The following is a 60,948-nucleotide window of genomic DNA, read 5'->3' on the forward strand; positions in this document are numbered from 1 at the left end:
CCATGGGATTCTCCCGGTAAGAATACTGGAGTGGGTTGCCAGGCCCTCCTTCAGGGGATCTTCCCGATGCAGGGATCAAACCTGCATCTTCTACATCTCCTGCATTGGCAGGTGGGTTCTTTACCACTAGTGCCACCTGGAAAGCCCATGGCAGGGCCATATCACCAACCTTTAAGTAGATCTGGCCACAAGAGGCATCCTTCTCAGGAGATGGGAAGAAGCCAGTCCTTGAATTGGAAAGGAGTCACATTAGCCTGGGCTTTGGGAGCAAAAAAAAAAAACAAAAAACAAAAAAAAAAAAACAGGAAAATGCATCTTTTTCCAATTACAGATAAGAAACTAGTTATTTTAAAGAGAAATGAGAAATGTAATAGACTAAAATTGCAGTTCCCTAGGTATATTCTAGGAAATATTGGTCCTGTGGGATGTTAACAGGAGTTGTGTGCAAAAGAGGTTTCTATGCTCAAATGAGTTCTAGAATCTAGAATGTAAACACGGGGTTAAACAAAGTTTAATAGGTTTTCTTACCACAGAACTTTTCAGAGGCTTTTATAAGTTGATGTGCGTAGTAGATCTCCAAGAAGGACATAAAGCCTGCAACATTCTCCAAAAGTATTTTCTAAGAAAATCCCTAAGTTTTGTGTGTTGTTGTTTTTTTTTTTTTTTAAGGAGGCTAAACAGGACTAAATCTCCATGGAATGCTCTTTGGGAAAGGGTGACATAAGCGCATACTCAGAATCAACTGCATCGACCTTCCCACTTCTTCCTTTGCCTGCCCCAGAGATTACAAAATGGAAAAGTGTTTGTTTTCTCAGATTCATTTGCTAATAACTTCGTCATTGTTTAGTACATTCACGAATCCATAAGCATCTGTTATTTAATTTTTTTCACAAATGTCATGTACTTCTTATAAGTGCTATGGCTAAAATGTAAAAATCATGACATCTGTTCATCTCCACGTTCTATCAAGACTGAAAGGTATCCCTTCTGCACTCTTTCCTCTCCTGTTGAGTTTAGATATGTCTGCATATCTAAACCACTAACAGAATTGTTGCAGGAAGGGGGACCTCTTTTAGGGCCCGACAGTGGGCCCTTGTCTAACACTCAGAAATGAATTGTCCGAGGAGACACATGTGCTAACAAAACAAGAGATTTTATTGGGAAAGGAGTTCCTGGGTGAAGAGCAGTAGGGTAAGGGAACCCAGGAGAACTGCTCTGCCACATATGCTTGCAGGCTTGGGTTTTATGGTAATGGGATTAGTTTTCAGGTTGTCTTTAGCCAATCATTCTGACTCAGAGTCCTTCCTGGTGGTGCACGCCTTGTTCAGCCAAGATGGATGCCAGAGAGAAGGATTCTGGGAGGTGGTCAGACACGTGTCTCCTTTTGACCTTTCCCAAACTCTTCTGGTTGGTGGTGGCTTATTAGATCCACGTTCCTCATCAGGACATCCCGTCCTAAAACAACTCATGCAAATGGTTACTATGGTGCCTGGCCAGGGCGGGCGGTTTCAGTCAGTGTGCTTCCCCTAACAGAAGAATTGGGGGAGGAGCTGTAGGAGGAAGAGTATTTAAAATGAGAAGAGGAGGACAGTCCTTTCATCTGTAATTTGGAAAGCTGAGAGGGCTTGATTTGGTTAAACATGTTTGAATACGCTTCAGAATTTCTCCTTGAGCTTTAGGAATTTGTCTGAACGGGTAACAGGAAAATATAGGATAAGTAGACTGGAAGGACCATGCCTCCTCCAGATTTTGCTGAGGGGTCTGCATCCTGGCAAGTATTTAGTTGCACATAAAGGTTAAGACACTCTCTGAAAGTGAAGGAGGCATCTGGAAGTTCTGTGTTTCTGTTGCAAGCAGGCTGGAGAAGCATTTTACACGGTTATGGCCACAAACCAGGATGCAGAAAGGGCATCCGGTTCATGTAATAGCTGCGTCCTCAACCAAAATTCTTTTCATCATCTTTGGGGAAAATTAGATTGACAGGATGGAGCAATGAAGAGGGCTGTGTGTGTCTGAGGCAGTAGTAGGTAGCTGGAATTGGAGATGGGTCAATTTACGAATTAAATAAAACAATAATATTGTACTTGTGCAAAATCTCCCTCTACCGTGATAGCATTTTCCTCCCCCGCCCCGGGGAGGTGTTGGACATATCAGAGCCTGTATTGTTGGGGTTGCTATGGCAACTGCAATACCTCCACTTTCCTCTGAAAACCTCACTAGCCCAAGAACAAGCCCGGGCAAGTTCACAATTCAGCGACTTATGAGCACTTTCTTATCCTAAAATAGTGCAGTGATAATTGCTGAGAATCAAAAATAGAAGAAGGGGAGGTTATTTGTGCTTGCCTCATCTACCTACTTGGGCTTTCCTCACATAATGTTTCTGGTTTAGTCACTAAGTCGTGTCCAACTCTTTGTGACCCTGTGGACTGTAGCCCACCAGGCTCCTCTGTTCGTGGGATTTCCCGGGCAAGAATACCACAGCAGGTTGCCACTTCCTTCTCAGACCTTCCTGACCTAGGGATCAAAGTGGGGGCTCCAGCATTGCAGGCTGCCCTTTGTCTAATTGTCTGCATATCTAAACTCAACTTATTTCCAATTACAAAGCCAATGCCCATTTTCCAAAATTAAGGGGAAAAATGTCTGCCAACTTGAACATATAAACTTTTAGGCATCTAAGTGAAATACTTAAAAATCTACTTACAATATTTAATTTATTAATTTCCATATATGTATATGAGTTGCATTAAACTAAAGAGAAAATAATATTCACTCTAATCTGGAAATACTGCTCTACTCTGGCATTTCATGGCTTCCCTGGTGGCTCAGTGGTAAAGAATTTGCCTTCGATGCAGGAGCCAGAGGAGACTCGAGTTCAATCCCTGTGTTGCAGGAAGGGGGACCCCTTCCAGGGCCCAAAACTGGGCTCTTGTCTAACACTCGGAAATGAATTGTCCGAGGAGACACATGTGCTGACAAAGCAAGAGATTTTATTGGGAAAGGGCACCTGGGTGGAGAGCAGTAGGGTAAGGGAACCCAGGAGAACTCCTCTGTCACATGGCTTGCAGTCTCGGGTTTTATAGTGATGGGATTAGTTTCCGGGTTGTCTTTAGCCAATCATTCTGACTCAGAGTCCTTCCTGGTGGTGCACGCCTTGTTCAGCCAAGATGGATGCCAGAGAGAAGGATTCTGGGAGGTGGTCGGACAGGTGGTGTCTCCTTTTGACCTTTCCCGAACTCGTCTGGTTGGTGGAGGCTTATTAGTTCTGTGTTCCTTACCAGGACCTCTGGTGCCTGGCCAGGGTGGCAGGTTTCAATCAGTGTGCTTCCCCTAACACCTGGGTCAGGAAGGTCCCCTGGAGGAGTAAATGGCAACCCACTCCAGTATTCTTGCCAAGAGAATCCCATGGACAGAGGAGCCTGGTGGGCTACAGTCCATGGAATCGCAAAGAGTTGGACACAACTAAAGCAACTTAGCAGCGGCAGCTGACACTTCATGAAGCAGTTTGATTCAAATGTGTCATGTGTGTCTTGGCTGTCAGTGAGTGTGCCGTCACTAGAGATCTCTTTTGGTTTTTCAACAATTTTCCCAAACATGCTGTCTCTCTGCCCCCACAAGTTTGATAGCACAGTCATTTTTAAACCCAGATGTGATACCATCACCGGAAATGTTATTCCATGCCTCAGGTACCCGTTTCTACATCAGTAGGATGGACTTTCCTTTTCGTAATTCATCTTTCATGGGTTTAGTGATCTCTATGATGTGACCCCTTATTGTACTGCCTTTAAAAAAAAAAAAAGGTGTTTACAATGACATACAAAACTTGAAAAATGAGGTTGAACGACCTAAAGTAAAGATGATTACACTCTGTTAAATGTCTCTGACTCCTTTTCATTAATTTCAACTTAATTTTATTAGTTGACCTAACAAAATCGTTTCAGTGACAGCCATAGCTAACACTTCCTGAGCTCTTAGCACTTGTCAGACCTTGTTTAACCAAGTTATGCACAGTAACTTACGTAAAGGCCTCAGAGGGTGGCAGATGAAACTTCCAGTGCAGATACAGCTGTGGAGCAGATGAAAGTGTCACTCGCTTGAGTGTGGAAAGCATCACCCACAAATCATGTAGAATGGTTTCCACTTGTGTGTGCGTCACTGCTGTTTAATCACCTGGTTACCCATCACACACACACACACACACGTACACACATACACACACACACACACACACACACACACACACACACAGAAAATGGCCATCCTCTCCTTTCCCCATGGAGAAATACAAAGGCAAGATCTTAACAGCATGCCTTGTTTTAGATTAGTGGTTCAACCATGTCTGCACATTTGCATCATCTGAGAAGCTTTTAAAAGACGCTGATGATGCCCAGGCCTCACCCTAGAACGAATAAAGCAGAATCTCCTGGATGGAGTCAGAGCATCAAAAGTCTTTAAAGTACCGCAGCTGATTCTAATTTATAGCCAGATTGTGAACCAAAGTTTTAGCTTATTAGACATCAACCAAATGTCCTCATATTTCTACCTCAATAAAGGAAACGTCCTCCTATCTCTACCTAGGAAGTTGGGAGGCGCTCAGTGTACTCTTTAGTGTTCTGGAGAGTTTCAGAAGTTCTGCTGCGCATGAACACGTGGTTGCACTTTGCTTTCTCTGCTCCATCCTTCCTTTGCCCCATCCTTTAAAACACCCACCTCACCTGTGCAGTTAGAATATACCAAGTTCTCCTGGCTAATAGTGCCACCCAGAGACTGGTACAGGGAATTTATCTCCCCACCTGCTCCTTCCCACTCACTAGGGGGTGCACACCCACCTCAACTCCATCCCGTTTCCCTGCACTAAAGCACACATTTTGTGTCTTCCAGTCTTCAGTTGATAACAATAAAGGCATTCTCTTTCTTATGTAGCAACTTTCCTTCCACATTATTCTTCCAATAAGGCCCACAAGACAAAACAATAATAATAACTTCTTTTTTGACCTTATTATATGTAATATCATACGTTGTACTAAGCATTATACATAGCTATCATTTATGCCTGACAGCAAACGTAGGAAAAATCCTTCTGCAGATGAAAACACTAAAGCTTGGAGAGAAAACGTACCCTGCTCAAAATCAACAAGGTAACAAGTAGTGGATGTCAGGATCAGATTCTGAAATATCTGGCTAGACGTTCTGAACTCTACCATTACCATACACGCCTCCCTACACACCAGCCTCCCTGACATGTAACTTGGACAGTTACACAGAGCGCTATGATCCGGGAGGGTCACGCTCAGTTTAGTGCTCTCTGTGACTGTCTTGAAATTCTTAATAATTTTTGAGCCAGGAAATTATTCACATTTTCATTTTACACTAGGTCCCACAAATTTAATCGCCAGTTCTATTTTCTGCTGCTGCTAAGTCACTTCAGTCGTGTCCGACTCTGTGTGACCCCCATGGACGGCAGCCCACTAGGCTCCCCCGTCCCTGGGATTCTCCAGGCAAGAACACTGGAGTGGGTTGCCATTTCCTTCTCCAATGCATGAAAGTGAAAAGTGAAAGTGAAGTCGCTCAGTCGTGTCCGACTCTTAGTGACCCCATGGACTGCAGGCTACCAGGCTCCTCCATCCATGGGATTTTCCAGGCAAGAGTACTGGAGTGGGGTGCCACTGCCTTCTCCAGTTCTATTTTCTAGGCTCTGTCAAAAATAAATAAAAGCCAGTCACTTCATTTCCTTTGGTAACCAAAACATACTCAAAATATGGTCTATTTAGGGGGAAAAAAAATTTCACATTTAAAACAAATCTGTGAACCTGAAGATAGATCAAAATTATTCAGTCTAAAGCAGCAGTCCTCAACCTCTTTGGCACCAGAGACAGGTTTCATGGAAGACAATTTTTCTACGGACAAGGAAGGAGGGTGGTGGTTTCAGGATGATTCAAGTGCATTATGTTTATTGCACACTTATTTCTAATCTAATGTCACTGCTGATCTGACAAGAGGTACTGCTCCTCAGCCCAAAGGTTGGGGTTCCCCTGACCTAAAGAAAGGAAAAGATAAAAGAAGAGAAAGAAAAAGAGAACAGCAAAACAAAAGCAACAATGTCTCAGGAACGTGTGGTCCAAATTAAAAGTTCCAATTACATGTCATTGGAACTCCAGAAAGATAGAAAATAAGGGGATAAAACAGTTATCTGAAAAAACAATGTGCAAAAATGCTAAACCTTTGTGAAAGAGAATTTTACAAATTGAAGAATTCAATAAACTCTAACCAGGATAAATACAAAGAATATGACAACTCTATCTATAAGAGATAAAATTTACATCATCTAAAGACACAGGCGGACTGAAAGGAAGTAGATAGGAAAATAACTTCCATGCAAACAGTAAGCCTAAGAAAGCTAGATGGCTATGCTAAAGTTACTAAGTAGCTGAAGTAGCTATGTAAAGTAGATTTCAAGAAAAAGAGTTACGGAAGTAAAGAGGGATGTTTCATAATGCAAACTATCCAGCTGATCAGTAGGATGTTTAGATATGTGTATGTCTGTGTCTGAAAACAGAGCTTCAAAATACATGGAACAAATAACGACAGAATTCAAAGGAAAAATGAGACAACCCCACAAGAATAGTTGCAGAGTTTAACATGCTTTTCCCAGACATTGATAGACTAGTTAGACAAAATAGTTCAGTGAAGACATAAAAGATATGAATAACATTATCAATCATCTTGACCTAATTGATATTTATAGAGCACATTGTTTAAAATAGAATAGACATTTCTTTCAAGGGCACATGTTCACCAAGAGAGACCATCTCTTTGGCCGTAAAACAAGTCTCAATGAGGTAAACATTTTCAAATCATGTAGAATATGTTTTTTATTACTATGGAATTAAAATTAGAAATTAGAGGTCAATAACAATGATATTTCTTGAAAACCCCCAAATTATGGGAAATTGATTTATGAATCAGAAAATAAATTATAGGAAAAATTGGGAAATACCTACATCTGAATGAATATAAAGATATGTTGAAATTTGTGAAATGCATCTAAAGCAGTTTTTAGAGGAAAATTCATAGCTTTAAATATTTATATTACCAAAGAAGAGTGGTCTAATATTGGTTGGATAAAAAGGCTAATGGTTGCCTAAGATTCTACTTCACAAAAAGAGAAAATAAGAGCAGAATAAACCCAAAATAAGTAGAAGAAAGAAAATAATAAAGATAAAAGCAGAAACCAGAACATTAAAAAACAGACAACAGTGAAATTTAACAAAGCCAAAAATTGGAAAATACCAACAAAATTGATTAGTAGCTGAGGAGGGGTGAGAGAGAGAGGCGGAAAGTGAGAAGCAGAGAACATAAAGTATTAATATCAAAAATGAAAGAAGGGGAATTCCCTGATGCATAAGTGATTAAGACCCCACCTTCTGATGCAGGGGGCTCAGGTTTTATCCCTGGTCAGGGAACTAAGGTCCTCACATGCCACAACAAAGACTAAAGATCCTGCATGCCACAGCTAAGACCTGGCACAGCCAAATAAATATAATATAAAGAATGAAATATATATAATATACTTAATATAATTATCAATATATTAATATAATATATATAAATAATATATTACAAAGAGTGAAAATGAATAGGCCTGCCACAGACTAGTAGAAAATATTTTCTAATGTACGTCTGAGAAAGTATTAATATACAGGACGGATATTTATCTTCTCCATGGTAATAAAATAGACAAACAACCCCATTAAAATGGGTAAAGGATGTGCATAGGCACCTCATAGAAGATATATGAAGACCCAATAAGCACATGAAAAAATATTCAGCATCATTAATCATAAGGTAAATTCAAATTAGAGCCACAATACTTCTGCTAACTCATTAGAAACTAAAATCAACAACACTTCTGAAAACAGCAGATGTTGGCAAGCATATGGAGCAGCAAGGATTCCTGTAGACTGTCAACGAGACATGAGACAGTGAAGAGGTACAAAGGGTACAGCCACTTTGGAAAAAGGTCTTACCATTTCTAATAAACGAAAACATATTCACACTGCTAGCACCATTCTACTTGCGGGCATTTTCCAAGAAAGATGAAAATATGAATCCATAAAACAACTTGTACACAAAAGTGAAGAGCAACTTTTGCTTCTAACAGCCATAACCCAGGAAACAACCTCGGCGTCCATACACAGGACAATAAACTGTGGAATATCCATACAAAGAAACGTTACTGAATGGGTCGCTCAGAAAAACAACAGATACCAGAAAGACTACAGATAAATGCAATAAGGCGGTTGAATTTGAAAAGTTGTGGTGAGAGAAAGAAGCCTTAGACAAGAGTAGCTCTTTATGATTCCATTTATATGGAGTTCTGTAATAGGCAAAACTAATCTGTTGTGAAGAAAATCAGAACAGAGGTTTCCTCTGGAGAGATGGGGAGGGGTTGCCTGGGAAGAGGCATAACAGAATGGTTGGAATAATAGTCATTTTCTGTATCTTGTTGGCGGTTTGGGTTACATGGGTGTATACATTTGTCAAAACTCATCAAATAGCATCTTTAGGATTCATGGATTTTATGCTATGTGAATTTTACCTCTAGAAAAAAAATAGCTTTAAACAAATGCTAAACTCTTTTAAATATGTAATAACTCTGGTTTATGATGCCTATACTGAAATATTTAGGGGGTAATGTACTCAGGAATGCATCTTACACTGAAATGTATCCAAGAATTGATTGATAAATAGAAGGATTGATAGGTAGATAGACGAAGTGATGTAACACATTAATCTTAGAATCTACATGGTGAATTTTCTCGGTAAAATTATTCCAACTTTTCTATATATCTGACATTTTTCATAATAAAATGTTGGGAATAAAAAGCCTCATGATAATGGTAACCGCAGCAATTGTTTAGAACCTAGGCCTACAAAAGATTCTTTCAGGGAGGAATATTTTATCACTGACATTGTTTAGAATTGCCAGCACATGGTGATAATAAAAAGCAGATTGGCTTTCATTTGGGTTTATTATTGTTTTTAAATTCTCGACAGCAAAGCGCCCCCTTATTGCCTGTACCCATTGTGGGCCCTCCCTGTACGTCCCGGGTACATGGTTAGTGTCACACAGTTGGAAAAGCACAGTGACAGGGATCAGAGCCAGATCTGCCTGATTCCAAAGCTCCTTCCATGCCAACAAACTCTTTTCACATTATCCTGCTAGTTACGCTGCAAATTATACAAGAATGAGAAAGTCGTAATTCTGGCCTACAAGGCGATCATAGTGTAGTGGAGACAGATCCGCACTTAGATATTTCTAATACAGTTGCTGGAGGAAAATGGGAAAGCTTCTTAGAAGTAGAGTCTGAGGTGTAATTTGCTCCCTCTTTAAACTCATTTGGTGTCCTTCTATAGTTCATAAACTCAAGTCCAAAATCCTTAACATGACCTACAAAGATCCTCCATGATCTGGGCCCTTTCTCCTTTTCTCTCCTCATCTTGGGCATGTCCCAGTAAGCCTGCCTCCAAAGATAACACACTCTGGCTTCACTGGCCTGCTCTTCTTCTGCATCATGTCCCTCCTGGCTTTGTGGTCTTACCTAGGCAGTGCCTTCTTCATGGAATGCTCTTCCCTTTTTTCCTCGCTTCCTCCCACTTCCAACTTGACCTAGACCAATTCTGTTCATTCTTCAGGGCTAAGATAAAAGGTTTGCTGTCTCCACTAAGCCTTCCCTGATCTCTCAGGCTGAGTGGCCTGCCTTTCTCCTGTAAGATACAGGACACAGCTGTAATTACACCATGTCTTATGTAAATTTGGATGTGTTCTAGATTCTCAGATAGTGTGGTTTGGAACCATATTTGACTTGTTCCAACAAATCTTTGTTGAGTGAATAGAATTGAATGACTCATTAGGTGACTCTATGAATAAATGAAAGGTAGGACTTTAGCGCCAAGTGATGGAATGGAGATGGAGGGAAATAACATACAAAGAGAGGTAGAACCTTGAGCCAAATTCCAGAATGAGATGGAATGAGAAGAGGTGCCAAGACCTGGGTGTTGGGTACTTTCTGAGGTTGTTTTAAAAGGGAATTTTAAAAAGTCAATCCTCAAGAAGTTCCTGTGCTTGTTCTGACTAGGAACCAGACATAAATTACATTTTGTACAAAGCAGGTAGATTTAGAGGCATTTGGGGGAAAAACCTGAAAACGTCTCACCAGCCCTGTCTCTAATTAGAGTTTCTGGGAATTGTTTCTTTTCTACTGTATCTCACAGCTCCAAAAAGATCAAAACTGAGATATGATCGGGTCCCTGGGAATTCCTGCTCATTAGTGTAACCCAATCCCACCTAGTCTCTTTTGGCCAAATGCTTAGATACATGGTGACACTAGACTCTTTCTTCAGGGCATGTGAAGCTTCCCAAAGAAATGATTCTAAATGCCTTATTAAATCAGCAAGTGGCGAATGTGGAGCATGAGTCGAGAGAGGAAGTGTAGGGAGGTGAATTCTGCCTTGTTATTGAGACCACACTGATTTCTTGTTGATTTCTGCACCGTTTTTTTAGTCCTGGCTGGAACACAAAGGTGCACTTAGCAATTTAAATGTTCCTAAAAGAGCTTAAAAATGTACAAAGATCTTTATTCCCAAAGGTGCTCACACAATTTTTCCTGCGCTATTTAGGCTTCCATTTATCGATCCCTTGGTACGTTCCATTTTAATGATGCACGGATAGGGAAAGGATGGACTCCAGAGCAGTTCATACAACAACCTCAAACCATAATAATGTAATGGTAAACCCTTCTCTCAGCATCTGGAATCCTGAAGGCAATATTCCTATAAAGGAATTAAAGAAGTTATTTCAAATCCATGTCCGCACAAAGATTTACAAACCATAGACTTATTTTTCTCAATCTTCTCTGAGGTTTTTCTGGGAGTAAATCTGAATTTTAAATCCCTTGTGTGTGCAAAGTTATGTTATTTGACTAATAGAGTTTTGCCTACTCCCTTCACAGACAGAATAGACATTGCTAATCACTCACAGAATCCTTTGCAACTCAGTGTACCAGGCAGTCACTACCAATTAACTGGAGACTACACATGGGTTGAAATTTATTTGCTGCCTGAGAACTAGGACATCTCTTAGGCTTCCTATAGAAATCAGGATCTCACATACAGTTGTTTACTTTTCACACAATTTCATGAGAACATCTAGTTAGTTAAGTGAATTTAAGGAATATTTACTTTGTCCTTGATGTTCAAAGAAGTATACTAATAAGTATATATTAATACTTAAAATATACTTATTTTCTCAGAGTCTTAATTTTCTCCGTTGGTAAAATGGGTAAAAGCAATGCTTATCCTTTTGTGAGATAGTTAGGGAATTTAAAGTACGGCTGCTGCTGCTGCTAAGTTGCTTCAGTCGTGTCTGACTCTGTGCGACCCCATAGATGGCAGCCCATCAGGCTCCACCATCCCTGGGATTCTCCAGGCAAGAACACTGGAGTGGGTTGCCATTTCCTTCTCCAATGCATGAAAGTGAAAAGTGAAAGTGAAGTCGCTCAGTTGTGTCTGACTCTTAGCGACCCCAAGGACTGCAGCCTACCAGGCTCCTCCGTCCATGGGATTTTTCCAGGCAAGAGTACTGGAGTGGGGTGCCATTGCCTTCTCCGATTTAAAGTACAATGGATTTTTAAAATTTTAAAACACAAATAGTAGTATATAGATATATTTGTACTTTTAGATCATCTGGGAAAAAATACAACAGTAGATAGAAGAGCAAGATTAAAGAGCTAGATTAAAAATGAGTTGCCCTTTGTGTGTGTGTAAAAGCATTTGGTGGAAAGTTTATTGTTCTCTTTGAAACTGAAGACTTTGGCCCTGGCTGGTTTTGGGTTTGTTTTTTTTTTTTCTTTTTAAAGTTTAAAGAAACCCTAAAATGACTTAAATAATCACCCCAGGTCCTTTAAAGATCAGACAACACTTTCAGCCTGCCCAAGGAATATGTATTTCTTGGAGAAGGGAACACTATTTTAAGGCTAACACAGGAAGCCACACTCAGGATTCAAAGTCTAGGGTTCGTATTTAGTATGGTTTTGCAGCCTATTTTCCGTACGTGGTGATGACTGAATAGAAACTCCCAACCCCAAGGCACAGAGATGGAGCAGCCGCAAACCCTGATGAGGTGGGCAGGAGATAATTTAGTCACTGGTCTATATGGACCAGGGGCCAGTAAACTTTCTGTAAAGGGCCATAGAGCAAATACTGGACTTTGTGGGTCATTGACAGATTGCAACGAGTCACCTCTGCTGTGTGTGAAAGCAGCCACAGATGGTAAGTGAAAGAATGAATCAAGCTGTGCCCTGATGAAATAGTTCCTATAGAAACAGGCAACACATGGGCTCCAGTTTGCCAACCATCAGTTGAGACCGTGAAAGCCTTCTGGGGTGAGAAGAACCCCAGCACAGGCAGAACCTGTGTTTGGAGGTTCAGAGTCGCCAGGGATGCACCCCTCCATTGCATCAAAGGGGGCAAAGATTTCCCGCCTAAAGGGCCACAAAGTAACCAGTTCAGTTGTTTTCCATAGGGTCTAATTATTTCTTCCCTTTTAAATATTTCTATGGCTGAAATGTGTTTAAAAGAGAGAAAGAGGGAAGAGAAAGGACAGGAAGTTAGTACAAAGGAAAACTGGATTATGCAAGGAAATTGACAGATTCTATTGGACAGACCCTTGAGGCCCGAGAAGGTTTGCTGACAGGGCAGGTAAGACAGAAAAGAAGGCTGAAGAGAGGCCCAGTGAGGGCCCTTTAAAACAGTGGACATCCCGCATGAAAAACTGAGCAACTGAGGTTTGTGGTTGAAAGCGGAGCTTCTGGAAATGGATCTAAGTTTTAAATCCTGGTTCTACTATTTACCAGCTGTCTGACCTTGAGCTTATTTCTTAACCTCCAAGCCTCAGTCTTCTCATCTGTAACATGGGAATAAGGATACTTTAACTTGCAGCATGTCTGTAAAGAATAAAAGCTATATTGAACCCTTAACACAACATAAGTGCCTGGTAAATGGAAACAACTCTAATGAATGAGGTTTTGAGCAGGAAATTCATATTGAGAGCAACTAAAATTAAAATGGAATTAGCATCCCAGGTGAGTTAAAAGCAAAGTGGTAAACACAAGCATAGCTCTTCTCTTCTAGGATTCTCTTCTCTAGGTTCATTCATTTTTCATTACAGCAGATGTTTCTCATCGCTTACTATGTTCTTGGTGCTGTGGTAGTTTCTGGGGCTACGAAAATGAGGAAGGTTCTTCACTTCTGACAATAGAAAGTTGAAAGAGCCTTGTGGCTTGAAAAGGCCACGTAGCCTAATAGCTGACTTGTTGTTAAGGTATTGTCTTTGGGCTGTAAACCCACCCTTCCGTCCTCCACTTAGTGACCCTGAAGGTAACATTCTGGAAACCACTTCTCCCCTTTGCCAGTACTGTACAGCTTAGTAACAGTCTTCTATACCAAGGCCATAGAGAACTATGCTCCATAAAGTGACCTGCAGGCTTCATTTTCCTTGTTTGTACAGCGTAGACTGTAACAGCAGATGCCTCTGAAGGTCCGTAGGAGATTCAGGCCCTTGGACTAGTACCTGGCACACACAGCTCTATAAGTGTTTATTAAAACAGAAAAATGAATATTTGTTTATTTAATAGCAGTTAACACTGATTATTTCATTTTACAATCCAGTTTCATATCCATTAACTCATTTGATGCTTAAATAATCCCACCATGAAAGAAAATTAACTCTCCAAAGGCTCAAATAATAGTCACACAGCTCAGGTCAAGCAGAGACTCTGTTCACCTCACCTTGCCTTCTTTTGCCTGCAAATCAGCTATTAATATAATGTGGCTTTATTCTTCCATCATGCAGTCAGTGGATAAATTTGGCTTCCTGATACAATGTGCAAGCTTTAGAAAATTCAGTAGTTTTATTTAAATAATTCACTTAGTTAATGAAATAGAAAAAGTATTAACCTTTTCTCATGTCCTTCCCTCTCGAGGTATTAGTCACTTTTCAGTATTACACACATTGATACATATAGCACTTTAATCAGTGTAATTTTACTTTTTCTAGAAAAATTCTATTTAGGCCCACCAAATTTTCCACTGGATTTATCCCTTTACAAGTAAATCTGTCTGCTTCCACCCTGATTTCAAGGGCCTTCCAGTGATGATTGGCAAGAAAAAGAAAAGGCCACCTAGTAGACAGGAAAAGAATGAATTTTGACTTCAAAAGGATCTATAGATTTGCCACTTAGCTGCAAGACATTAGGAGAATTACCTAGCCTGTTCTGACATGAAAGCATTCAGCACAATGGATACTCAGCAATATAAATACAAATATTTACATTAAATATTTAATAATATTTACATTAAGTGTTTATGTGTAATATATGTAAGCATCTACTTGTGGAATATAAACCTTACAACTGCCCCCAGACATAAGTGTTCAAGTAATGTAGCCCAAAAAAAATGATAATAAAAATCAGAATACATTATAGATGGCATTTCGATTATTCCAAACTGAGTGACAATCGTTGTTTCTAAGAAAAAAGAAAAGTAATCATGATGATTAATGCTTTCTGCGGTTAATTCTCCAACGACTGTAGTTATGCTGTCTGTTGGCAGGTTGGGCTATTGCATTAAGGGATAAGGTTGGTTTTGTCTATACACCTCATATAGAGATGTGAGGCATTCCGTTTATGCTCTCAACCAACAAACATTAAAAAATAAATACAGCTGTATGTATGTACCTGGGCATACCACATGAATGTATTGAGAGTGTGTTTTAGAATCACAGAATCCGGAGGCTGAGAAGCACCCCCTGGAAGCGCTCTCTCGCCCGCTTCATTTTACAGATGAAGAAAGCCTCAGTACGTCACAAGTCAGGTCAAGCATCTAGTTGGTGCTGGCGGGTCACTGAACACAGCTTGTCCTCGCCTCCTCCACCACCCATCCATCTCCCTCTCTACTGTCCTTGCAAGTCCCCGTTACCGCTCAGCCTGCAAGCCTGTGCTGTGATTCTGTGAGCAATAATTTTCCGTTCGCACTTCCCAGGCCTGTTCCAGCTGGAAAGATGGGAGTTGTAAACTTTGACTTATGCAGTTGAATGAGACATTGTTTGATGGAAGTGTGTGGGCGGGGAAGCTAACAAACCCCAATTGCCAACTCTTGAGGCAAACATGCTCCCTTTATCCCCCAATGTCGTTTTTGACGTAATGAGCATGGCTTCCAATTTTCCTTGCAAATCAGCACACTGGTGACCATGGCAACTGGCATGCTCAAAAGATGCTCTGTCAAAAGGCTTTGAAAGGCCTACAGACATTTGTATTAGGTGGGCACAGCCACTCTGGCCAGCGCCTAACAAACACCCAACTAGACCGTGCTCCTCAAAATGAAGCATGCAAACATTTGTATTTCATTAAACAGAAATTAATAAGACTCCAATAGGAAGAGGCAAAGAATTTTTTTGTGTGTATACAGCTGTGTTATGAAGTCATACAGAGAATGCTCATATGAATAATGATTGCACATGTGTATTCAATTTATTTCTTTTACCTCTTACATGGTCTCCTTCAACTTTTTTTTGTATAGGTTTTTCAGAAATCGATCACACATTTCATAGCTGGCCAGGACAGTTCTCTTGAAATCTCTTTTTACACAACAGGACCCCGATAGCACTTCTATATTTAAAAGCCACCTTGGATCATAACCAAGTTATACTTTTGGAAAATGTACATGTTCTCTCCTTGATGACAAAGAGACATAAGTCTATTGTTTGACACTATTAGAGGAGAAAATAAATGTTGAAGTCCATGTCTATAAATAATGAGCCTCTACATTAAAAAAAGTAGGATAAATGTGGTTTTTAGTGCAATGGAAGACAGAAGGACTCACAAGAGAGGCAGTGTTCTCTTGTGACCGTCCCTCCTCTGGGCTCCACCCCCATCTTTTGTTTGCATCCCCATAAAACAAAAGAAGGCTGGTGCCGGGGAGTACTAAATGTTTTGAAGGGGAAAATGGAGGGGAGAGAAATAGAAGGCAAAAGAAGAAGGAATGGGAGGAGGAAGTGAAGGAGAAAAAGAGAGAGAAGAGAGAAAAAGAAGAAAGGAAAAAAGGAAATATTGAGAATTCCTCAGTATGCTGATTGTGCATGCTTTTTGAGGCTCTGGGAGTCTCATTTACTCAGGCAGGTCCATCTAAATGCTTGTCTTAAAAGAAATTAGCAACAAAAAAAGCAGGGGTGGAGGGACTCATTGGGTTTCTAACCCAGCACCCAGATAAAGACGAGCTGTGCTTTAGTCATAAGAGTGTTAGTTGCTGAGTCATGTCTGACTCTTTGGGACCCCATGGACTGTACTTCACCAGGCTCCTCTGTCTATGGAATTCTCCAGAGAAAAATACCGGAGTGGGTGGCCATTCCCTTCTCCAGGAGAACTTCCCAACCCCAGGGTCGAATCCAGGTCTCTCACATTGCAGGAGATTCTTTGCCATCTAAGAACCTTCAATTCAATGAACCTGCATTGGTCACAGCTTCTCATGATGTCTTCTTGTCTAATATGACATTCATTGATAGATCTGGCATTCGTTGATAGACATCCAGCTTGATCACAGCTCTCTTATTTAGGCTACATGACACTTTGGAATTTCCCCACCTGCAAAACCTCCACAGAACTTTACTTTCTAAACTCTGCCTTTAGGGCAGCTCTGTTTCCTTCTGGCTGCAATTTGCTATTCTGTCACACAGGAGGCAACTTCCATTTTCCTCTAAACCTCCATCTTCCAGGTTGAACTTGATCACAGGCTGGGTGGGTGGGAGGTAGAACATGGAAGTATTTCTCTTTCTAGAAACAATTATAAAACAGGAACTTTCATGCCTTGTGCAGAGCCTATCCCTTCAAATAAGCAATGTGATGTCAACAAAAGTACAGAAGATCCTTGAGGTCTGACCAATATGGGGGATGATCCCCTGGAAAGGACAGTGGTACCCTGGCCCAGACAGTAGTTCACATGGAAAAATACCAATCTCACCATGCCTTCAAACAGTTCTAGACTTTGCACCCAAATATGATAAGTTGCTGAAGTAATTTATGCCTGGCTTGGTTCTCAAGTGTTTTTCCTCATTATCAAGACGTATTCTAAACCACAGTTAGGGGTGAGCAACACATTTAAGGGGATAAATGAAGTTTTTCAAGTTTGTGACTTGCAACCCTATTGTTAATGGCGATAAAAGATAAAATCCTAGTTGTCCCCCTCTGTTCTGGGTGTAAGTGAGGAGACTGAATACAAGTGTCTTCTCCGTTGTGATGGGGGCTGATGCGGAGGGGAAACACCAAGGGAATTAAGCAAAATGCCGGATGCAACTGATCTTTCAATTGTTTTATTTTTTTTTTTTCTGTTATTAAACTACAAGCTGTAGATTTCTTAGTTCTCACAGGACTCATTTTAGACCTACTTTATTTTTTTAAAAAAAGAAATTCTTAAGTAGGATATTTTGTGCTGTTGCTGGACTCTCTTCTGTGATGGGTAATGTGTTTGATTATTTTAGATTTTGTGTTTTAAAATGTAGCACTTGACTTTTTGCCAAGTAAAAATAAATAAATATTATTCCAGTGGTGGGGGCGAGGCAGGGGAATCTTTCCAAGGTTCATCTTCAACACTGTAATACACATTGATCAAAGTGAGAAAATAAGCAGCTAACTATGATTTCTTTTATCCTTATTTCACCCTTGTATTGCAGCATAACAAATTGCCCCAAACTCAGCAGTTTAAAACAACTCTTATTTTATCACAGTTCTAAGAGTCAGGGAGCCTTTGTTTCAAGTGCTTTCATGAGGCTGCAGTCAGGCCGTCACTGAGGCTGGGGTCTCATCTGCAGACCCCATTGGGGAGGGTCAAGTTCCAAGCCCACTTGTGTGGTGGTTGTCAGGCCTCAATTGCGTGTAGGCAGTTAGGTCTCTTTCCTACTGGCCATTAGTTAAAGATCTCCATTAGTTCCCTGCCACACAAACCTCTCCCCGGGGCTGACTAAAAAGATGGCAGCTAGCTTCCTGCAGAGTGAGTGATGAGGGAGAGCAGGAGAGAATATTCAGGACAGATACCATAGTCTTCTTATAACTTAATCTCCATTATACTCCGTTGTATTTACGCACTAAGTCACTTCAGTTGTGTCCAGCTCTTTGCAACCCCATGCACTGCAGCCCACCAGGCTCCTCTGTCCATGGGATTTTCCAGGCAAGAATACCGGAGTGGGTTGCCATGCCCTCCTCCAGGGGATCTTCCCAACCCAGGGATCAAACCCAAGTCTCTTACATCTCCTGCATTGGCAGGCAGATACTTTATCACTGCGCCATCTGGGAAACCCTCAGAGGTCTACAGTGAAGGTTAAATGGATGAGGTCTGGGGATTTTATAAAGCACTATGTACATTGTAAAGTGCCATGCACATGTAAGTCTTATTGTTATGTAGCCTTTATCATAAAAGGATCAGGACAGGACAGAAGGTAATGAAAACAGCCTGCAGCCCGTCCGCTCGTCTTGGGTGTCTCTCCGCGTGTCCATCTTTCTCACGGTGGGGAAACATCAGCATCTGTAGGGAAGTCAGAGGGGAAAACAAGTGGCCTGTGCCCTTCACAGGGGAAAACAAGAGGCCTGTGCCCTTCACACTGAAGTTTCTCTGTGACGCGCTCACAGCGTGCTGGGCGCTTAGGAGGGCGCTCTGACTAGTCTAGCTTCCCATGATCTCTCTTTGAGTCTCTCTGGTGCTTCATCCGAAGCAAGAGCCTCTCTCCTGGAGCCTCTCCTCCAGGTTCTCTGTTTCCTCCACTGTCTCTTTACTCTGCTTTCTGTCCCTTGGACACTTTCTCTCTGAGATCTCACTGTCGCTTGGGTGGTGACTGCAATGTGGGGCGTCAGTCAGTGTCAACTCCACCTTCTCCCGCAGCAAATCACAGCAAAAGCATGAAGCCTCTTCAGTATCCTCAAGTATACATCTTATACACAGAAAAGGCCTTTCAGAGTTTAGGCTGGTTTCCAAAAAGCAATATTAGATTTATTAAAGTTATATGAAAAATACAATTCCTCTTTAAGCTTTTGAATACATCCTATATAAATCACATTATTTTATTTGTAAGACTACAAGTTTTAACAATGATTGTTAAGGTTCCCTTGATTAATACATGGTCTCATTTTATAAACCAAAGTAATTAAACACCTTTGAATGTTTTTAATTTGTTTATTAATGTATGTATTTTTAAGTATACTTGAAATGTCTAATGACAAACATCTTCATGCATCTATGTATTTCCCATGAATCTAATCAAGCAAGTTTTAAAATGTGATCAATATTAAGTTCAATAAAATGTTCCAGTATTTTTTATAGGTTCAGTAAACATGTTAGTATATGTTAGGCTATGATAACAAATGAAATGTGAGATCTTGGTGGATAACACAATGAGAAAAAAATCAACCAGACACCATTAGCAGATTTGTTTTTTTGGCCTTCACCACCCAGAGTGTGGGATCTTAGTTCCCTGACCAGAGATCGAACCCATGCCCCCTGTATCCCTGCATTAGAAGCATAGAGTCTTAACCACTGGACCACCAGAGAAATTCCAGCAGAAGTCTTTATTCAAAAATCCAAGCACACAGAATTTTCCAAATGGGATTTCTAACTTAGAGAAGGAGGGCAAAATGTTTCACAGGCTTTAGCAAGAAGGGATCTGCCACTATTCAGTCAGTTTCGGGAATAGTTGTATCAAGGAGAGTTTTCAGAAGAGAGAATTTTATTCTCTCTTCTGTGTATGTACATTAACAGCCATGGTTTGGGCATTTGGATATTTTATCAAAAGGGGTGAAGATTAACATGTGCTAGAAGGGGCTGAGGGGGCATGTCTATTGGGAGTAAAGATATGTGAGAGTCACAGTGAAAAACCATCTGTCTTCCATGGTCTCTCACAACACAGGCCAGGTACTTCCCCTTCGGGTGGAGGGCAGAGCCCGCCCCGATCTAGGAGCTACACCAGCCAGGCCGTCTGCTTCCAGGGCACCTTCACAAGAAAACAAAGGATGGAGGAAACAGCCCTACTGTGGCCGCTCCTATCTGACATAAATATTAAATAGAGATTTCTTAATGTGAAAATATGAATGATACAATTTTAATTCTTTAAAAGATTCCTATACTTAGTTCTGTGTCTTCCCAGGGGCTTCTTTCTGGCTGTGCAATAAAAGGTATTTGGGGATTTACTTTCTGAGACTGAATCACAACTGGCGGTTTTAGCAAGGATGCTTAGTTTATGAATTCATGCCTGTAATTGGAGCATTATAATGAAAAAACAGCCCTGTCACCCTCAAAACCCACATAGCCCATGTCCATGCTATCCATATATCCATATCCATCCATGCCCATGTCCAAATAGCATTCATGGAGTAGGGCGGAGATGGATTGTTGCCTGTCCTGACTGCTCAGTTACCTATTTAGAATTTACATTTCTTTTTTTTAAAAAAGTAATTGAGAAAGAAGAATGGAACTGGAGGAATCAACCTACCTGACTTCAGGCTCTATTACAAAGCCACAGTTATCAAGACAGTATGGTACTGGCACAAAGACAGAAATATAGATCAATGAACAAAATAGAAAGCCCAGAGATAAATCCACACACATATGGACACCTTATCTTTGACAAAGGAGGCAAGAATATACAATGGATTAAAGACAATCTCTTTAACAAGTGGTGCTGGGAAAACTGGTCAACCACTTGTAAAAGAATGAAACTAGAACACTTTCTAACACCATACACAAAAATAAACTCAAAATGGATTAAAGATCTCAACGTAAGACCAGAAACTATAAAACTCCTAGAGGAGAACATAGGCAAAACACTCTCCGACATAAATCACAGCAGGATCCTCTATGACCCACCTCCCAGAATATTGGAAATAAAAGCAAAAATAAACAAATGGGACCTAATTAAACTTAAAAGCTTCTGCACATCAAAGGAAACTATTAGCAAGGTGAAAAGACAGCCTTCAGAATGGGAGAAAATAATAGCAAATGAAGCAACTGACAAACAACTAATCTCAAAAATATACAAGCAACTCCTACAGCTCAACTCCAGAAAAATAAATGACCCAATCAAAAAATGGGCCAAAGAACTAAATAGACATTTCTCCAAAGAAGACATACAGATGGCTAACAAACACATGAAGAAATGCAAATCAAAACCACTATGAGGTACCATTTCACACCAGTCAGAATGGCTGCGATCCAAAAGTCTACAAGCAATAAATGCTGGAGAGGGTGTGGAGAAAAGGGAACCCTCTTCCACTGTTGGTGGGAATGCAAACTAGTACAGCCACAATGGAGAACAGTGTGGAGATTCTTTAAAAAACTGGAAATAGAACTGCCTTATGATCCAGCAACCCCACTGCTGGGCATACACACTGAGGAAACCAGAAGGGAAAGAGACACGTGTAGCCCAATGTTCATCGCAGCACTGTTTATAATAGCCAGGACATGGAAGCAACCTAGATGCCCATCAGCAGATGAATGGATAAGAAAGCTGTGGTACATATACACAATGGAGTATTACTCAGCCATTAAAAAGAATACATTTGAATCAGTTCTAATGAGGTGGATGAAATTGGAACCTATTATACAGAGTGAAGTAAGCCAGAAAGAAAAACACCAATACAGTATACTAACGCATATATATGGAATTTAGAAAGATGGTAACAATAACCCTGTGTACGAGACAGCAAAAGAGACACTGATGTATAGATCAGTCTTATGGACTCTGGGGGAGAGGGAGAGGGTGGGGAGATTTGGGAGAATGGCATTGAAACATGTATAATATCATGTATGAAACGAGTCACCAGTCCAGGTTCGATGCACGATACTGGATGCTTGGGGCTGGTGCACTGGGATGACCCAGAGGGAGGGTATGGGGAGGGAGGAGGGAGGAGGGCTCAGGATGGGGAGCACGGGTATACCTGTGGCGGATTCATTTTGATGTTGGGCAAAACTAATACAATATTGTAAAGTTTAAAAATAAAATTAAATTAAAAAAAAAAGTAATTTTGTTTATGTATTTGGCTGTGCTGTTTTCGTCGCTGAGTGGGCTTTTCTCTGGTTGCAATGCACAAGCTTCTCATTGTGGTGATTTCTCTTATTGTGGAAGATAGGTTCTAGGTACATGGGCTTCAATAGTTGAGGCAAGAGGGCTCAGTACTTGAAGCTCCCCAGGCTCTAAAGCACAGGCTTAATAGTTGTGGCAACCATGCTTAGCTGCTCTGAGGCACATGGAATCTTCCGGGATCAGGCATTGAACCTGCTCCTCCTGCATTGGCAGGTGGATTCTTTACCACTGAGCCACCAGGGAAGCCCTAATTTGCATCTCTTTGACTCTTAAGACACACAAATGTCTTCTTCATCTAATTCAAATACCTTTGAACTTGATGTAAACCTGCATTCTTTTCATAAAGATTTATGAGTATTACCGTGTTAAACAGAAGTGTAATAAGGTGTATTCATCTTGAAAGGGAAAGTGTGAGCTGCTCAGTTGTGTCTGACTCTTTGCAACCCCATGGACTGTAGCCCATTAGGCTCTTCTGTCCATGGGATTCTCCAGGCAAAAATACTGGAGTTGGTTGCCATGTCCTTCTCCAGGTGATCTTCCAAACCCAGGGATTGAACCTGGGTCTCCCACATTGCAGGCAGATTCTTTACCCTCTGAGCCACCAGAGGAGCCCCATTTATCTTGAAGGTAGAGGATAAAGATGGAAGATGCTACCAAGATGGTTTAAGAATGGAACCCTTCTGCCTACCACCCAAAAAACAAACAAGCAAATAAAAACATTCTCACACTACAGAGCTTGGTCCTATGTATTTTTTGTGCTAAAAAAAAAATGCATCAGCTGCCTCCCCATCGTTACAGAAGGACCCCATATACTTGGAAAGATCCCAACCAGGATGGGACATTGGGTTTGGCAATAGAATCAAAGGTGAAAAGGTAAAGACCCTCCCACAAATATGTCTTAGCCTGGTGGGGTGAGAGGCACCTGCAGCCAACAAGTACACACTCATGGGAGCCCGGGAAGCAGGACAGGAGACACTCTTAGGGAGGCGGGAAAGTGAAAGTTGCTCAGTCGTGTCTGTACAGTCCATGGAATTCTCCAGGCCAGAATACTGGAGTGTGGGTAGCTGTTCCCTTCTTCAGGGGATCTTCCCAACCCATGGATTGAATGCCGGTCTCCCACATTGCAGGTAGATTCTTTACCCACTGAACCACCAGGGAAGGTGAGGAGGCATCTGTATTTGTGGTAGTTAACTGGGGAGAGGAGAGAGAGCTAACTGCAGGCAGGACAGTGATGGGTAAAGATGCCAAGAAGCCTGAGAGCAAACAGCAGTTCAGCACTGCTATGAAATGGTCTGGGAAGGATGAGAAGCCATTAGGATTCTGGATTTAGTTCGAGAGCTAATTGGGAGGCACTGACAGATGTTAAGTAGATAAATAACATGATTAAAATTTCATGTAAGGAAAATCAGTCTAGTGTAAACCGGTAGGTAGGGGGAGCTGGCTGAAAACAGGGAGACAAGTCAGAAGGCGGTTGCATTTATTTATGTAAGACATGGTGAGGGCCTGCATAAGAAATTATACATGTGCAGATGGAAGAAGAAAATGAGTTCTGCTTTCAGGAGATAAACATCAAAAGAAAGCAATTCTTTGAGTAAAGGAAGAATTTCCAGAGTCAGCAGTTAGAGAATTATATGAGGGCCCTAAACAGCAAAATGAGAAATAGACCTGCAATTCCCAGAGAACAGAATTCACCCTCTGTACTGAAATGCTCAACTGGCCATACTACCCTCCCAGCTCCATTCCCTTTTCCCTGCCTTTCAGCAATCTGAACTCCCTAATCTGCCCTACGGGCTGCCCAGTAACCTGGCCCATGGCCCACGTTTCTTCTGGAACCAGCTGACATTTGCTTGCTTTCTGACAAAGACACTCCCATCACTACTCCAGAGCCCAGATTCCACATCTATAAACCATGAGCAATAATACTGCTTCCTGGGGTTGCTGTGAGGACTTGAGATGATGTGTGTGTGCACGTACCTGATAAATGTCTGTAAAGCATTGTACCAGTGTGAGGTGTTGCTGATGACAGCCAAATAAGAAAGGGAGGAATGGTAAGGCTGGCATGCCAGAGGAGAGAGGCGGAAGTGGACGGAGCGTTGTCTGGGACTGGTCACTATATACAGAATTCAGTGCAGACTGTGTTCACAGTTCCACAGTGGGAGTCAAGCTCTGTAAACAGAGTCGTGTGCTGGAAAGCACGTGGACTTGGCAAGCCTTCAGTTTGAATCCTAACATCACCACTGGCTAACTGTGTGGGTGTCAACAAGTTACCTAACATCTCTGAGCCCTCGTTACTTTATCTGTAGTATAAGATAATATCTCCTCGCTTACAGTGGGTTTTTTTTAAATATTTATTTTTATTTATTTACTTGACTGCACCAGGTCTTAGCTGCGGTATGCAGGATCTTTAGTTATGGCATGCAAACTCTTAATTGCGGCACAGTTCCCCAGCCAGGGATCAAACCCGGGCCCCCTGCATTGGGGGTGCGGAATCTTAGCCACTGGACCACCAGGGAAGTCCCCCTTACAGTGTTTTTATGAGAACTGAATGAGTTAACAGAAGCTGGGTAGTATACAGAAGGGGATTGAAAATGTTGGTTTCCTTCTCCTACTTTTTTTCTTCCTGAAAAGTAATATAGTTTCAGGAGAAGCTCAGCTTTTACGAGAGCTGCTTTCAGAAAGGAAAATAATGCCAGCCTGAATTTTGTCCTCTCCCTTCTAGTGCCAGGAGTGGTGAACTATCAGTGAAATCTCCGGATGGCCGGAGGGGCTAGATTATTCAGAAACATGTGAACTGGTGATGAGAGTGCAGTGAGTCAAAAAATAATAGACTCAAGTAAATCAAGTGGCTTCATGTGTTACTGGAAATACATGTACGTGAATTTAAAACCTCAGTAATTTGGGGCACAGTTGTTATCTATAACGTTTGCTCGTTGTTCCGTAGGAGATCTGGAAAATATTGCTTTCGGAGGGGACTTTGGTCAAATCTTTTCAGCCCTCAGGGCATGAGACGGTCTACCAAAGTGGTCTACCAAAGTGGATGGGATGCAAAGTGGATGGGATGCAATATTCTTCCTAAAGTTAATGCATTCACTACTTAGGAATACGGAAGGATGAGGTGTGTTAAAGGAACAAAGGCAGAGACCTGGTCATGATGGCTGAGGCTCTCACAGGCAAGAGTCAAGGTTGGGAAGAAACCATGAGAAGGCCAAGAAAACCTGGCATTGCATTGACTATTAGGAGGCTCAAAAGGGGTCAAGTGCTTTTTTTCTAAGCACTTATTGTGATGAATTCCCTTTCATCTAATGTGGTTTCTATTGACATTAGCTTTCAGACTTTTCTAAAAGATTTCTTAAATGTACTGTTTAGCAGGGAGGCTGGGGGAGAAGCGGGGAGAGGTGTGAGCCTGCATCTCAGTGAGTTTCGTTCCCCGATCCAGACAGATGTTGTCTGGTGAGAGCAGCACAGCATAGAACGTGACTACTGGATTTGGCATAAAATGGACCAGTTAACCTTCGCTGATTGAATCCTGCAAAAGTAACAAGACTGCATTACGGCTGGATGCTGTTTAAAAAAGCACAGTGTCAGCCAAATTGCTCATTGCCTGTTATGGTCACCAACATATTCTGAGCAGCTGGACGGCTCGCGGTCCCCTCGGTCTGCCTGGAGCTCTGCAGGCCTGTGCTGGGCTTTTAATGGGCTTTAAACATGAAACTCTCAAGATGAACCCCACTCAACTGCTCTAAGGATTTCAGCCTTGGGTCTGGAATAATGAAAATAAAAGGACAATCTCCTCCTCCTTTTCTTCTCATATCACTTACCAGACTTAGGGAATCTCTCTTTTCCTTTCTCATTACTGTTTCCTTCTTTGCTCACAGCTTTCCACATTTTCAGCACCTTCTCCTTATGCTGGTGATGAGCGAAGGGGTTCCCACACTGTTTAGGTCTAGGACAGTGAGTCTCTGTTCCTGAGAAATCCCTGGAAAGCTGGTTAAAAACTCAGGCAGGAAAGCCCCAATATCTATGCATGTGTGCTAAGTCACTTCAGTCATGTCTGACTCTTTGCAGCGACCCTATAAACCGTAGCCCACCAGGCCCCTCTGTCCATGGGATTCTCCAGGCAAGAATACTAGACTGGGTATTCCCTTCTCCAGGGGATCTTTTCAACCCAGGAATCAAATGTGAATCTCTTACATCTCCTGGGTTGGCAAGCAGTTTCTTTACCATGAGCACCACCTGCAAAGCCCCCCAACATCTACAATTTCAATGAAATAAATGTGAAGGAGTGTGGTCTGGAAATCAACGCTTTTAGCCCCATCCCACTCCTACCCCTTCCATCTCAAGTGATTCTGACACAGATGGACAAAGCACCAGAAACACCTGACCAGCACGGCTGGCGTGCGCAGCTCAAGAGAGAGTTGAGTGGAGACCTGACACCCACATCCTGCATTTCCTCTGATCTGTCTGACTCTCTGCATTAGCTCCTCTTTCTGGAATCAGGAAGATTCCCAGGCTTTCTCAGAAGGCTCTAGTCCCACACACCCTCTCTGATTGGTGTGACTGGAAGGACTCATAGACTGAGGACTGCAATGTCTCTAGTCCGGATCTTGCTTCAAAGCTCCAGACAGTGACGTCCACCTGGAACTATTCCACAACTACCTCAGTTTAACATGCTCAGAACTTAAGTCATGAGTGTTGATTCTGGATAAGATGGGTAAGCACTCTCCGCCCCTCTGACTCTCTGAATGCAGCTCTAAAACCTGGACCAGGTATTTGAGGACTCTGAAAAATACCAGGCAGGCTAGGATAGAAGACCAGAGAATTCAATATATGTACCGCTGAACTGGTGATGAGCTTCCCATTTTTCCTCCCGTGTCCACTAACCTGGATACAAGACAGCCTGAAAGCCAGAAGCGGGAACCAAATGTACAGAAGGCACACCCTTGACTCTGGCTTTGTTGTTCAGTCACTCAGTTGTGTCTGACTCTTTTTGACCCCATGGACTGCATGCCAGGCTTCCCTGTCCTTCATTATCTCCTAGAGTTTGCTCAAACTCATGTCCATTGAGTTAAGGATGAAGTCCAACCATCTCATCCTCTGCTGTCCCTTTCTCCTCCTGCCTTCAATCTTTCCCAGCATCAGGGTCTTTTCCTAAGGGTTGACTCTGCATCAGGCGGCCAAATTATTGGAATTTCTGCTTCTGCATCAATCCTTCCAATGAATATTCAGGGTTGATTTCCTTTAGGATTAACAGGTTTGATCTCTTTGCTGTCTGGCTTGGAGAGTGGGAAAGGGAGCTCCTGCAAGAAGACCTCCTGTTGTTTCTCCCCTGCCCATTCCCTAGACCCTGGCTCCAAGCTATCCTTTCAGAGGTGGAAGCAAGAACTGTGTGCGCAGGTGCCATGGGGGTAAATGCTTTCTACCTTTCTGCAACTTGCTTTTATTTTCCTAATGGTGTGTTTTGAAGGACAGATGTTCATGTTGACAAAGCCCTATGTCTCTTTTGCGTGCTAAGTCACTTCAGTAGTGTCTCTCTCTTTAAGACCCTATTAACTCAAGCCCACCAGTTTCCTCCATCCATGGAATTCTCCAGGCCAAAATACTGGAGTAGGTTGCCAATGCCCTCCTCAGGGGACCTTCCCAACCCAAGGATTGAACCCACATCTCCTGTGTCTCTTGCACTGGCAGGCGGTTCTTTGCCACTAGAGTAGATTTGCTCAAGTGTTTATCATTTTAATGTTCTTCATTTCCTCCAGTAGATGTGAATTTCTGCCTGTTAGTAGTTTTGTTCAACTCGAAGAACATCTTTGAGGATTTCTTACACTGTGGGTCTGCTGGCGACAAATTCTTTCTGCTTTGATTCACCTAAAAATCTCTTATTTCACTTGCATTAATTTTTTTTCTTTTTTGTTCTATGTATAGAATTTTGAGTCAGCAGTGTGTTTTTTTTATCATGTTGAATATACCATGTCTTCTAGCTCTTTTTTTTTTTTCTTATGAGAAGTAGCCATAATTCATAGAATTATTCTCCCTTATGTAGCATGTCTTCTTTCTTTGGATGCTTTTAATATTTTCTCTTAGTCTTTGGTTTTCCACAGTTTGACTGTAATGCGGTTAGTTATGTCTTTATTTGCACTTATCCTACTTGGGGTTTGTTGAGCTTCATAGATGTCGGGACTACTGTTTTGAATCAAATTTAGAATAATTTCAATAATATAGTTGTAATACTTCCTGCTCCATTTACTCTCTCCTCTCCTTATATATGTCTTAGACTTCTAGTGACAGTCCTACAGCTCAGTGTCAGAAAGTCTTTTTCTCTCTGACTTTCAGCTTAGCTAACTTCCACTGGCCTGTCTCGTGACCTATTTTCTATTTCTGGTGACCTACTGACTGTCACTGCTCCTTTCACCTGCTGTGTTTATTCTCCCGTCAGTCATGGGAAATGAATATTTTCAGATACTGGGTTTTTCAGTTCTTGGATTTAAATTTGATTCTTTTTTCAATGTACATATCAAACCTGACAATTCCCTACCTTTTCATCCATCATACCCATGTATTCCTATAAATTCATGAACATATTTACCATAATTATGTTAAAATCCTTATCTGTTAATTTCAACATCTGGTTGGTCTATGGGTCTCTTTCTATAATTGACTTTTCTCTTGACTATATGTCACGTTTTCCAGTATCTTTCCATGCTAGTAAATTTTTATTTTATAATATATATGGTGGCTCAGATGGTAAAAAAAAATCTGCCTGAAATGCGGCCATCCCAGGTTTGATCCCAGGGTTGGGAAGATCCCCTGGAGAAGCAAATGGCAACTCACTCCAGTATTCTTGCCTGGGGAATTCCATGGACAGAGAAGCCTGATGGGCTAGAGTCCAGGGGGTCGCAGAGTCAGAAACCACTGAGCAACTAACACTTTTCACTTTGAGACATTGTGGGTGAAACTTTGTAGATACTTTGAATTCTTTTCTTTCTGAAGAATGTTGACTTGTTTTAGAAGGCAGTAAAATTACTGGCAGAGAACCTTGATTTTTGGAGTTTGCATTTAGGCTTTGTAAGGGTGATTCCGTTTCAGTTTTGTGACTGCCATAGGGTGAATTATTTAGTCCCAAGTCCTAGGGTATGCCTTTGGTTTTTAAATTTTAAAAGCTTGAGGCATATTTTTCAGATCTGCTTAACTTGGCAGGATTTGAATTCCAGTGTCTGTAACAGACAGCTGCTGAAACCTCTGCTCAGTTTTTTCAACTTTCTTGCTGTTGTTTCTCCCAGGGCATCTTGGAGACTCATCCCATGCATATGCAGTTTAGGAATCAGCTGAAGGTGTGACTTGAGTGTCTACAAAGACTTGGGGGCTTCCCTAGAATTCCCCACCCTTCTCAATTTTAAGCCTCTCTGGCAGTCCCAAACTCCTCCTCATTCCTCAGTCCTATGTTCTATGGCTGAAAGCCTGCCACTTTGTGCTTCAGCTTCACCTGCCCCACTGATGGACCTGGGAGAACCCTTGCTGCTGCTGCTGCTGCTAAATCGTTTCAGTCATGTCTGACTCTATGGGACCCCATAGATGGCAGCCCACCAGGCTCCTCTGTCCACAGGATTCTCCAGGCAAGAATACTGGAGTGGGTTGCCATTTCCTTCTCCAGGGGGTACCCTTAGGTAGGGCGAAAAAGCATGGAAATGTGGACTCACTCAGTGAGGATCTAATCCGCTCCAATTTCTGCCAGCTTTTGTTTAACTCCCAGTTGTTTGTTCTCCCCGCCCCCCCACTTTTATAATTGTTATTGGCAGGAGAGAAGCCAAACATTCCACTGTGCCATTACTCTTTTTTTTTTCGTAATTTTCATCTGTTTCCCCTCTGTGTTATGGTCTGGATAATTTCATCACATATATCTTTCCATGCATTAAATTTCTCTCTGGCTTTGTTTCAGTGGCTATTTAATCTGTCAATTGAGATTTTAATTTCAGTGACTGTGTTTTTCATTTATAGAAATTTTATCTTTTTCACATCAGCCTATTTCTTTCCCCAAGGGCTCTGTTCTTTTCTTATGTTTTTAATTCCTTCTTAAGTTCCTTGTCATTTCAACCATACTTACTTTATAGCCTCTATCTGAGAACTATATTATCTCTATATTCTGCAGGATCAAATCAAATTACTTATTTGGTCAATTGACTTCTACTCATGGTGGATTGTATCATTATATATTTGAGTTTTTGACTCATATTTGGGTTTCAAGTTTATGTTTAGCCGAGTTTTAGCTGTGGAGATGATCTGTGATCCTTGGTGAAGGGTATAGCCCTGCCAAGAGGTTTTACATTGAATTGCCAGATCTTCTGGTTCTATTAGGGGGCTGGGTACAGTTTTAAGCTAATTTCTTAACGTTAGGGTTCCTATACCTTGGCAAACTTTTTTCCAACCAGAGTCCAGATTGAAATAGATAATTTTCCTTGACAACTCCTTATGCTGATGGGTAGGTATATTTATCTGTGCTGGTGCTCAGTCGGTCAGTTGTGTCCAGCTGTTTGCGACCCCATGGACTATAGCCCACCGGGCTCCTCTGTCCATGGGATTTCCCAGGCAAGAGTATTAGGGTGGGTTGCCATTTTCTTCTTCAGGGGATCTTCCCGACCCAGGGATTGAATCTGTGTCTTCTGCATTGGCAGGCAGATTCTTTACGCTGAGCCACCAGGGAAGCCCCAGATATGTTTATCAGTTCAGTTCAGTTCAGTTCAGTCGCTCAGTCATGTCCGACTCTTTGCAACCCCATGAATTGCAGCATGCCAGGCCTCCCTGCCCATCACCAACTCCCAGAGTTCACTCAAACTCACATCCATCGAGTCAGTGATGCCATCCAGCCATCTCTGTCGTCCAGAGATGCCATCCAGCTATCCTCTGTTGTCCCCTTCTCCTGCCCCCAATCCCTCCCAGCATCAGGGTCTTTTCCAATGAGTCAACTCTTCACATGAAGTGGGCAAAGTACTGGAGTTTCAGCTTCAGCATCATTCCTTCCAGTGAACACCCAGGGCTGATCTCCTTCAGAATGGACTGGTTGGATCTCCTTGCGGTCCAAGGGACTCTCAGGAGTCTTCTCCAACACCACAGTTCAAAAGCATCAATTCTTCAGCGCTCAGCTTTCTTCACAGTCCAACTCTCACATCCATACATGACCACTGGAAAAACCATAGCCTTGACTAGACAGACCTATGATATGTTTATAGTTCTCCATAAAACTCAAGCCTCTTCATTTCACATCCATGACAGTAGCTATAATTAAAAAAAAAAAAAAACCAGAATACAAAGGTATTCACATGCATGTGGAGGAACTGGGACTCTTATGCACTGCTGGTGGGAATAAAAAATAGTGCAGCCCCTGTGGGAAATAGGATGGCGTTTCCTCAGAAATTAAAAACAGGCTTACTATTTGACCAAGCAGTCCCAATGCTGGGTATATACCCAAAAGAAGTGAAAGCAGGGAATTGAGGTAAAACTTGTACACTCATATTCATTCATAGCAACAATATTCACAATAGCCAAAATGTGGAAACAATCCAAATGTCCATTGATGAATGAGTGTGTGGGTTAATAAAATGTGCTTTTATATGTATATAAGTATACTTACATATAAATAAATATATTTATTTAATATATAATAAATATATATATATTAAAAATATTACATTATAAATAAAATGGGATTATTATATATAAAATAAATTCATGTAAATATATAATATTATTCAGTCTCAAAAAAGGGGATAAAACTCTGATACATGCTGTAATACAGATGAACCCTGTTATACTAAGTGAGATAAGCCAGTCACAAAAGAACAAATAGTGTATGATTCCACTTACGTGAGGTATGCAGAGTAGTCAGACTTATAGAGTCAGAAAGTAGAATGGTGGTTGCCAGGGCCTTGAGGGAGGGAGGTGTGGGGAGTGCAGAGTCTCAGTTTGGGATGAAGAAAAAGTTCTAGAAATGGATGATGGTTATGGATGCACAAAGTGTGAATGTACTTAACGCTGTTGAATTGTGCACTTAAAAGATGGTTAAGATGATAAATTTTATGTTATTTCTGTTTTCCCCAGTAAAGAATAAAATAAAATAAAACTCAATCACCTTAGCTCCTAAGACTGAGAAGTATCCCCAGACCCAGGGGAGGCAGACTGTCAGCTCACAGGCTCCGTACTCTAGAAGTGAACTGTTGGCCACTCAGTCGTGTCCCACTCTTTGCGACCCCATGGACTGTAACCCACCAAACTCCTCTGTCCATGGGATTCTCCAGGCAAGAATACTGGAGTCGGTTGCCATTCCCTCCTTCAGAGGATCTTCCTGATCCCGAGACTGAACCTGGATCCCCTGCTTTGCTGGCAGATTCTTTCCCTTCTGAGCCTCACTACTTTAGGGATTTATCTTACTCTTTTTTTTTTTCTAGGGATTTATCTTACTCTTTAAAGAGGTTAACTATGTATTTAAACACTACTTTTAGCATTTTATTTAAGCTGTTTTGTTAAAGAAGAGTTTGTATTATTTCTCTATTTTTTCATAAATAGCCTCATCAAGTGAAGATCCTAAACAGAGGTTGCAAACTGGTGACTTACAGGTTTTCCTGTTTGTTTTTCAGTTGGGACATCTCACACAAAAAGTCAGATTCCCACATTCTCTTGAAAATTTTGAAGCTTGTCCAATACTGGGCCACATTCTCACCTGGAAATGGAAGGTCCCGCTAAGTACTGACTTCCCCTTTGAGATGGAAAAAATTCTCTGGAGCTTGCCACATCTGCAGATCTAAAACTGACCTGTTTTACTTTTGTAAGTACAAAAAAGATTAAAGTTTGCGACTGTGGGACTAACAGGACTCTATCAGGTTTTTATGTGCAAACAATTTCTTCTTATAGGGAGCCTTTTTAAACTCAAGCACATAACACACTCTTTACAGTAGTCTCTTCCTCTTATTACAGGGAAGAATTAGACGTTTGATTGAAGGTGTCCCTAAGAAGCAATGAGGTGGCATGAAGTTTTGGGCAAGGGGGATCTTTAGTTTGTGCAGCCTCTCTCATCTGCATAGACCTGCCTTCACCCTTCTAGTCTTCTCCATCCCGCGTGTTGGCTTTGACTAGAAGGAACAAAATAATGTGTACAGAACACTGTCCTGCAGTCACCACACAGGCATTCTACGTCCAGACCTGCCTTTTGCTAGCTGGGTACATCACTTCCAGAAAGACCAAGTGACATCTAAATTCTTAACCTCCATCTCGGATTTCTTCATCTATCTGCTGCTGCTTCCTCATTTTATATCCCATAAATATGATGGATCATGTGTCTATTAAGCTAACAATGGATCATCTGCTCTTAATCTAATGTGCTTCTTTCAAGGGCACAGTTGCTTTGGGAGAACTTAAAATATTAGAAAAACTAACTAGATAGCCAATGTCCCTCGTGAAGAATAACTTTAGGAATTAAAAAACAAACAAAAACTAGTCTTCATGGTTGTGCTCGTGGTAAAGCGTCCACCTGCCAGTGCAGGAGACACAGGAGACACAGGCTCCATCCCTCTGTCGGGAAGATGACCTGGAGTAGGTAATGGCCACCCATTCTACTACTCTCGCCTGGAAAATTCCAAGGACCAAGGAACCTGGCGAGCTACAGCCCATGGCGTTGCAAAGAGTTGGGCATGACTGAGCGACTGAGTGCACACACACATATCAGAGAATAGCATAATTATCTCTGCTCTTAGTTGCCACTTCTTTTAACTTTTAAGGTAAAAATCTTCTACTTTTGCAAATGCTGGCAACTAATTCATTTAAACAAAGCCCTGTGTGGGCAAAAGAAAACATACCTACAGACGCAATTTGGCTTATGAGCCACTAATTTAGAGGAGGAAATTCTAAAAATAATGGAAAAATTGTTTTAAGATTTATGCCTTTAATAAGTTGGATATAGTAAACCTCAAAAGTTGCACTTAATTTTATATCATTTTACGTCCCCTAATGATTTCACACATAAATCTCTAGCCTCTTGTTAGTCCCCTGGGAAATCAAGCCATTTACTGATGTGTATTTCCACATAAGGACCTAGCAGGATGTCAGATAAAGAACATATGCTTAGTCTGGCCAATGTTTTCATGAAATTGTAGGTTTAGGAAGTACCTCTTGAGCTTCAAGTCCCTCCAGAGCTTCTTGTCCAGAGACGGCAGATAACATGGTCCCTTATGGAGCCACCATTCCCCATCCTCACGAGAGACGTTGCCAGGCAAAGCACCTGAAATTCCCACCCTTAGCGTTTCTTATTCACTTAAAGTGAGGTTTAGAATCTCAGTTTGAAGAATAACATCTCCAAACTTGTTTTCCTTGAACCACTAGTTTTATGGGAGATCCTTAAGTAGTCATTAGTGTGTGTGGTTGTAGGAGTCAGAGTTTAATTGCAACCTGGATTCACTCTAGCTAGCTTAAGTAGCAAGTTATTGTTATTATTGTTGTTGTTGTTAGTAGTAGTATACTCTGGGAGGCCAGACTTGTATGTTACTCAGCCAAAAAGAACACAGCTGGGGCCAGCAATAGGCAAAGAACAATGCCCGACCTCACCACAGCACCTTTCTGGTAGAAAAACCACTGCCTGAGAGTGGACACTGGGCCCGCCACCACATCCCCTCGGGAATACCAGACACCCACAGCACTGTTCTTGTCAAGAGACGCAGTGTTCCCCTAATGTACTGACTTCCTCTAGGAGGTAGCCCTGGGCACACATCTGATTGGCCCCATCTAGGTCATGTGCCTGCATCCAACCTCCAAAAGTGTCCTGGGAAATGCAATTTTCAGAAGATGGAGGTGCACACACCGTAAGGGAAGTTGGGATGGTGGGGACAGGAGGTGAGTGAGTCAGCCCACAGTATCTGCCAGCTTGAATTAGTTTAAGCTGAACTGCTATCTTAGCGGAAAGTTTTTTTCAGAGCTTTTAAAATGCTAACGTTATTCTAAGAGAGGGTTGGTTTGTTTGTTTGTTTAGCTTTCTAGTCTATCCATTTATTTGCATGTGTATCTTTTTTTTTAATTTTAATTGGAGGCTAATTACTTTACAATATTGTGGTGGTTTTTGCCATAAAGTTATGTTACCAGGAAATATTTTTTCCTAATCTTTCAGAACTAGTACGTTCTATAGAACACAATTTGACGATTACTACAGTATGCCATTTGTATATCAAACATGAGTGTGTGTTTATGGTAGCAAGCCCTTCCCTGCAAAAGCCCAAGATCTTGGCAAACTTTGATGGACAGATAGGAGAGGGTTTAGGAGTCAGGGTCTCCAAGATGACAGACTTGGGTGTACAGCCCTAGTGGGGACCCAGAGCCTCTCTGGACCTCTCAGGAGAGGATGACCTAGTCATAAATCCTGGGGATAAAGAATCACACTGTTGGCATCACCCTCGGGTAGCAGTGTCTGTACCCCACAGATATTTGCTCCGTGTGGACCAGTGAGCTGAGCCCACTAAAATGGATTGCATCAGCGACCTTTTGATTTAAAACCTGGATTTGACAACATTCCCAAATGTGAAGGGTCATTTTCTCTTCTCACTAGTGACTCACTTGTTGAGAGCAAGCATTTGTTTGCAGATTACCAAAAAGAGCATTTACTAGTAATTTGCAACACATTATCATGTGGGAATCGGATTACCATTTAGGATTCCCTCATAAAACAAGCTTTAAGATTTACTACATTTCTGGAGAAATACGTGTGTTCCTTGCCTCTGTTAAGGATGCAGTTACAGGTCTTATGTGGGTTTGGGGTCAGCAGAGAATACCATCTTGATTCTTCATGATGGCCGAGATGAGTAAACTCTGTGCAGAAGGTAGAAATTAGCACGGGTCCTTTTGCCAAAGGATTCCTGCAGCAATGAGATGAGCCACAGAGCAGAGGGAGGACGAGAAGGCGTCTGGTTGATCTCATGAATGTGGAATCTATGAGTCTGCAGAAGGAGCAGTGAGAGTTTATGGCCAAGCAGAGACTAGCCAGGGAGTCAGTAAAAACAGTGCCTTGTCTTCCTCTCCACTCCAGTCTTTCATTTTCTTACTGATGGGTCCTCATTTCTCCTACCCAGGATTAGCACCTATGATGGTTAATTTTATGTGTCAACTTGCCTGGGCCACAGAGTGTCCCCACACTTGGTTAAACATTATTCTGTGTGTGTCTGTGAGGATATTTCTAGATGAGATGAACATGTGAATCAGTGACTGAGTAAAGCACATTAGTGTCCCTGGTGGGGGTGGGCCTTGCCCAATCTGAGGAAGACTTGAGTAAATCAGAAAGACTTGAGTAAGGGAGAATTCTCCCGACCCCCTCTCATTCTCTTGGTTCCATCTCTATGGAGAACCCTGACTCTTACAGCTCCCAAAACTGGCTTTCTTCAAATATGTTCCTAGCCCATCCCCCTTTCTGTCTATTCCTTGGTTTTGTCAATTATCTGGCTTATCTGCCTTAGTTTTCTCATCCATATAATCGGGGCAATTCTTCCTGTATTCCTTACTGAAAATCCCTTGGCAATTTTTCCAAATCAAATCAATAAATATCTATAAAGCAATGGTCCTTAAACTTTGAGGATCCCAAAGTTTTGTTTACGTGGAGTATACTGAACAATATTTACAATATTGTCTATAAACCACTTCAGAAATTAATTAAAAATAAGAAACAAGTGTTTAAAACACCAGAATGAAAAAGCATATCTTAGCAATTGCAAAGAAATTGTCGTCACACATCATTTAGCTTCTGGACAACTCCTCTGTGCAGCAGTGACAGAACGAAAATCAAGACAAATACCATCTTTTTAAATGATTTTTATCTGTGTGTTTATTTTCTTATTTTTGGCTGCTGTGTCTTCCTTGCTGTGTGCAGGCTTTCTCTAGTTGCAACGAGCGGGGACGACTCTCTGGCTGCAGTTCGTGGGCTTCTCATTGTTGTGGCTTCTGGTTGCGGAGCAAGGGCTCCAGGCATGCCGGGGTCGGTAGCTGTAGCTCATGGCTTAGTTGCCCGGTGGCATGTGGGATCTTCCTAGACTAGGGGTCAAATCAATGTCCCTTCTATTGCAAGACGGATTCTTAACCACTGGACCATCAGGAAATGCCATCTTAATATTGCCACGAGGACCTCCCCGACCTCCAGGGAGGTCTTGGGGACTTCCAGGATTCCCAGACATCTTGAAAATCACTGCCCTAGAGCATCTTCAAATGGTCTTCCTGCCTCCTTCCTTGGATCCCTGATCCCACCATCACTGCCTCACCAATCTTCCTAGACACACATTTGATCGGGACATTCTTCTACTTAGAGCCCTTTCTGTACCTTCTCATGACCGGTAGGATAAAGTATAAATGGCAAACAGCAGCCATGATCTGGGTCATACCTATCCTTACCTGAAAAACACCTATTCATCCTTTAGTCTCAGCTCATATAACCAGGACATTGTGATAATTTTAACACATTTGCCTAGGTTAGAATAGAATAAGTGAAAAATTGTACAAAATTCTTTTATGTATAGAGTTAAAATTTTTTAATTGGAGGATAATTGTTTCACAATATTGGCCTCCACCACATGAATAGATTTTTAAAAATTTTATTTTTAGTTGGAGGATAATTGCTTTACAATGTGAATCAGCCATATGTATACATATAGCCTCTCCTTCTTAAACCTCCTTCCGCCATCCCACCCCTCGGGGTCATCACAGAGCAGAGCTGAGCTCCCTGTGCTGTACAGCAGGTTCCACTAAATATTTTACACATGGTAGTTTATTTATATCGATGCTACTCTTTCAATTCATCCCGTCCTCTCCTTCCCCTCCGCGTCCACAAGTGCATTCCCTACATCTGCATGCTATTCCTGCCCTGCAAACAGGTTCATCAGTACCGTTTTTTTCTAGATTCCATATATATGCATTAATATACAATATCCGTTTTTCTTTTTCTGACTTACTTCACTCTGTGTAACAGGCTCTAGGTCTATCCATCTCACTAAATTGGTTCCACTGAGTAATATTCCATTGTATATAGGTACTACAACTTCTTTATGCATTTGTCTGTCAGTGGACATCTAGGTTACTTCCATGTCCTGGCTATAGTAAATTGCACTACAATGGACATTGGGGTACATATGTCTTTTTGAATTGTGGTTTTCTTAGAGTATATGCCAAGTAATGGGATTGCTGGATCATACGGTAGTTTTATTACTAGTTTTTTAAGGAATCTCTCTACATACAGATATTTTGAGGATAAATAATGGATTGGATGTAAAGATTTTATATTAGGGGTCAGAAAATTTTAAAATTTGATGCCTGGTGTCCGTTATACACTTTAAGGCTCTGTAAGATATCAGTACTCTTTTTTAACTTTTGGTAAGTCCTTTTCCATATATATCCAAACTATGGTTGTATTTATATACACAGGGTTTGCCTTCTAGAATAAAAGCATATCATCTATAATTTTTTTTAAAACTTTATTCAAATATCATCTTATACCTTCCTTACCACTCTTTCCCTCCTCTGAGAGATGTTCCCATGAGCTCCTCGCATACCTGAATGTTCATTTTCTTCACAAAGAGCCTATAAGCCCATTGAAGACATAAATCACGTTTCACGGGTCTTTGTAACTAGATTTCACTATAGTGACCAGTGCGGTTCCTGAGACTCAGTAGATTCTCTAAAAATGTTTATTAATTAGTGGCTAATGGAAATCAGGCCTGTATATATATTGCCCATGGTAATCCTTTTCCCAGCTTCCATGCTGTCTTCCAAAATGGCTCTTGTCCCTAACGTCCAAAATTCTGTCATAGGTGTCAAAACTCCAATGAATCCTTCCTCACTCTCAATTCCTTTTACCAACTAGCTACTGAGCCCTCTTTATTTCTGCAGTGTCTCTCACATCCACCGTCTGCTTTCTATCATCTCCTGCCACAGATTTAATTAACTTCTGCATTATCTCACTTGAGTACAGCTTCCTCATCTTCTGACAGCAACAGCCCTGCGTTCCAGACAGGGAGCCTCTAGAGGGCAAAAGATTTAGCCCTGACCATACTCCTAGCATATTGCACAGGATTCAAAAAATGTTTTTTTTTTTTTTAATGAAATGTGAACTCCCACCTATTATATATACTGTATCCAGAAAAAAAATATTTTCAAAGCAACTTCTAATCATGTCCTTTACCAATTCCAAACCTTGTCTGTTTCCCATGAGTTACCAGATGTAAAGGATGCCGTTCATCCCCCAGGCCCACGTCTCCTCATCTCCCAAGTCTACTTGCGGCTCTGGAGTACAGTCCCAAGACAGTTTTTCACCTCAGAGGCCTCAGCATCCTCTTTTCTTCCTAGAAGTGTTTCCACCATTAAAGGAGCTTGTTCTACTAAAGGTATAACCCAGAAGTTGAGAAAAGTCAAAACCCCTGAAGGCAACTCTCACCCATGTGATTTGGGAGCCACTGGCTGAATGCCTCAGTCTTCTCTCTCTTTAGTAGGGCTCGGTTTCTCAGACAGCCCAGTGCCCACAGTGGTAAATCACTCACTAACAAATGTTTCATTGGCTTCTCTCCTTTCCCTGTCTCATTCCCTCACTTCTTCCCTTGTGACCCTCTATGATCACCTCCCAAATAAACTATCTGAACTTAAACAATGACACTGAACAAAATTTAAACTTCTTGGCCTGTCATTCAAAGCACCCCAAAACTTGATGCTAATCTATCTTTCCAAGCTATGTCACCTCTTCCTTACACATACCCCACCCTCTGGCCTAACTGGTACCCACACCACTGCACTCTAAGTCATAGTCACTGTGCCTTTTCATGCATTAGTAATGGAGTGAGATCACTATGATTCACTTAGACCAAAAAAGTTTCTCTCCCTGGTGTAGGGAAGGGCCTCACCTACTTTAATGGAAGCCTCTTATGGGAAGGGGACTACACTGTAGGGCTTCTCAGGTGGCGCTAGTGGTAAAAAACCCACCTGCCAATGAAGGAGATGTAAGAGACACAGGTTCGATCCCTGCATTGGGAAGCTCCCCTGGAGAAGGGCATGGAAACCCACTCAAGTATTCTTGCCTGGAAAATCCCATTGACAGAGGAGCCTGATGGGCTTCAGTCCGTGGGCTCACAAAGAGTTGGACACAACTGAAACAACTTAGCATGCAAGCAAAAGAAAATGGTTCAGCTGATGGATTGACAGCCAATAGTGTCTTCCACAAACAGGTGACAGGAAGATAAGAAAGAAAATAGGTGGGCACCAAACTCTACCAAAAAATGCTGGAGAAGTAGTGGTGAGCTGTAGGGAGTAATCTGACATATACTCCAGTAGCAGACACTTGGTAGGTGCCCACAGACCCAAATCCATCCCTTCTGGCCGCCTCCCTGACCCCTGCCATAGGGCCCTCCCAATGCTGGCCCATCCTGTGTGCAAGTGAGCATGTGTGCAGACATGCCAGGACCCCTACGCCTGTGCTGGAACCGCTTCTGCCAGAAAAAGGACCGTAAAACTACCACCCACCGTTTTTCAGAAGTTGCCACCCCTGCTGTAAAGACTGTCTGCAAAGCCATAAGCTCCAGCTTCAGCTTCAGAGACCCATTCCTGTCTGCTCATGGGTTTCTGTTCAACTTGGATGAAAAGAATTTCTAAGTGTGCTCTGGAGCTGCCATGGGTTATGAGACGTTAATCAAACACCCACTTGTACTTTGGAAGCACCTCTGGTTTTGGGGTTATTGATGTACTCAAGTTGAGTGAAGGTATATTTCTGGTCCAATCATGAGTTCATTTCAAGACACATTAAAGAAGGATTTTTCCTTACTGCTGACTTCAGGATATTGGTCCCTAGAGACCAGGTGCTTTTCACAGTTCCTCAGAGGCCCGTGAGTAGTGATGGAAAAATGCAGCCAGGCATTGCACATGGAAGTCAAAAACACTGGAATTCCATTTGCATACTGCCTTAATTCAGCTGTTATTGATTCTCCTGGGGAGCCCACTTCACACCTTCACACGTCTCCCTCAAATTGTTTCCATCTCAAAGGAGGAGATGAGATGGGAATTTGGAAGCATATTTTCTTCAAGACAGACATGTGTGCCCCAACCAAGTAATGGGCATTTCCTTCCATGAAGCATTTTTCACTATGGAGAAGTGTTCAAGCACATATTCCTTTTTTTTTTTATATATACTCTCCTTGCCAGAATATTTATTTTTTATTATTTTTAATATACATTTATTTATTTTAATTGGAGGCTAATTACTTTATAATATTGTATTGGTTTTACCATACATCAACATGAATTTGACACAGATATACATGTGTCCCCCATCCTGAGCCCCCCACTCACCTCCCTCCCCATCCCATCCCTCTGGGTCATCCCAGTGCACCAGCCCTGAGCATCCTGTATCATACATCGAACCTGGACTGGTGATTCATTTCACATATGATAATATACATGTTTCAATGCCATTCTCCCAAATCATCCCACCCTCGCCCTCTCCCACAGAGTCCAAAAGACTGTTCTATACATCTGTGTCTCTTTTGCTATCTCGCATACAGGGCTATCGTTACCATCTTTCTAAATTCCATATATATGCATTATTATAGTGTATTGGTGTTTTTCTTTCTGGCTTACTTCACTCTGTATAATTGGCTCCAGTTTCATCCACCTCATTAGAACTGATTCAGATGTATTCTTTTTAATGACTGAGTAATACTCCATTGTGTATATGCACCACAGCTTTCTTATCCATCTGTTTGCTGATGGACATCTAGGTTGCTTCCATGTCCTGGCTATTATAAACAGTGCTGCGATGAACATTGGTGTACATGTGTCTCTTTCAATTCTGGTTTCCTTGGTGTGTATGCCCAGAAGTGGGATTGCTGGGTTGTATGGCAGTTCTATTTCCAGTTTTTTAAGGAATCTCCACACTGTTCTCCATAGTGGCTGTACTAGTTTGTATTCCCACAAACAGTGTAAGAGGGTTCCCTTCTCTCCACACCCTCTCCAGCATTTATTGTCAAGCACATATTCCTATAGGCACAAATGGCAGCCAGCCCTGGAGATGCTTACAAGGATATGACATCACTATTGCACGTGATAACCTGGACCCCCATCCCTGATCTGCCACCTCTCCCTCGAAGTGACCTCAGACAAGCCATCTGAATTGTCAGGGCCTCCTTTGTCTGATCTGCAGTGGTGGTAGGGATCAGTCTAGCCCTTCAGCCTCCTTCCCTGGATCCCTGCCAAATTATCCCCGCTCTGGGTCTGTGTAAACAGTTAAGCATTTTGTGAAAGTAAGTGATCCAGATTCCTACCTGTCCCTCAGATCCAGGTAAACTGTTCCTCCCTAGAGCTGTCAGTCTTTACAATATTGTATCGATTTTGCCATACATCAACATGAATTCGACACAGGTATGCATGTGTTCCCCATCCTGAAAATGGCAGTATCCAGATGCACAAATTAGCACTTCCCTAGTGGAGGACTCCTTGTTATCCAGATTAAACATGATTGTGCTTCTGATCGGGCCAGGTATAGGAGTAACAGGAATGACCCCTCAGTTAACGTCATTCGCTGCACAAGTGCCGTGACTCTTACATCACTGAGATGTTCAGTGCACTGCAGCCAGAGTTTGCCCAGGGGTCCCCTACCAGGTGGCCTGTGTCAACATTCCTCCTCGCTGATTCAAGCTGAAGAGTCGCATAACCATGATACTGAGTCATTTGGAGGAAACCCAAATTCAACAGGCACCTTGAGTTAAATAAGTGAGATCCAGAGATGGATGCACCAGGAACCAGGAATGAGGCTGGACACTCACCAGTATTCCATTCATTTAACATCTTGAAGCATTTTAGCTCAAATCAGAAGATGTGACAGTTAGTAATAATAGCAGCTAGTATAATGTTATTATTTCCTTAAATTTTATTGGGGTTTTTTTGGGGGGGGGCAGATGCGGAGGAGATGAGAAAAGTTTTTTTTGCAGAGTTTTGCTGTTTTAGAAGCCAAATATGGTAATAGATGCTGGAATCAACATAACCCACTGGAAACTGGAATGCAGAAATTGGGGCAGGGAATTGTCATCACAGTCCCACTGCCAACTATAGAAAGGATCACGTAAGGCAGCTTAAAGGATTGAGAGGCTGCAAAATTAAATGGCAAATGAGGCAACTTCATCACTAATAGGCAGACTTTCTGGGGAACATGCCCAGAGTATCACTTCCTTCCTTTCTGGGATGCAGGTGAATTTTCTGGCTTTGGAGTTCAACTGGTCCTTCATGAACAGGAGATGAATACTACCAAATGTAGAGGGAAGAAGTTTTTTTTTCTCCAAGAGCAGAACATTTATCAGCAACATTTAGTACTTGCTGAATTTCTCATGGAACAGAGAGTCGGTATTACAGGTGTGCCAAAGTTATCACAGTCCTTTTATTCTATGCTTTTGTCACCTAAAGGAAGAGACGCAGGTAGAACAGCTGTAGAACATACTGACAGCCGAAATGGAAGGAAACCACCCGTTATAATTGCTTGGAAAGATTCTAGCATAAAGAATCCGTGTTAAGATGAAACAGGGTGTGGAAACTAAAGGAAGCCATGAGGTGATTTTGAATCAGACCGTGGATGATGAAAATTTGGCAGAAGGGAAACTTCATATAACATATTTGCATGTCCAGATTTACAAATATGAATTCCATGGCCCAGAGTTCTGGAAGAAAACCAGCTGAAGAAACAGATTTGAACCCTGGGTGGGAAAGATCCCCTGGAGAAGGAGATGGCAGCCCACTCCAGTATGCTTTCCTGGAGAATCCCATGGACAGAGGAACCTGGTGGGCTACAGTCCATGGGTCTCAAAGAGTCAGACATGGCTGAGCAACTGAAAATGTATTAGAGAATAAGATTGTTGGGTTAGATATCACCTGGTTAATATTCAACATACCATAAATTATTGGGGTTATGTGTTTCCCTAATTAGAAATTATTTCTAAATGTCTTAATCAAAGTCTTCAAATTAACAGGTGGCTTCCTTAAGTCTGAGAACTTGATTTAGGATTAAGCAGCAAGGCAAACCAAAGACATTCCTTGAGAAAACCCTTGGGTGGCCTTCACCCTCTTACACTGAAAGGATGTGTCATCCACTTTCTTGCCTTCATCCTAAATTTTGGATAATTTTTCCAACATTACCTGTGTTATTGGATTGTTGTGAAGATTAGATGAGTTAATACATGTGAAGTCCTTAAAACAGTGCCTGGCCTTTACTTTGCAAATGCTATTAAAATAAATTTGACTCTGAGTTTGCACAGTTAAGTCAGGTCCACTTAATAATAATACCCAGAAAGCATTTAGAGTAAAAATCAAAAACGTTACTCCTAACAGCATTACCCTCCCTTCACCAGGAGAGACTTCCCACTGTTAAGAGCAGAAGAGAAATGAATAGCAATAGCTGTTGTAATTAACACTGAAAATTAGCACTAGGGGTGGGAGTAAAATGGAGCATGGAGCGGGGCACAAACAGAGACTCAAAGGGCCAAGCCCTCAGCTGCCACATCCAAAGGGCCATCAGATCCCTCGAGAAGCCTGGAAACTGCCACCTCCTCACCATTCACTCTGACGTCTGGTGTGCAGAGTGTCGAAGCAGGTTCCTCACGGGGCTTCTCCCTCCTGCTGTTTCACTGCCCTCCCTTCATCCTGCACAACCGCCACCAGAACCTGCTGCCTAGAATGTGGGTCCAATCCTGTCACTCCCCTGCCCCTCAACCTTTAGCAGTAATCTGCTCCCTGGGTGACTCCCCACCATCTATTCTCAGCAGACCATTTCCACCCCCGTGTCCCCCACCTGGCTCTGTAACCCTCATCCCCCGTTCACGAGGGACTGCCTGGCCCCCCTCCACCACCCACACCCACTGCTCCTGCTCGCCCTCACAAAGCCGGAGCCACCCTTCACAGACACACTCAGAGCAATCTCTGCTGTGAAACCTTCCCAAGGCCCAGAGGACAGCCCCCCGCCCCACCTCTACCCTTGTGCCATTCTCAGGACTCACAGGGACTCCCCGCCAGGATGTGTCACATCCTTAGAGGCCTCTCACCTATTTCCCTTCACCTCTTACTTCCCGCCTCTGGTCCAGTGCACACACCGTCACTGGTAGTAAATATTCATCTGCCAAGACTCCCAACACTTTCCTGGGGTAGAGCCTCACTGGATGCTTAGAAAACCTATTTCCCCATCTCTCAAGGTGCAGAGTCTACACTTCTTGGTCAATCCCAGGCTGTGTGCATAATTTCAGGCTGGCCCAGGACATCTCCCATATATACTAGAGCCCGAGGCCCTTCCCGTTTGTGTGTGTGTGTGAGAAAGAAAGCAATGAAAAATAATACTAGAGCTGAGAAAAGAAAAAGATAAAGGCAAGAAAAGCAACTCCTAGCATTTAAGCATTTGATAGACTCTCATTGTCAAGTACACTCTTCGAATCTTCAGACTCCATCCTCCATCCGCTTTCCCCTCTTCAGCTCTAACACATCGCTTAGGACTCAGGACTACGACCTACCATGCTGTTCTGTTTCCTGGAATGAAAGCCAGAGCTTTCAGAGCCAGATACAGAGCCAGAACTGTATCATTTTTCAAGGGGTCAAGAAATGAACATATTATAAGGGAAGAAATACTTCCTGAGAGGAAAGTAATGTGAAGAACCCTGGCCTTGGATTTTCAGCTGTGGAAATGACACATGGGCATGAGAAGAAACACTGGGTGCAGACTCCCAGTCATACTACAGACTCGCTTCCTGTTCCTGGTGCAAGTCATGTGAAGAAGGGCGATCTGATGCTGTTTATTAGGGTTTTCGCTGAAGGTCAAAGCACAGGGAAGAAGATGAGGAAGCAGATGTCCTGTGTCCTGGGGGACACCCTCCACTGAACACTCCCGGGGTTTGTGGAGGCAGCCACTCCGCCAACTGGGCCTTATTTCCAGCCGTAAATAGAGAAGGAGAGCCTGGGGTGTATCAAAGAAGAGAGTAGCTAGCTACTCAGAAGTCTGCGGCAGAGTGAGGCTTATTTTTCCTTGGTATGTCTGTAAATAAATGGTTTTAATTTGGGGAAACATACATCTGGAGTGTCGATGTATTGCCAAACAGACAGAGCCTCGTCACAATATGACAACAGCGTCCAGAAGGCTGCCTGCTTTCCGTGAAATGCTGCCCAGAGGGTGCTCGGCGTCTCGGAGCGCAGCGCGATCAGGGGTTGGCCATCATGGCGCGCACGTTAACCCGTTCGTTCTTGGGAAGAATTAACCCGAGAATGACGCTTGTGATGCTGGGGTCGGGTGTGGGAACCTAGGGTGTTCGGAATTCTTGCCTTGGTCCCACCGCTGCCTTTACTTCATAGCAACCCCATTTAACCTCTTTGTGCCTCAATGCAACCCTTGGAAAGGGAGATACGGTGTAGGGCAAACTCCCAGTGTGACTATTCCTTCTTTAAGAAAATTAAACTGGACATACTAGATAAATAAGGTCCGCTAAGAGCTTCATCATGAGATTCTTGAAGGCAGAAAACTCCATGGTATACATATAAAATAGACGTTGATTCATTTAAAAATATACTTTCATTCACACTTTCAAGAAACAGTTGTTTCTCACAGAAGAGTGCTTTTCTGAATTACATGCCCTGTTGCTGCTAAAATCAATGCCTGTTGAGCCCACAGCACTTACCAAATATAAAACAAAAGAAGTGTTAACTATATAGCAAAATACTGCTAGCATCATTAGTATGAAATCATGGTGGCTCGGGTGGTAAAGAATCTGCCTGCAACGCAGGGGACCTGACTTCAGTCCCTGGGTTGGACATATGCCCTGGAGGAAGGGATGGCTACCCACCCCCGTAGTCTCGCCTGGAGAATTTCACAGACATAGGAACCTGGCAGGCTACACTCCATGGGGTCAAAGAGTCGGACATGACTAAGCGACCAACAGTATCCTTAACATGTAGTATGTTAGCCCTAAAAAATGATCTTGGAGATCATTTTGTTCTAGCTCTCCATATTATAGCTGAGAAAACTGAAACCCACGGAGATAAATTACTGGCCATTTCTGATATTTCAAAATATGTCACCTGTGTAAAATTTTTCATAATGTTAAAGTACAGATCAGTTAAATTGAGACATCTCAGAATGAAATAGCAAGTATTTCCACAAGTCTCTGTTTCCCAAAGTTATCTATTCACATGACTATTTGTGTGTCCATTACCATTAATACCTTCTACCTTGTTTTGTTGGGGGAAAAAAAAAGACAAGATCTGAAGAGGGGAAAGAGTAGGAGTTGTGAGGGAGGAAGGTTTTTTTTTTTCTTTCAGATCCCTTTCTTATTGTTTTCATGACACAGTGTGGACTTTTGAGATTCCCTCTTAGACCCACAAGGATCTAGTGTGAACCAAAATAAGGCTCCCTGTTTAAGGAGACACTTGCTTTTTCTTGTTATCTACGAGGTATTTACCATGAAGTCTGACCATCTTGGTGTTCAGAGAGAGCTTGAAGAAATTCCTGGTCTCCCAAACACGAGTGAGGAGGAAGCTCATTTCAGGGAAATTTGGAATGGCAGGGAGTGTGGATGGCCAGGCCATGATGGTTAGGCTAGTGTGGTTGGCCTGGGGTCGCAGGCTTGCTAGCGAGGGGATGGAGAGGATTCTGCCCTCAGGTGTTCTGCCAGAGAGATGGACACTATCATTAATCCCCTTTACGGAGGAGGCCGTAGCAGCTAGAGAGGCTCCCTGTAGAGATCAGCCATGGATTTTGTCTCTAGGTTCCCTGGCATTCTGGAGGAACAACCAGGACTACCCCTCCTCCATCTGAAATGGTGACTCTGGACAGTGCCTGTGACGGGGAGAGGAGTGGGAGAGGGGAGGGACATGTAAGGACACGAAAGGAGAGTCGATGAGAGATTCTGGGGTTTTGGGGTAAAATTTACCATAACTGTACCCAACCTGGATTCCATGAATCACACTCCTTATTAAATCAGCGTATGAGTGCCGTCAGGAGAAGGAAATGGCAACCCACTCCAGTATTCTTGTCTGGAGAATCCCAGGGACAAAGGAACCTGGTGGGCTGCCGTCTATGGGGTCGCACAGAGTTGGATACGACTGAAGTGACTTAGCAGCAGCAGCAGCATGCGTGCCGTCAGGATTGCCGCGATTTCCTGCTGCAGTCCATGGGGTCGCAAAGAATCGGCAGGACTTAACGACTGAGCATGGATGCACTGTTGCCTAGATACAGCCCTGGGCGTGGCTGGGCTCTTCCTGAATCATCTGAAGGGCCAGGCAGGGCTATGCCTACACCCAGGACCACCTACACTGTCTCCCACTGACACATTCAGCACCTGCCCAGGGCTCCGACGCCACTCCAAGCCCCAGAGGAGGTGACCACATGGGGTCAGGGCATGTGGGCAGCGAGCCCTACATCTCCAGAAAAGGCAACCCCAGGGCTACCTGGGGAGTGGTTGGACAGGGTGAAGTAAGATACAAGTGTGTGTGCCAGTGAGTGTGTGTACTTGTTCTTAGAATTCCAGGAACACTCGACTCCAGGAACATCTGACACTCCCTATCATCTCCCCACAGGCCAGTTGCAGGGGTGGATTCAAGTTTTGTAGAGCTGAAAGTTTACACAATTGGAGGGCTCTCTTTATGAAAAATAATTACAAAATTATGAATACCATTTTGTGTGAAAATAAATATTTATTTAGAATGAGAAAAGAAACTACAGCAAATGACAATTTTAAAGATCTGACAAGTGCCAGAAACATTGCAAAGTCTAGAAATATGTTTTGATTCATTAATAGCCTGACACCTTTACATGTTTTTCACATTTTCTTGGCTGGTCTTTGACCCACTTTTCCTCTGACGATGATATTATATTACCATTTTCTGCAGAGAGAATGGACAGAAGATTCAATTTCAATCTCTGCTTTCTAGCTGAAAACTTTCAGCTTCACAATTTCTCATTGGCAATGTTTTACGTCTTGTCTTTTTAGAACTGTTGTCAAATGTGGGGAAATCTCTATCAAGTTTCTTTCATATATGAGCTGTAGGATTTAAGGTTATTTTGACTTTTCTAGCACAATGACTAATCCTAGATATTCTTTAAACTGATAACATTCATTAGCCAGAGAATCATATATCGTATATTGTAGTGGTGAATATGAGTTTCCTGTTTTCTTCATTGAAGTCAATATTTTATGTTAGATCAGCAGGAAATGAAAACATTTTTCAGTGTGTTCAATAAATCATATGAATGATTTACTTTTTTCATTGACTTATCAAGTAATCCAAGAATCTGCCTATTACAGGCATACCTCATTTTATTAAACTCTACTTTATTAAAATTTGCAAATACTATGTTTCCTATAAACTGAAGGTTTGTGGCAACCCTGCATTGAGCGAGTCTTTTGGCACCATTTTTTCAACAGCATTTGCTCACTGTGTGTCTCTGTGTCACAGTAGATAATTCTGGCAATATTTCAAACCTTTTCATTATTGTTATATTTGTTATGGTGATATGTGATCAGTGACCTTTGCTATTACTACTATGGCTCATTGAAGGTTCAAATGATAATTAGCACAGTCTAGCAATAAAGTATTTTTTAACTAAAGTAGGTACCAGTGCTTTTTAGACATGCTGCTGCTGCTGCTGCTAAGTCGCTTCAGTTGTGTCCAACTCTGTGCGACCCCATAGACGGCAGCCCACCAGGCTCCCCCGTCCCTGGGATTCTCCAGGCAAGAACACTGGAGTGAGTTGCCATTTCCTTCTCCAATGCATGAAAGTGAAAAGTGAAAGTGAAGTCGCTCAGTCATGTCCGACTCCTAGCGACCCCATGGACTGCAGCCCACTGGGCTCCTCCGTCCATGGGATTTTCCAGGCAAGAGTACTGGAGTGGGTTGCCATTGCCTTGCTATTAGACATTTAATAGACTAAAGTATAGTGTGAATATGACTTATATATGCACCAAAGGAGAAGAGGGCATCAGAGGATGAGATGGTTAGATAGCATCAGCAACTGAGCGCACGTACACACACACACACACACACACACACACATCAAAACATTACAGTGGCCTGGAACCAAGCCTGAAATATCTTTGAGATATGCCTGTATTTCTGTTTCTGGAAGATATCTCTACACACAAAATGTATTAGCCCAATAATTATATGAAGAAATGACTGTATGTCATGTATATACCTCATTAAACCCAAAATAAAGAAATCCCCAATGCAGGTGCCCTTTATTCCCTAAAATGTCCTCAGACACTCTAACACCACTGGACAATAGGGAGAAGTGAGATCAGAAATAGACAGCAGTCTTAACTGGCTGCAATAAAATATGTGTCTTTTGCAAATTTTACTGAAACATATGGACCATGTGAACACGTTTCCTCCTCCCAGGGTCTTGGTGCTCGAGCTCGTGCTGAGTCATGTTCAACTCTTTGCAACCCCATGGACTGCAACCTGCCAGCCTCCTCTGTCCATGGAATTTTCAAGGCAAGAATACTGGAGTGGGATGCCCCTTATATGGGAAAGTCCTAAACCACAAGCTCCCCTGGCTTCCTGGGGAATCCACCCCTGGCTGGCATGTAGCTAGTATAAGCGATGGAGCAGGTACCCTTGGGTAATGCATCACCTAGTCAATACAGGCAACCCAGAAGAAGGAAGGGAGGGTTGGAGGCAGCCTTCCTGAAATGAAGCTCACATTTCTTCCTGGGCCCTAGAAGTTGTAGATCCTGTTTAAACAGCAGTTCCACCCAGGTTCTAACAATGGAAGACAGTTTATCAACAAACAGAATCTAATGCCAACACTTTTTATGAAACACAGTAAAACTATTTGATGAAAGCTAGGCTGACATGATCTCTGACAATTAAGTATTCTGTCACCCACAATCTGGCTTCAGTATTAAACCATCCTATTATTTTCTCTTCTAGTATGTTTTAACATTCTAGAAGTTTATCACAACTACATAGACCCTCTACTACAGCTTACACCTGTGCTATTTAACCCTAGTATTGACTATGCCAAAGCCTTTGACTGTGTGGATCACAATAAACTGTGGAAAATTCTGAAAGAGATGGGAATACCAGACCACCCGACCTGCCTCTTGAGAAATTTGTATGCAGGTCAGGAAGCAACAGTTAGAACTGGACATGGAACAACAGACTGGTTCCAAATAGGAAAAGGAGTACGTCAAGACTGTATATTGTCACCCTGCTTATTTAACTTATATGCAGAGTAGATCATGAGAAATGCTGGGCTGGAAGAAGCACAAGCTGGAATCAAGATTGCCGGGAGAAATACCAATAACCTCAGATATGCAGAGGACACCACCCTTATGGCAGAAAGTGAAGAAGAACTAAAAAGTCTCTTGATGAAGTTGAAAGAGGAGAGTGAACAAGTTGGCTTAAAGCTCAACATTCAGAAAACGAAGATCATGGCATCCAGTCCCATCACTTCATGGGAAATAGATGGGGAAACAGAGGAAACAGTGTCAGACTTAATTTGGGGGGGCTCCAAAATCACTGCAGATGGTGACTGCAGCCATAAAATTAAAAGATGCTTACTCCTTGGAAGAAAAGCTATGACCAACCTAGATAGCATACTCAAAAGCAGAGACATTACTTTGCCAACAAAGGTCCGTCTAGTCAAGGCTATGGTTTTTCCAGTGGTCATGTATGGATGTGAGAGTTGGACTGTGAAGAAGGCTGAGCGCCAAAGAATTGATGCTTTTGAACTGTGGTGTTGGAGAAGACTCTTGAGAGTCCCTTGGACTGCAAGGAGATCCAACCAGTCCATTCTGAAGGAGATCAGCCCTGGGATTTCTTTGGAAGGAATGATGTTAAAGCTGAAACTCCAGTACTTTGGCCATCTCATGCGAAGAGTTGACTCATTGGAAAAGACTCTGATGCTGGGAGGGATTGGGTGCAGGAGGAGAAGGGGACGACAGAGGATGAGATGGCTGGATGGCATCACTGACTCGATGGACGTGAGTCTGAGTGAACTCTGGGAGTTGGTGATGGACAGGGAGGCCTGGTGTGCTGTGATTCATGGGGTCGCAAAGAGTTGGACACAACTGAGCGACTGAACTGAACTGAACATAGTAAAATCACTTCAGTAACTTTATAAAATTCTGTTGCCAAGACTCCACCCTCAGTGACTAATTGGCCCAGGGAGTAGGGTCCAGGCTTCAGTATCTTTTTAAACTCCTAATATATACCCTGGAAAAAACAACTGGATTAGATTTCAGTACTCACTCCTTTAGTATCGCCTTGTGGGCCACTCCTAGAAGCTCACAGGTAGCTATTGCATACACATAATGTAATTTTAAGGAGCTTCCCTTGTGGCTCAGATGGTAAAAGCATCTGATTGCAATGTGGGAGACCTGGGTTCGATCCCTGGGTGGGGAAGATCCTCTGGAGAAGGAAACGGCAACCCACTCCAGTACTCTTGCCTGGAAAATTCCATGGATGGAGGAGCCTGGTGAGCTACAGTCCATTGGGTCACAAAGAGTTGGACACGACTGAGAGACTTCACTTTCACTTTCAATGTAATTTTGACTGTTAGTTTGTTTTATAAATTGATTTCTCAAACTTTGAGAAGTAAGATCAATTTGTTTCCTTACCGAAGTGCAGAAATTAAATGGCTGTATAAAATAATGGTCATTTTATTTGCTTTACCTTGACCACCTGATATCATAAGCAAATGACAGTGAGTGACACCCCTGAAGATGGGTGGCCCATAGGCTGCATGGCCATTTGTGACAACCCTGGTGAAAATAACATTTGAGCCATAAATAAATGTGAATCTAGCCATAAAGAGATTGGCCTTCATATTTTCTCCAGATACAGTCTGATTACATGGTCAGCTCTTTTAGGAGCAATTGACAACTTCCTAGCCTGGCCTTAAGAATGGAGAGCTCTGAGAACAAAAGGTAGCACTGAAATTGATCGTTATTTATGTAAAGGGGTTCCAGACTCTTCCCACAAAGGAGGTTTGGGGGAGCGAGTGCTGTAGCTCACTTCAAGTGAAAAAAAATCCAGTTATTTTTGCTTATATAATGCCAGTGACCTGCATCAGATTTTTGTCACCTCTTTAAATGAAGATGCCAGGCAGTGAAGAACAGAATTCAGGAAATAAAGTAGCCATTTAAATCTTGGGACTTTTTTCTGTTGTTTTTTTGAAACATCCTTGAAGAAATGTCATCTTGGTATTTCTTAATTTCTCAAGGCTTCCCTTATGTAGGAATTTTATTTATCCCACAGCAGAGACGTAGACACTGGCAGAGAGGAATGGATCTCAGGTTATAGAATACACTTTGGTTGGAATCTGAGCCACTCCCACAGCATGAGGAAATGAAGTTTCTATATCCAGGTGAAGGGTCCTCCTGTTTCAAAGGAGATCCCAAAATAGAAAACGCCAGAGTTTGTCTGGAATGGACAAGAAGACTCTTGTTCTTTTGCCACACTGATTCCCATATGAGGGAACAGAATTTATTTGGGAATTTCTCACAAACCTTGGAAGATCTTACCTTGTTCCATTAATTTGATCTCTTCATAGATAACTGTCAGGTCAAACCCAGAGCACTGGGAATGTGTTATCACTGCCTAACTTAATTCTTCTTTTATTAAAAACTAATCTTTCATGCCTTTATAAAAAAAAAAAAATGGACCATGCAAAATGGCCCCAAGCTGAGATATCCTTGGCTTGCTTTGTGACTCACCATTAGCTAAAAGATTAACCAAAAGCTAGAGATGGGCTAGCTTGTATCATCTACAGGAGATCTACACATGCTTTCCTAGAGGAGGCTGACCTAAGCAAATCAGCCTGTGGTCAATGGGTTCTACATTTCTTAAACCAAACAGATCCTCCTGGCTTTTAGTGTCCTTCTCTCCGTAGTCCCTGGCTGTGAGACTAGGGCCCACAGTAACTTCAAAGAAGCAAATTTACCTTGAAGCCAGGCCATGCCACCATGGTCATTCACTGCTGGCCAGGCACTTGCCTGCTGTCTCAGTCAACAAATGCAGCTTCACAGGAAATGGAGAGTGGAATGTGGCCCCTCACCTCTGTTATCCTTGCTCCAGCTCTCAGCTCGATTCCTTAGAAGAGAGAGAGAAAAATGATGCTGAAGGAGTGAGCTCAGGCTAGACTGGGAAGGAACATGGCATTTGTCCTGTTCAGTATTTTCCAACTCAAATGATAAAGTATTTATAGTCTCCTTTCTGAACCATTCAATACTACATGTGTGTTACACATATTTGGGTTCCTATTGAATTCATTAATAGGTAGCAAATGTTATTTAAATATTCTTTCAGCAGTTTAAAAGTTTCTATCAGCAATCTAAAATGTTAACCCCCACAAAAAATGAAATTATTTTAAAGCAGCCTACAGAATTGAGATCAGGTACATAAGCTGGAAATCGATTGATCTCTGTTCACTTATATTTCAGTTCTTGTATTTAGAAAAAAATATTACTGCAAATAAGAGTGGGGCTAGATCATTGTTGCCCGATCTACTTCAGTTCAGTTCAGTTCAGTCACTCAGTCGTGTCTAACTCTTTGCGACCCCATGAATCGCAGCACACCAGGCCTCCCTGTCCATCACCAACTCCCAGAGTTCACTCAGACTCACGTCCATCGAGTCAGTGATGCCATCCAGCCATCTCATCCTCTGTCTTCCCCTTCTCCTCCTGCCCCCAATCCCTCCCAGCATCAGAGTCTTTTCCAATGAGTCAACCCTTCTCATGAGATGGCCAAAGTATTGGGAGTTTCAGCTTTAGCATCATTCCTTCCAAAGAAATCCCAGGGCTGATCTCCTTCAGAATGGACTGGTTGGATCTCCTTGCAGTCCAAGGGACTCTCAAGAGTCTTCTCCAACACCACAGTTCAAAAGCATCAATTCTTTGGCGCTCAGCCTTCTTCACAGTCCAACTCTCACACCCATACACGACCACTGGAAAAACCATAGCCTTGACTAGACGGACATTTGTTGGCAAAGTAATGTCTCTGCTTTTGAATATGCTATCTAGGTTGGTCATAACTTTCCTTCCAAGGAGTAAGCGTCTTTTAATTTCATGGCTGCAGTCACCATCTGCAGTGATTTTGGAGCCCAACAAAATAAAATCCGATCTACTTAGGGTGGTATAATTTGCCTTCCTGGAAAAGGAAATGGCAACTGACTCCATGGACAGAGGAGCCTGGTAGGCTACAGTCGACAGGGTCACACAGAGTCGGACATGACTTAGCGACTAAACAACAACAGCAATCTGTCTTATGCATAAATAGACACTTTTGACCTAAAAGTTTTAGGAATTATGTATCTTTGGTGGTGGAAGTTAATCAGTCACACCTTCCATTTGTGGGTGGTTATATAACCGAGTTCTGGTCGGTAGACTGAGCAGAAGTGAGAAGTATCTGCCTAGGAGAACCTCCTATGTCCAGTCCTTGCCCTTCCACCAGCCTCTGGTTGGATGATGACGTCTATAAAGAGTAGAGCAGTCACCAGACAGAAGGAAAACAGGTTCCTGAGAGACCGCCTGGGGGAGAGCCCCCACACCCCTTCTGGCATGCATTGAACTGTGTTGTGAGCAAGAAGTAGAATCCTGCACGTTAAGCAGCTACAAATTTGGGATGGGTTGTTAAAGCAGTTAGCCCAGCCTGACTAACACTCTAGACAGAATGTGCTTCAGACAAGCAGAAGGAGAGTTCTGCAGTAGAAAATGGGGATCCATTACGGGTTTTGAAATAGACTTGGTTCATGATCATGTTTGAGAGGATGTAGGACTTGCACATGGAGTTCACTGGATGGAGTTGGTTGTTCTGGGACAAGCAGGTGGCGATGTGGGTCCAAAGAGTAGGTTTAGATCCTGGGTTCAGCCCCAGAGAAGCAGTTGGCATTCAAATCCTCCTCCCAGGAACAGGGGCTCCGTGGTTAGAACCCCCACCAGGAGTCCAGGGCAGGAAACTCGGTCGTGGTAGCCGGGGGACCGTGAGGGAGGAAACTCAGCCAAAGTCAATACTGAGAGACATCTAATCCTTTTCTGAAGTATGCTAATATAATAAAGGCTCCAGACACAGGGACTTTGTATCATGCTTCTAAGGCTTTACTCACTGAGCAATACTTAAAGAAACAGTTTTTTCTTTGCAAGTTTTTGCATTTTAATAAGAGAATCAGAAAGCATTTTGAAGTAGGAATGGGCGATGGAAAAAGAGTAGGTGTTCCTGATGGAAAAAGAGTAGGTGTTCCTTTCTTCTTAGTCATATCTAAAAAGCATTTGTGTGTTTTCTTAGGACTTGGATTCGGTAGCAATTATTTACTCTTAGGGCAGGAAAAGATAATGAAAAGATTAAAGGGGTTTGTCTTGCTCAGATCTTTAGACACATAACTATGGAAAACAGTCAGAGATGCAAATTCACTTCCGTTTGGAAAATGCCGAGGACACTGAACATCCCTCTGATGGCACATTTTTCTTTCTTGTTATTACTGTTTTGTTGTTATTACTATTTCATTCCCTCATTGAATGAACCCTGATTGTACCCCCAAATCTGCCAGAATCTAAGGGGGGCACACAAGAGAGTTGTAAGAATGAACCACAGTCCCCTCCCATTGGGAACATTCTTGAACTCATTTGGTCAATGTTTCGTGAGTGTTTATTCCTGCCTAGGAGAGCCTCCTGTGTCCAGCCCCGCTTCTGGGTCACGCTGTTTTCGGCTTTGGAAAATGACGATGACTTCATGGTGTTCATGGAGTTCATGGTGTAACAGAGGGGTGGTTGAAGAATGAAGGAATTGTCTGAAACACCAAAATTCACAAAACTCACTGCAACCTCTGTGCCAAAAATAAATGGATTACTCACCTTACTTTATAAAATTGAGTGCCCTTTTGGCCAAATTGGGCATAAACTGAAACCTGGGAAATCCTGATTCCACCTAAGTTTGAGACAGGGTGGAGTGGGCGAAGGGGTCCCAGGCAATGCCAGGACTCTCAGAGGATGTCTGGTTCTTCATCATCCCCTGATAATGCTGGCTTCCACTGTGATAGCCACCATCTATCAGGGTCTCAGCCCACAGCCCCTCAATCATGCGTGCAGGGCTTCATCCAGCCTGGAGCCTACTTATGCTAGGTGTGGGCCATCCTTGAGCCCCTGAGAAATTATTCAGCAGCTCCCAGGCTGCACCAAGGCATGAAAAACTCTGAGGCTCTCTAGGTCCCATCTCTCCTCCAAGTCATGACAGAACTTGTAAGCAGGACAGTGTTACCAGTCATTCCCTACATTAGAGTCCTAGTGACTCCCTGGGACTGTCAAAGCCCCACTATTGCTTCTCTGGAGTCTTCCTGCCTGCCAGGATGCTGGGAAAGCCCTTACTCATGATCCCACACACCTGCGTGGGCATCTGTCCTACCTTACCCACGCTGCAGAAAAACACACCCCTGTGGAAGCACTCTTTACTTCCCCTCCAACTCTTCTCTTTCACCCAAGCTGAGGAAGTCAGAAGCTCTACTTTTCACCTTCGCTGCTTTTTTTTTCCTGGGCTTTGGTTTTGGAAACTCAAAAGCCAGACGAGGCTCCCCTTTCTCTGCTTTTGGTTAACACATCCTCTCCCTGAGTCAGTAAAACCACAAACAAAGAGCTTTGTCTGGTTGGGAGTGAGGCAGCAGATGGGCCAAGATGTAACGATACTGTTCTATTCTGCACGCACACATACGTGTCCTCCAGCCTCCAAATTACACAGAGATAACTGCTGCCTGGATTCACTCAATGCCCCTCTTCTCTAACACGCTGATAAAATCTGCACCGCAAACGGCCGGGTAACACACCTTGTCCCTGTCTGGATTCGTGTATTCAGTTTCACGGTTCTGTGCTGTTTGCTGATGGTCTTCTCTATTTCACTTTGTCCGTGTCCCAGCTTAACCTGGAAGATTGGTCAGATTAGTTACTCCCAGAGTGATTTTATTAACTACAGAGAACTCTGTCTGCAATTTTAAAAAGCTGTTCTGACATGACAGTTTAGATTCCAAACATGAGATTCTTTAACAACTACATTTCTGTAGTGCTGGCTATTCCCGTTCCCGGTTGAAACTGCACACATCTGGGCAAAGGCAGATACTTAAGATGATTTTGGTCTCCTCTAAAATGGGCTCCATAAAATGACTACTCCAAACTGTCTTCTCTTCTCTGCACTATTATGGAGGGGAGTGGTATTATAGGCCCCGCTGGTTTGGGGACAGCAGTTGAAAATTCTTCTGTTTAGAAACGATCTAGAAAAACTGTCTCCTCATTTCTCTACTTCTTTGGAGTCATTTCCTCTTCCCTTGCAGCTCAGCTGGTAAAGAATCTGCCTGCAATGCGGGAGACCTAGGTTTGATCCCTGGGTTGGGAAGATCCCCTGGAGATGAGGCTACCCACTCCAGTATTCTGGTCGGGAGAATTCCAGAGACTGTATAGTCCATGGAGTCACAAAGAGTTGGACATGACTGAGTGACTTTCACTTTGACTCTGTGATTACTGCCTGTGCTGCATTGTCTTCATTCTCCCAATGGCAACAACAGGGGGGTTGATGATCTCTCTCCTGCATTGCTTAAGTTTTTTTATTTAGCTGTTTGTCCACACATATGTGTGTATACACTATCAAAATGCCCCTAACACTCTTTGAGGGGGAGGATGAGCAGGGAATGATTTAATTTTGCCTGGAGGGAAAAAAAAAAAAAGGCTGGGCAGGGACAGTGAAGGCCTTATGCAAGAGGTGACATTTGAAGGTCTGAACAATGAATGGAATTTCACCGTTCAGGAGAGATGGCTGGCTACCTTGGGGGCGGTAGGTGGTAGAGAACACAAACCAAGGGGTGCGGCAGACAGAAAGGAGCAGGAACAAAGGCATAGGCGCTTGGAAGACTGCGGTGGGAAAAGAACAGGGGCAGCTTCTGCTGATTAAAGGACACGGAAACCACATCAGAAGAGAAATATCTATCACCAGTGTTCAGCCCTGGTTGGCCGTAAAAAAAGAAACTGTAAGTCTTTAAAAATAAAACATACAGGCATGTAAAGAAGGATACCAAATCAGAAAAAGCACTCCTTCCGCTGCCATTTCAAAAACTACCCTTTGCTTGTCGGACCTTTGTGCAAGAATCACCCTCTCCGAGGAATAAAGAGCAGCCAGATAGGGTAACTGTGAGTAACTCATTGCTACAACACCCCAGGCATGAACAGAGAGAGCTTCCGTCCATCCTCCTTAGCAGCCCTTTGATGAAGAAAAAGAAGCATCTGAAGGTATACCCACTACCTACATGGATGTTAAACCCACATGAAGGGGCTTTCCTGCACACCAAAACTTCTGCCTGGCCTCCAGTCCAGCCAAGTCACTTTAATAATGACAACCAAAATGATTGTGCTGAATGAAACTCCAGGGGCTTGAGTATTTGATTTGAATAAATACTCCACTCAGTTCCTCAAATTCTCAAATGATGGGAATAAAACGCACGGCCATTAAGAGAGGTGAGGTGAAGAGACACAAGAGCATCAGTGGCCTCTTGGAGTTTTCTGCCGCCCCCCCCAACCTCGCCTCCGAGGTTAGTGGATTCGTTTTGGAGTGCACCACCCCAGGCTCCTCCCTCATACTCTCAATTTCTCCTTGGGCAATGTCTAGAGATTAATCAGGGTGGCCCACCCAGAGAGTGACCACGAGCGAGCCAGCAATGGGCTGGACTCCCTGTTTGGCAGGAATATTTGAGAAGGCTTTTTAAACTTTACAGAAATAAGGATCGTGACCCTAAGAAACATGTTGCCTGCAAGTTTACCCTTGGGAAGCAACTTCCAGCCTCTCCTAGTTTTTAAAAACTTACTGAGATAATGAAGAGATCAGCATGCTCTCTTGGGATCCCAGAATGTCTCAGCTGAGAGAGCTTCCAGGAAGTAGTCAGTTTAAAAGACAGGGCCAGCTCTGGGTACACGCTCAGCCTTCCACACAGCTTGTCACTAGGCAGCTCCCAAGCGTGAGGCTACGCCCTGCAATCATCCTTCAGCAGCACAGAGCTGCTCTTTACGCTTCGCCGTGTGTCTCAGCCCCACAGTTTTCATCTTGGAGTGTCTTTTCTCTTTCTTCTAGGAGCAAGGTAACTTCTGCTTGTCTACTGTGGTAACTTCTGCATGCAGTTAGTACAGGAGATCAGTGACTCAACACTGACCTCCACTGGTTGGCGTAGAAATACCTAATCCCTTTCTCTCCAGGCCTTGCACATTTTCTTCACAGGTTGGGCCCGCCAGCACCTTGCTTGCATAAACTAGCGTTTCAATGGTGATTGAAATTTTCAATGAGTATGGACCTACCTCATGGGGTTACATGTGTAAATTCTGAAAAATTCTGGCCCAACAACATTGAATCTTGGGACCATAGACCTTGAATTGCCTCGAGGCCCCTGTACTGCCACACACCAAGCAGGATGTCGCACTATTTTGCTTGCCAGATTTGGACGGTCAAGGTTCCGTTCACAGGGATCCGAGAAATCTAGATCCATCTATACCCCTGGTGATACTAATAACTTCTCAGTTTCCAGTATGGGCTTCGCAGGTGGCTCAGTGGTAAAGAATCCATCTGCCAGTGCAGGAGACCCAAGAGAAGCCGGTTCAATCCTTGGATTGAGAAGATCCCCTGGAGAAGGAAATGGCAACTCACTCCAGAATTCTTGCCTGGAAAATCCCACGGACAGAGGAGCTTGGTAGGCTACAGTCCTTGGGGTCACAAAGAGTTGAACACAGCTAAGCATACTCACACACAGAGTT

At 42.6% G+C, this 60,948-nt stretch overlaps 1 long non-coding RNA gene across 1 annotated transcript; it reads right to left on the bottom strand.

The window, feature by feature from the left end:
- Window positions 1-26,043: 26,043 nt before the first annotated feature.
- Window positions 26,044-60,269, bottom strand: LOC129624089 (uncharacterized). The gene is made up of 4 exons (XR_008700741.1): window positions 60,012-60,269; window positions 57,990-58,084; window positions 54,123-54,271; window positions 26,044-26,139 (listed from the first exon to the last, which is right to left on the bottom strand). It is a non-coding gene; the product is annotated as an uncharacterized LOC129624089 (long non-coding RNA).
- Window positions 60,270-60,948: the final 679 nt, after the last annotated feature.

The sequence above is a fragment of the Bubalus kerabau genome, chromosome 12 (genome assembly GCF_029407905.1).
Source record: "Bubalus kerabau isolate K-KA32 ecotype Philippines breed swamp buffalo chromosome 12, PCC_UOA_SB_1v2, whole genome shotgun sequence".
Lineage (NCBI taxonomy): Eukaryota > Metazoa > Chordata > Mammalia > Artiodactyla > Bovidae > Bubalus > Bubalus kerabau.